Raw genomic sequence first — 61,951 nt, 5'->3', positions numbered from 1 at the left:
ATATAAAATGAAAAAGTATTATTATAACTATTTATATGGGAAATAAGTCACAATTAAATAAAAAAAAATTATTAATGTTTCGACGCCCAAATCGGGTGTCGTTGTCAAAATACAAAATACTTACTACTATTAAACAAAAAGGTTGTTGCTAAGTATAAAATTCTTCTAATAATTTATTAAATCTGACTCACTTATATTGGCAATTCAGACATATATTATATATTTTAAAGTAGAGGACTTTAAATGATATTGCCAATATTTATGAGTTCCGTTTCTGGGACGACTTTACTGAAAGATAGTTCATTCGATAACATGAAATCAACCTCAACTCAAGAATATCCGTCACAAAAAAAAATCATAGCATGTGATCTGTCTTTAAAAAGACAACCAAATGCTACGATGACAGTAAAATTCTCGCGTTATAGATTCCATAGTAAATCACGAGGGAAAACCAGGAAAAAACCTCGTGAGACTATGTTGACATCGTAAGTATTTGGTCTTACATTTAATTTATTATCAAAAACTAATACCAAATTCTGAGTTTAATATGTTTAAATTATAAATAATATTAATAATACATAGATATATAAGTAATACTAAAATATAAAATATGTACTAACTCGATATGTTATTGACTTACTAATCGTGGTATTTTTTCTATCGACTTCCTCTTTCAGTATGGGTAACCACATCCTTCTGCATTCTAACGAGGAATTTGCGACACAATTGTTTTCATTTAGCATAATTAGAGCCGCTTCTTTGAGTTTTCTCTTTTTACTATCTGATTCTTTCAGGACTATACTTGAATCTTATTATTATTTATTAATTAAATTATTTCTTATAGCTTATTTCCCATATAAATAGTTAATCATAAAAATTGGAAAAGACTGATTGCCGTTTTGACCAATCATAAAAATGCCACAAGGAAAAAGCTTCAGAACAACATGAAAATAGTATTAATTATAAAGACTGATATAGTTTTGAACATACATATGACTACTGAACGACAGGGACAGAAGAGTACTTTTGAAGTGTGTAAAAAATTGTTTTCTTCTTCTTCTTCTTCCTCTTTATAAGCAATTCTGCTTGTTCATTGGCGGATTGATACCTCTATGGAAGGTTGTCGCTCCATCTTTTGCGCGGTCGGCCGATACTTCTTCTGCCGATTGGTGATTTATCTCGTGCTATTTTGACCACACGTGTCTCCCCCATTCTGGTTGTATGGTTGTTCCATTCTTTTTTTCTATTTAGTGTCCATTCGTTTATACACTGTACGTTACATTGTCTTCTAATATCTTCGTTCCTCTTTCGATCTCTCAGTGTATTTCCTGTAATTCTTCTCAGTACTCTCATCTCTGCCGTTTCCAGTAGTCTTTGTGTTGTGGCTGTATCGGGTCTTGTTTCTGATGCATATGTCATTGTTGGTCTTACACTGGCTTTATAAATTCTTGACTTCATCTCAGTGTTAATATGTCGGTTTCGCCATATAGTGTTATTAAGGCATCCTGCCAATCTATTTGCTTTTTGTACTTGATTTCTCACTTCTTTGTCTAGGTCTCCGTAACTTGACAATGTAATTCCAAGGTATTTTACTTCCATTACTTGTTCAATACTGATACCATCAATTTCTATTTTGCATCTGATTGGTTCTTTACTGATTACTAAAGTTTTAGTTTTTTGAGATGAAATTGTCATATTGAATTCTTTTGCTCTTATGTTAAATCTGTGGACTAATCTTTGCAGACTATCTTCATCTTGGGCTATCAATATTGCGTCGTCTGCGTAGCAAAGTATTTTTACTTCTTTGTTTCCCATTCTATATCCTCTTCCTTTGTTGACGTTTTTGATGATTTCATCCATGATTAAATTGAAAAGCAGAGGACTCAATGAGTCTCCCTGTCTTATTCCGCTGCCTCAGGGCCGGCCCTAGGGTTTGCGGCGCCCTAGGCGAAAACAAATTTTGCGCCCTCATTACAGTTGAAAAAGTTCAACTAGCACTTTACCGGGACACGGTATTTCAACTCTGTGTTATGTTAATAATTTAATTTAATTTAATAAACCTTTGATTAATGACTGGGATATATAAATAAAATAACTGCTATTTTACATAACACAAACTTTAATTTCATAAAAAGCAAATGTAATTACATAAGACGTACTTTAACCAAAGGCATATGGGTTTAATGGGTCAAAGTTGAATTCTGTACATATAATTTTCATCATAAAAAACGGAGACTCAAAGTTAGTCTACAAATCTTTTATAACACTGTCTTAAACAATACACTGACTAACATATTGCAATATTGTTTGCTATTGGATTACTGTTCTATTAACTTCGGACTGAAAGTCACTTTTAAATACAGATTAGAAATTAACAGTATTTCTTGGCTAAAAACTAAAGTCCTAAGGGCACTTTTCTTGCTTTCTGCTTAGCAAATTCTTGAATGAGAACTTTTAAGTCTACTTGTCTTGCTCTCTCACTTTCAATAGATATTGTCGCCAGACCTACAAGTCTCTCCTGGCACATTGTACTGCGGAGATAGGTTTTAATTAATTTAAGTTTGGAAAAACTCCGTTCTGCACTAGCTACAGAAAGTGGCATCGTAAGCAAAATACGAAGTGCTACACATATGTTAGGAAATCCATTCTCAAGGTTGTGTTGGTAAATGTAGTTTAGGACTTCTTCAGGGCTTGATATAGAGTCGATGAGATGATGAGAAATTGCTTTCAATTCAGAACACAGTCCTACAGCATCAATATCAGATTCAATTAAACGTCCATCTTTTTGAATTCCTAATGATTTTTCTAAGTTGTTGCACATCGACTTAACCTCAGATGTAGTCTTGTTTTTAAGATCAGTAATGTTGTATAAAAATCCAAAGACACCAGATACTGTATTTAACTGGGAAAATCTTTCTTTTACCGCATTAGCAGCCGTGTCTAAAAGAGCAAAATAAAATTGAATCTTGAAACTTTCTGACGGGTCACTGGCAACATTTGCTGATTCATCTGTTGATTCATAATCAAACATTTTCTTCTTTTTTCTTATTCGGACCTTCTCCCTCTCAAAAATTGGTTCTATTCCAACTTCTTCTGCTACTTCCTTAGCATCAACCAGAACTCTCTGAAACTGTACATCACTTCTGGCTGTAACCAAAAACTCTTCGGTTTTTTTCAGGTGACTAACTGCTTTCTGGAGACTCAAATCCTTTTCTTGTAGTATCTTACTGGTTAGGTTTACCTGAAATAAAATATTGTGCCATGTAACAAGGGCAACAATAAACTTGAAGTCTGAGAGGTGTTTAAGTAATCCAAGTGCTTCTACCTTCGCAATACTGCCACTTGATCCTTTTAGAGAAGTGTCCTCAGAAATCTCCTCCAAAGCATCACACACATGAGACAAGTGGTACCGCAGAGGCGTTAGTGCATCAATTCGACTGGACCATCTTGTATCACTTAAGGGTTTTAATGTCAAAGCTGGAACATGACGGCGCAAAACATCCCATCGTCGAGTTGATGCCGAAAAAAACACATATGTTCGTTGAACCACATCGAAAAAAGTAGTAACCTCTACACAGCACGAAGCTGCATCGTTCACAACAAGGTTCAAAGTGTGTGAGCAGCATGGAACATAAAATGCACGTGGGTTGACATCTAAAATTCTCTTTTGAACTCCACTTTCTTTTCCTCTCATGTTGCTTCCGTTGTCATAACCTTGCCCACGAATATTCTCTACAGGCAAAGAAATCTCTTTTAACTTTTCTAAAACTACTTCCGTCATATACTCACCACTGGTACTTTCAGTGAGAGGCACAAATCCCAAAAAGTGTTCTTTTACAAGTACTTGATGATAACTAGATACTTCTGTTGAGGATGCCAGAGATGACTTTGGTAGTTCAACAAATCGAATAATAATTGTCATTTGCTCTACGTGACTAACATCTGGTGTGCAGTCTAAAATAATAGAAAAATATTTAGCCGTATGTACTGAGGACAATATATCTGCATTTATTGCATTAGCTAAAGTTTGAATCATCTCATTTTGTATATTTTTCCCTAAGTAATGAGTGTGCCTGTTGACATCACTTTTGATTTTTCTTAGATGCTCATTCATTATTGGGTCAAACATGGCCAAATATTCAATAAATTTTAAAAAATTTCCGTTGTCATTAACATCTAATTTTTCTGTCGTGCCGCGAAATGACAAGTTTTGGGACCCAAGAGTTTTGACGAGAGCAAACAGCCGTTCTAGAATTTTCTGCCAGTAAATTTCCTCTTGTTTTATTTTTTGTTCATAAACATTGTCAACAGTTAAATTTTTTTTAAGTGCTTTTTTCAGTGTTTTCCATTTTTCAAAGTTTTGAAGGTGATCATTTGATGTTTCGTGCGTTTCAAGGAGGGCCGACATATTGTGCCAGTCATTACAACCACTTTTGCCTAATGAAGAAGAGACATTTATGCCGCCAAACACCTTACAACAAAAACAGAAAACTTTGTCGGTAGATTTTGAGTATTGAAGATAGTCTCGGTACACATATTCACCATTTGGAAGCCTCCTTCTATAATGAAAGTCAGAAAATTTTCTGTTATTCACACCCTTCGGAAATTTTCCTTTTACTTGGTCAGGTCCATGCTCTACTAAAATGGTTCGTAAAGTTTGGCGATTAATATTTAGAGTGTCCCAAGACGCTGGATCAGCATAATCAAGCGTAACTTTGGGTGAGATTGAATTTTCCGGCAGTAATTCCACTGCATTATCTGTAACGTCAACGTCCATTTCAACGAAATTATTTTGAAATTCTTGCAGTTGACGTTCGTTGTTTTCTGCAGAAGTAGATGGCGGTTCAATAGCTGTTATCCTCCTAGGACATTCTTGAGGTTGGATCTGGATGATTCCCCCAGAAGTAGAAGGTGATTCAGTATCTGTTTTCTCTGTAGCATATTCTTGAGGTAGGAGCTGGTTGGTTTTTCCAGAGGTGGAAGGTGATTCATTATAACTTTCCTCCCTAAGAGTTGTGTCATTTGGTTTAATTAAATATTTTTCAAAAGACCCTTTAGCTTTTTTTGCTGACTCCTCTCTTTCCTGTCTTCTTTTCTTAAACCAAGAGCCCGAGTGTTTTCCTGACATCATATCTGGAAAGAAAACAATGATTGGATTAAGCTAACTTCATTTTGAAAAAATGAAAAAATTTTGAATGTCTTTACTCAAGATATGAAATTAGGATTACACCCCCAAGAAGCAAGGACTTCTCTTAAATAAAATTACATTAATAGCCTATTATTTTAATATTATTTATAAATACATTTAAAGTAGGCCTAATTTTGAAATCAATTTGATAGAAATTAGAAGTTAAAAAATTTTACAAAAAAATCCAATGGTCATTCTTGCTTAAAAAGTCAAGTTATACTGTTTTCAACAAAAAATAATTTGTTTTGATAAATATTTGGAAGCAAAATTAGAAATGTCCAGGTGGATTTCAAAACTAATAATTCATTCAACATTCATATTGTGTAATATTAAATAAATTAAACAACCACTCAGTTCGCCCAAATCCCAGAACAGCAGCCAGCATGACCAGCACTCAGCAGCCAGTTCCTAATCAATCACATCGGCATCGTAGGCGAAACAGAGGCAAGTGTTCACAAGGGGTTTTCTTTAAGTTATGATAATTAAACAATCTCAATTTTGATTTGATTTAGGCCTATATACAACAACAATATGACAATGGCCTATATGATATGATGACTGAAAAAAATTATAAATATGAAGAGTATAAGCTACTTACTTGTTAATTCAAACTTCCTTTTGCAGTTTTGTTATCGTAAATTAACCACTACTACTACTGTCAATCAATGCACAAACAAAGTCAACAACACTGCACTACTACACTAAACTGAAAAGTGAAAATGCATAACACGCAGCGCCCTAATGACAGACTAGTACTCTTATTCTGTTCACGCTATGACTGCTGGCTTGACTGAAGTGAAGAGTGTGGGGTTGCCGCGACCACTGCGCCACTAAGTAGGCTTACGCTCAGCGAGGTTGCCAAAACGAGTAATTAATGTTAACGTTAAGTTATAGTTTTGCGTTTTCTTATTTTATAAGACAACTAAAATAAAATATCCTTCACCTTTCATTACCCAGTGATTTTTCTGTCTCTGCGAGTTACACAACTACTACATGAGAAAGTACTACGTCCCTAATTTTGCGCCCTAGGCGGATTTTGCGCCCTAGGCGGCCGCCTAGTTCGCCTATATGGACGGGCCGGCCCTGCGCTGCCTATATCTACAGGTTTTGTAAGTTGTCCATCTATTCTGACTTCCATCTTGTTATTTTGGTTGATGTTCTCAATAGTTTTTATGATCTAGAGGGATTTCTCTATTATACAGAAGGTGGATTACATCCCTGAGTCTTACTCTGTCAAATGCTTTCTTTAAGTCAATCAGACATAGAAAAGCTGGTCTATTATACTCTAGTGATTTCTCAGTAATTTGCTTTATGACGAATATTGCATCTGTACACGATCTTCCAGTACAAAAACCCTTTTGTTCATCTGCTAAACTTATCCTCTGATTCATTACGTCTTGTAAGATTTTAGTTGTAAGTTTTAGGGTAGTATTTAACAAGTTGATACCTCTGTAGTTCTCTGGCTGCTTTTTATCTCCTTTTTTGAATAGTAGGATTAGTTCGCTCGTTCTCCATTCTTCCGGTATTTTACCGTGTTTTATGATTTTGTTAATTAATGTTGTTAATTGTTCTGTCATTGCTGCTCCACAATATTTCAGTAGTTCGTTTGGTATTCCATCCTTACCTGCAGCTTTTCTGTTCTTCAGCTTTTCGAGTGTTTTTCGTACTTCCTGTGCACTTATATTAACATCTTCATCTGTGGTAATTTCTGGTGTTTCCGGTTCTAGCATTATTTGTTCTTCCTCTGCATAAAGCTTTTTTAGATAATCAATCCATGTATCCTTTTCTATGTGTTTTGGTTCTATTAGTTCCTTTACCTCCATTCTTTGACCTCTTATAAAGCGTCATATTTCCTTTTGGAGACCATAAAAATCATGTTCCATTTCTTTCGAAAAACGTTCCCAGTGATCGTTTTTTATTCTTCTTACTACTGAATGTGTTTCGTTTCTTATGGTCTTATAATTATCGTATGCCTCTTGTGTTTTAGTTGACATGTATTTTAGGTAGGCTTTTTTCTTCTCTTTACATTTTTCCTTCACTTCTGTACAAAACCATGGAGTTCTTCGTCTTGTAAGCGATTTATTTTTATTAATGTTTCTTTCACCAAGAACTTCCTTGGCTGAGGCTAAGATATTAGACTTAATTTTTGCCCAGCTTTCTTCGACTCCGTCACTTTCTGTGATATACATGTTGCTGCTTTTTTCCGTTAGTCTTTTTTGGAATAGGTATCTGGTGGAGTCGTCCTGTAAGCTTTCGACTTTAATCTTGGTGGTGTATTCTGCTGTTTTGTTATCACATAGATGTATTTTCATTCTGATTTTGCACAATACCAATTTATGATCGCTTCCTATTTCTGCTGATGTTAGTGCTCTTACATCCAAGATTAGAGACGGGTGTAACTCTCTATTTGACAGAATATAGTCTATCATAGATTTTTGTCCTCTAGTGTTTTCAAAAGTGTATTTGTATTGTTCTTTGTGAGGGAAAAATGTATTGTTAATTCGTATTTCATTTATGCTGCAGAGGTCCGTCAGAAGGTCTCCGTTTTCATTTCTGATATTTTCATTATATCGTTGTTTTATTCCCGGAACTGTGTCATTGCCAACACGGGCATTAAAGTCACCCATAATGATTATTATATTCATCATTTGGGATCTCGTTCATTACAGTCTGAAGGTGTTCATAGAAGTTTTCTCTTATGGTGGCATCCCTGTTTTTCTCAGGTGCATAGATCGCTATCACGTTCAGAGGCTTGACATCCAGTTTGACTTTTACACTAACTATTCTTTCGGAGATATATCGGCACTCTTGTACTTGGTGTACAAATTTTCTGTGAACTAGCAGTGCGACTCCTTCCTTGGCTCTTGTATCCTTTACAACACCACTGTAAATCATCAGATAGTCATCCAGCATAATTTGACCCTTTCCTTTTTTCTTTGTCTCTTGTAGTGCACATATGTGTATATTTTTTTCTACAAGCTCTTTTGTGATTTCCTGCTCTCTTGTGTTTAGAGACTTTACATTCCAAGTACCGATGCGAAGTATATTTTTCTTTTTCCATAAATTCGTTGTCCTTTTTCTCGCGTTGGTTGTCGTAAAAAACCATAGCTCATAGAAACAGGATTATGCCTCGGAACAGGAATGAAAAAATTGTTTTAGGATTCAAAATGCATGCCGCCAATATTCGCTTCAGTAATTTTACTATGATCAAGGTTTTTAATCTTACCATGATCAAAATTTTGTAATGTGTTTTTTTTGTGACAGTTTTGTGACCAAAATTTTACAACCAACAACAATTTTTTTTTCAAACGTCGAAAAATTTTTTTTCAATCAATACAAAAATGCAAAGTTAAAGTGTTTCAATCTTATATGGGATCCCCCCCTCTTCATAGTTGTATTTTGAAATTATTATAAGAGCGTTCGCGGGTACCTGTCGGCGACTAGTCGTTGACAATTCCTAACTTCACCTAATATAAATAATACCATTAAAAGATAAATAAACAAGGTATATTTAAAATAAAAACAAATTAAGTTATCAATCGAAGTAGCATAGGAAACGACAATAAATATTGTTCCCATACCACCAGATTGACAACAGGTGGAATACTTTCTTTGGTTACAACCTCCCGAGATTTTCAAAAATTATAAATCATACAGGATGCCGAGGAAATTAAGATGAGGGAATTTTAAATAATTCACGTCCCATCTGCTCAGCGTGGTAAAAGTTCCAACAAGAAAAATTCCTTAGTACTCAACAAAAGAGTAAATGAATTAAAAATGTATAAACATTTTCAATTTCTTTGCAACACGAAAATGCAGCAGCTGCATAATACTCTGGTTAAATCGAGAGTGCAGGAAGAGTCCATACCGGTTTCGGAGGTTTTTTCCCCTCATCAGTAGTACCATATCCTCTTCTCTCCAATTTCCCCGAAAATATTTATACATTTTTAATTCATTTACTCTTTTGTCGAGTACTAAGGAATCTTTCATCTTTCTTGTTGGAACTTTTACCGCGCTGAGCAGATGGGTTGTAAATTATTTAAAATTCACTCATCTTAATTTCCTCAGCATCCTGTATGATTTATAATTTTGAAAATCTCAGGAGGTTGTAACCAAAGAAACTGTTCCTCCTGTTGTCAATCTGGTGGTATGGGAACGATATTTATTGTCGTTTTCTGTGCTAGTTCGATTGATAACTTATTTTGTCTTTCGATAAATGGCTCTAGTGCATCCGTGACATTTCTTTCTTTGCAATTCAGAAAGGCCCAAAGTATGATGCCTGGGGAAATCGGAGAGAAGAGGATATAGACTACTGATGAGGGGGAAAACCTCCGAAACCGGTATAGACTCTTCCTGTACTCTTCGATTTAACCAGAGTGTTATGCAGCTGCTGCATTTTCGTGTTGCAAAGAAATTGAAAATGTTTATACATTTTTAAGATAAGGTAAGTTAGGTACATGCAAAAGAGTGTATATTTAAAAAATCTGATGATTTGAGAAGTAAGGAAATGGGTGAGTCCCAAAGTTTCACAAGAAGAAAGCGAATATTTCGCGAAATAAATGACAGATCAAAAAACTAAAAAATATATGATCAATATGTTTAAAAAATCTATCGATTGATACCAAACACGGCTTCCCACGGAGATGGGTGGGACTAAATTTAATATTTTAAATACGAATCCCACGATATTTTGCGAAATGAACATCAGATCGAAAAACTGAAAAATACACTTATTCAATATTTTTGAAAAATCTATCGAATGACATCAATCACGACCCCCTGAAGGTGGAGTAGGGGGTTACTTTAAAATCTTAAATAGGAACTACCATTTTTTATTGCACGATTTGGATTCCATACGTAAAAATAAGTAACTTTTATTCGAAACATTTTTTCGAATTATAGAAAAATGGCGCTATAATCTAAAAAAGCGATTGTTGGAAATGGAAAATTAAATTAAAAATGGAAAGTCCCCACTAAAATGGAAAACTTTACTTAACTTTTTTTGGTTTTAGGACCTAACCATCACAACCCAATAGGTCCCTACAACGCTCGAATGACTGCACATTTAGCATACTTTGCTACCCTACCATAAGGCATTTGAAAAATACTTAAAAACACTAAATCATATGTTTATTTTCAATAGGAATACAAAAGTAGGTCAATATACTAGCGAAGTGATATAATTCCATATTTGTAAAACAAAAACAAGACATTTTTGTGTATTCTATTTATTAGATAAACAACTGACCTCTAACCCATGATATAAAAAGCAAACAATTGATCAACCATACAAGAGGAGAGATTGAACTCGAAAGTAATTACTGACCGATCGTTACACTAAGCGATCTACCTTAATTATAAATGTGTAGTCATCATCCAACCAATATACGTCCATTGCTGGACATAAGTCTCCCCCAATTGTTTCCACACTTCACGGTTTTGTGCCGATTGTTGCCAGTTTAGTACGTCATATTAAAGTGCCAGTGGTAATACCTGTGTTTTCTTGCGGATGATACGAATTTTATTCCAGTTCGGGAGGTATTGGAAATCCGAACTTTACATGTCTGACCAGCAACTCCACAAGTATTTGGTCAAAAGATATCGAAGTTTTTTAGTTGATACAAACTTTATTTAAAAAATTGATTTCGCCCGCGTAATTAACATTCAAAATCACCTATCGCTTCAAGCTTTGTTTCTCAGAGAACGGTTCAGTCTACAAGAATTGCAAATTTTCATTCAAAATTATCTCAGCTACATTTCTTGTTAGATACATTTTCTTTTAGGGCATACCGATCCTTGGAAAATCGATGTTTTTGACACCCTTTTCGATTTTTGTTTTTGATCTTATCCAGTCGTTCCTCTTTTTATCTGCTAGTCGTAGAGCCAGCATTGCTCTTTCCATTGGCCTTTCTGTTGTGGCTAGTTTATTGATATTTAGGAGGGTGTTCGGGTAGGAGTGGAAAGATTATTTCGAATCATTTTGGGGTTCCTAAATTGACACTCTAAGCAAAATTCTGCCCGGTCGTACGATTTTTAGAGGTTCAATGACATTTTTGTCAAACAACAATATAGTTAAAATGGGTATTAGTAAAGAACTTGGATATTTAGAAACAAATCGACCACGTCCGTTCTTGCATTGTTAATACCTAAATTATAGCAATTTTACTCTTGCTGCAAAACTCAATTTTCTATAGAAGATCCCAAGACCCTAGACTAGACATCGCACTTATTAATCATTTAACCCTTAAGTACTAACACCCCGTCTCTCAGCCGACATCGCTTGTCGAAAGTGGGATATTTCCCTTCCTAGAAAATTTTAAATGTCACCCGTTTATGACTTTTTAAGTGGGGTTGTTCTTTATTAGTATTGAATTCGGCAATTTGCGGCAGGTTGTTATTCGAAAGATATTTACATAGGCTCAAAGTGTGATTTCCGTCTAAATAGACGGTGTTTGTGCCCAGTTCGTCTTAACACATAACGTGCCCCAGTTCGTCAAAAAAACATCAAATAAGGGAGTAAAGACCCTGAGGAAACTCTTTTGAAATGGTTTGATGAGGAAGAAGACGACATAAATGAAGTGAACACAATTTGTGATGAAAATGTTGCCACTGACTAACATTGATACACTGTACTAACTATAGTACCTGTCAGTTTTTTTTTGTTTTAACATTTTTTAAAAATCTTTTTATTTTCATTTTTTCTACTCTTTGTTTAACTCGATTATAAATTTTTATTAAGATTCTTTAATTTGTTTAATTTTTATCACACTTTTTTCAGGAGTAAAAAGGTACACAAACAATCCTTCCATTCTTGTTAAAATGTTTTTTATTTTAATAAATACAGTAAAAGTCATCGAGATATATTTTGGCATTAAAATATTTAACAAAAACAAAAATAACCACTAAAATATTAAACCCGTCTGTCAGGCGGTTAGTTAGTGTTTACGTCATTGATTTAAGATGTTAGTACTTAAGGGTTAATGTAAGTACACAATTTAGACTTGTAAGATTCCTCAACTAATTCTTTATTATTCTTTCGCTTATCATTCAACACAATCTTCTGTATTTAGAATTTTTTTATTTACTCACGGATACGTCTTGTTATTGTTCTTTTGTTAATATATTTGAGCACTAATCCTTTGCCTTATTTTGCAAACTTGTTAGATTTTTCCAACTAGTGTTAGGCTGAACATTTTGTAGATATGGTTCTAATATGAACAGATATCTACTTAAGTAACTCATAAATATTTAGTGAAATCATTACCGTCAAAAATGAATTATTACAAAACACAGGATGAGCTTGAAGAAAAGTCTCAAGAGGCTTTGGGCTTGATGAATAATAAGGATGTAGTAGCTACAAATATTGGTAAGTACAACTCTTTTCAGAAATATAATTAGAAAGGAAAATTTTCATTTATCTTCGATTTCGTCTAATTCAATATGTTTTCTTCTTCTTAAAGTGCCTATCCATTCCGGACGTTGGCGATCATCATGGCTATCTTGACTTTGTTTACCGCAGCGCGGAACAGTTCAGTGATAGTCGTGTTATACCACTTTCGTAAATTTTGAAGCCAGGAAATGCGTCTTCTTCCCGGTCCTCTTTTACCATTTACCTTCCCTTGTAGAATCAGTTGGAGAAGGCCGTAACGTTCTTGATTTCTCATTACATGTCCTAGATATTCTAATTTTTTTGTTTTAATGGTTATAAGAATTTCACATTCTTTCCCCATTCTACGCAGGACTTCCACATTAGTAATTCGGTCAACCCAGGATACACGTAAGATGCGCCTATAACACCACATTTCGAAAGCTTCGAGCCGATTCATAGATGCAACAGTTAGTGTCCACGCTTCCATTCCTTAGAGTAGAACTGTGAATATGTAGCATTTCAACAGACGGTATTTTGTTTTTAATGATATGCCTCGACTGTTGAAAATGGGTCTCATTCTAACGTATGCTGCTTTCGCTTTTATTATTCGCTGTTTAATTTCTGTCGAGTGGTCTCATTAGCTATTTTAATTCCTGCCCAGATATGTATATTGCTCAAATTATAGTTGAGCATTTAGTACTGGTGGTTTTTTTACTAATTGTCATAAATATGGTCTCCTTTATGTTTAGAGCTAGTTCGTATCTGTTTGCTGGCTTCTGTTATACGATTTGTTAATATCTGTAAATCATTCAGATTATCGGCCAAAACTATGGTGTCATCTGCATATATAATGTTATTCAACCATTCACCATTTATTAATACTCCCTTCCCACAACCGTCTAAAGCTACCTTAAATACCCATTCAGAGTAAATATTGAATAGTAGTGGAGATAAAATACAGCCCTGCCGTACTCCTCGTTCTATTGCAATTTTATCAGTCAACCGGTCTTCTATTTTGATTTTGGCCGTTTGATGAAACGGGAAACATTTGAATTGTTGTCAATTCCAATTTCTTGCATTAGAGTTATTAATTTGTCATGTTTTACTCGGTCAAATGCTTTCTGGTAATCTATAAAGCATACATATATATCACAATTTACACCCCTGTATTTCTGAAATAGCACTTGTACAGCAAAAATGGCTTCCCGTATTACCAGAGCATCACGAAATCCGAATTGTGTTCTTGTTAGTTGTTCCTCGCACTTTGTATAATATATTCTTTTGTGAATGACCTTTAGAGTTTTTAAGTAAATGGCTCATAAGGCTTATAATTCTATAGTCTTCACATTTTCTCGCATGTGTTATTTTTTGGAAGACTTAAAAAAAGTTGATTCTAGCCATTTTTGGGGAATTATGCCTGTGTCATATATATTGTTAAATATATTTGTCAACCATTTTATGCCGTCGTAATCCATGTTATAAGAATTTGGACTGAAAATTATCAGGGCCTACTGCCCTAATTACAATATGTAAAACATTTTGCCCAGTCAACATTTGAATATGTAAAACGCTTGTAATTTTAGATTCCGAATAAGTCTTGACATATATCAAGCTGTTTCGGAAATTTCTATTTACTAAAATGTAATAAAATGCTTTTTGATTTCCTATGATTCTCTCGGGTCTGTTTTGAACGGATTTCTACGTATGAAATTTTCGAGGTAGTAATTGGAAAAATCTGGTGGTGACAAGTGTTGCTGATTCTTTTGAGAAGTTTTATTTCTTCTTTCTGACTCCAAGTCTATGTGTTCCGATGTACAGTATCTTATTTCCAGGCCCAAGTTTGACATTAAAATATGCCATAATATTGAGAAATCCCTATCGTGGAATATTCTGTCCGATTCTGTTGATTTTCTGATAAAACTCGATTGCTTCTTCGCCCTCTTCGTCTGCAGTGGGAGCATAAACTTAGATAATGTTTCTATTGAATCATGTCTTTTGAATCAATGGCCTTGAGAGACTCACTATAGAGATTTGCTAGAAGATAAAACAGCATGAGGCAGATCGTTAACAAAATACACCGACCACATCGTCTCAATCATTAGCGTTTCACTCATATATAGATTATATTATATTAACATTGACTAAGAATACCTTCCGCGTTTCCTGACCACATGATCTCTTGGACTGGTTTCGTGCTTTCTCTTTCTAGCTAGCACATTGTATCGAAAAACTAACATGCAACTAAGTGGGGGTATAGGCATTGATACAGTCGCAGCTTTACTATGTGTAAGAGTGAAGCAGCACTGATAAAAGAAAAAGATGGTATCGTCACTTCGCTCAACATGACACTCTGTCTATGTTAATATATTATGTATAAGTATATGGTTTTACTATCAGAAAGTGCAAGATTGACGGCAGATTGAGAAAATTAGAGACCAAAAAATTATAAGAACAACTTATGATATTTTATGATAACACGATACCTGTAACTGGTTAGCGAATAAGAAGAAATAATACTTCAACCAATAAAATTTTCTTGTACAGTCTCCTCTAAAACGATTTTTTCGATCACTCGATATACAGTATGTCCCTGTAAGTTGTATCCATATGGAAAACTTCTTTATTATTAATTTTACGAAAAAAAGTTATTCTTTATAAAAAGCTCTGCATGGTCCAAAACCTAAGATTTAACCATCAAATATCAAATTTTTTGAATATTATACGAGGTATGTCAAAAAGTTTGAATTTCACTCAAGAGTAAAGTAGCTTTATTTTTCGTAATATTGGAAATTGCTATTATGAAAAGTTGTTTGGAATTAAAAACTATATTCTAATATGCAATTACATCCTTCTAATTGAAATTTTTTTTTTGAAAAATTATGGATAACTATCATTATTTTTTCAGTTATTTCAATTCTGATAACTCTTTTATTATTAATTTTACGAAAAAAAGTGATTCTTAATAAAAAGTTCTGGATGGTTTTAAACTTAAAATACAACCATCTTATATTAAATTTTATGAATTTTATACGAGGTATGTCAAAAAAGATAAATTTAGATCAAAAGTAAAGTAACTTTACAGTTCAGAATATTTCAATTAGTAGGATGTAATTACATACTGAAACATAGTTTTTAATTCTAAATAATGTTTCTTAATAACAATTTTCGATATTATGAAGAATAAACGTATTTTACTCTTGAGCGAAATTCCTATTTTTTGACATACCTCGTATAAAATTGATAAAATTTGACATAAGATGGTTGTATTTTAGATTTTAGACCATGCAGAACTTTGTATTAAGAATCACTTTTTTTCGTAAAATTAATAATAAAAGAGTTATCTGAATTAAAATAACTAAAAATAATGATAGTTATCCATAATTTTTCAAAATAAAAACTTCAATTAGAAGGATGTAATTGCATACTAGAGTACAGTTTTTAATTCCAAACAACTTTTCATAATAGCAATTTTCAATATTGCGAAAAATAAAGCTACTTTACTCTTGAGTGAAATTCAAATTTTTTGACATACCTCGTATAATATTCAAAAAATTTGATATTTGATGGCTAAATCTTAGGTTTTAGACCATGCAGAGCTTTTTATGAAGAATAACTTTTTTTCGTAAAATTAATAATAAAAAAGTTTTCCATATGGACACAACTTACAGGGACATACTGTATATTCTTATGTGTATATAATATATACACCGTTGTTAGGCGTCAACGCCCTTTGGTAGGGATGTATGGAGGAGTATCACCAAGTCGCAAGCCCTTATCCCTTGCCGTACCACTCCTCCATAGGCCGATCAGACACCAGATTATTTCAGACTAAGTCGTAGATTCTATTGAATTTTATACTACGACGTTGGCCTTTTTATTAATTTCAAATGACCTGCTGAGGCTCGAACCTCCATCGCAAATCCACTAAACTTGTCGATCGACTGTGCTTCAGCCAACTGAGCCGTCTGACTATATATTATTACTTAATTACATGTCCATGATGGGTTGCTTTGGCAATATTTATTTATTTAGCGTGGCTATATCACAGTTTTTGTATATTATAAATAAAGATAATACAATACATTATAAATAATAATTAATTTTTATAAACAAAAATTTAGTTGGTAAATATATTCAATCGACTCATTGGTCGCCAAATACCATTCCTCTACCAAATGCTTAACCGTTTGTCTTTCAGCACCGCAATCGTAATTTGGAGAAGGTATTTTTCCCTATCTAAAAAGTGAGTCAGAGCACCTACCACAGTTAGTTCTAATTCTGTTTAGTGTCACCCAGATTCGTCTTGGTTGATTGAAACCCTCTGGCTTGCTTGTAATACATACTATATTCGGGATTTCAGGCAGAGCATTCTTCTCCCAATCTTCTTGCCAGAGGTCGGTTATTTCAAAATTCCTTTTAATTAGTATCCTTGCAGAATCCAGAAGGTTTTTTCTTGAACGAAGCCTACTTATGTCTCTGTCGTTAATACCAATGTGAGAGCGGAGTACAGGATCGGCGTTAATTTTTCTATACTCCCTGGCAAGGGCATGTTCTCGACGGATGTGTGAGGGGGCTATGTGGTCTAGTGCTGGTAGCCAATACGTTGGCGTGGTCTTAATTGTACCTGATATAATACGCAAAGCCTGGTTTAGTTGGTCATCAACACGTTTGGTGTGTGGGCTGTTGAGCCATACCGGTGCACAGTACTCTGCAACGGGATACACGAGCCCCAGCGCTGTCGACCTAAGTGTAGTCGCTGAGGAACCTAATGTGGTACCGCAAAACTTTTTTAGAATATCATTTCGTGTTCTAAGTTTTGCAGTCGTCTTTGTAAGATGTTCTTTAAAGCTTAGCGTTCTATCGAGTGTCACACCTAGATATTTTGAGCATTTAGTATGATTGAGGAGTCTGTCTTCAAAGTGGATTTTTAATTGGTAATTAGCCAATATGTTATTTAAATGAAAGCATGATACTTCCGTCTTGGAGGTATTGGGCTGTAATCTCCAGTGACGGAAAGATCTCCCGAAGATAACCAGATAATATTTGCTCAGTAGTCTCCAATTATTTATGGCTCGTAGCAAGTGCCCAGTCATCTGCATATCCGAACTTCTTTGATATGGTTTCAGGCATGTCTGCTATATAAAGGATAAAGAGTGGAGGGGCCAGCATCGATCCTTGCGGAGACCATTGTTCAGTTTCATTTGGTTACTGGTCTTATCTCCCATGACGACTTGAAAACTTCTATTGCATAGCATTTTAATGACATCAGTAATATTTCTACATAGAATCGCTCGCATTAATTTATATATTACTTACCCCTTGTCTTTACACGGTAAAGTAAGCTCCTGATAAATCTATGATAACAGTAGATACTTTTAGTTGTTTTTGAAAGCCTGTTTCTATAAGGCTGTAATTAGTCAGCGTTATGACTTGGTCTTGCTTTGGCAATATAATCCATGCTATTTAATAGCAATTTGTAATATTTAAACATTCTCACATTTCAGGACCAACTATTGGAAAGAGGCATCAACAAGCTCTTATTCTTTGTATTTTGCTAACTTGTTGTTTCGTAATCAGAACAGCATTAACTGTTGCCATAGTGGCTATGACTGATCCAACAGCCAGCAGCAACAAAGATATACCGGTGAGTAAAAGCTAAACTAGAAATAATTAGTCATACATATTTACTTTCTTATTTCTTTGGATACATTGATTTCGTAGTCTACCAGTGAGCCTGACTAGCGGAATCAGCCTTGAGTTATTTTCTTTAGTTGATTAACACCTAGTCTATGACATTAAAAAAACATATTTTGTCCATTTTTGACGTTGCCGACATATATTTATATATATTTATATCTTCTTCTTTAGGTGCCGTGTCTGTATTCAGACGATGGGCGTCATCATGTTTACAATTTCCTGAAACCTCTCTCTATCGGCTGCTGTGCGAAATAATTCTTCTACTGTGCAGCCACACCATTGTCTAATATTACGCAGCCATGAAAGTTTTTTTCGACCAATCCATCTCTTTCCCTTCACTTTTCCTTGTATTATAAGGCAAAGCAGGTGGTATTTAGGTCCTCGAATTATATGGCCGAAGTATTCTGTTTTTCTCTTCTTTATCATGCTTATGAGCAGACGTTCTGAATTCATCATTTGAAGAACATCTTCATTGGGAATGTGCAAAACCCACGATATCTTTAGGATTCGTCGATAGCACCACAATCCGAATGCTTCTAATTTGTTTAGCATCGTGGTTTTTAACGTCCATGTCTCACAACCATACAATAGAATAGACCACACATAACATTTCAGGACCTTCTTTCGAATATTCATTGACATGTTTCTGTTACTTAAAACTGGTTTTCAGGTCATAAAAGCCTTCCGTGATATTTCGATCCTAGTTTTTATCTCTTCTTCACCAGAGTCACAATTTACATTAAACCAGCTGTCAAGGTACTTGAAATACTTACTTACTTTCCGTGTCCGGAACACCAACACCGGTTCTTAGTCTGTTGAGCGCTTTCCAACTCGAATACGGTAAATTGTGTCCAGCAGCCATTTCCTCTGAGGGAGGAAAATGTGTCGCGGTAGCTGACGCTTGCCATAGGTGTATTCGGTTATATGACTTTTATATGACTTGTCGTTGGTGTATATGTTGTATAGAATCGGCACGAGGACACTTCCCTGTGGTAACTTGAAATGATTTATCCGTTCTATCTCCTCTCCATCAAGAGACAGCAGACCTTGATCTATATTAATCCTTCCAACTGCCATCCACTTTGTCTTTGAAATGTTGATTTTAAGGCCTCTCTGACAACTTGCTTCAGTGACTAGATTTATATAGTGTTCTTTATTTTCGTAGACCTACAACTGGGATGACAAAAGCTTAGTGATGGCCTCGTTTCTATGGGGCTACTTCATACCTCAAGTAGCCGCAGGATACTTCTCTGATAAATATGGCGGTAAATGGTTCTTGGTTGTAAGTGCCGCGATCACTGCAACAGCTGGTCTTCTGATACCTTCAGCAGCTCTATATCTTGGCTCCAAAGGAGTTATGGTTTGTCGATTTCTACAAGGTCTATCTCAAGGGTTCTTGTTTCCATCATTACACGCAACTTGTGGCAAGTGGATACCTGTTCCAGAAAGAAGTAGATTGGGCACTTTTGTTTATACAGGTAAGATCATCTAACCATCATCTAAGACCAAAAGTACGGACCAATGAATGAAATAAAACAATCTGAGTAAGATCCCTGGTGGATCCATAGACTCTAGATCCTCGATAGGTATGGAGAGCCACGCTAAAAAGCCACGTCTATATTTTTAGCAGAATCCACGGTTTTTATACCCACTTATAAAGTATAAAATATATATAAAACTTCTCACAAAATATATTGTTTTAGGTGCAACATTAGGTGTATGTTCTTCCTTGATATTAACTGGATACATATCTTCATCACGCTATGGATGGCCTATGGTCTTTTATAGCTTCAACACTATCGCGTTGATAGTGGTGGCTCTATATGCCTATATCGGAACCAACGACCCAAGTAGTCATCCGACAATTACCGAAGAGGAGAAGAATTACATTATAAATAGTTTAAACACTGCGACCGATAGGGTAAGTAATAAATTAAGGTTGGATTAAGCGACTCCTTCAGATACATTATGTTTTATATGTAATAGTGTCAATATATTTACCAATTCTCTATCCTCTATTTAAAAGAGTTGAATAACATGTTAATCTTCTAGTGATCTGGTAATATGTATTCTTCTGGTGGTTTATCTGGAACGATTCTCTTCACGTTTTTTTATTTTATAAAAATATGTATCACATTTTGACAAGCAGAACTGGCAAATTTTTCCGTTTTGTAGCTTTTTCTAGTCATTATGCTGCACCATATATTGTACAAATAGGATAAAATTAAATAAACAGTTTCACAAAAAATATTTTTCTAATAAGAAACTTTATTATTTTAGCGCAACCTGTCAGTTCCTTGGAAGGAAATGCTAACCTCTAAGGCACTGATTGCTGTGCTGATGACCAATATTTGTTGTAATTTTACTCACTGGCTTTTTATTTCGGAAACTTCTATTTATTTTGACAAAATTATGCATCTTGAGCTGAAGTCCGTAAGTACTATAATTAGAATATTAATAGCCAACTGAGTTATCTGAATGTGACAGCAATATATGCACTGCACCTGAGAACAACAAAGATAAAACCACGAGAGAAAACTTCTATTGAAAACCTTCATACTATAATAAACGAGACAACAAATTATGATTAACGATGACAAATATACAGGGTGTAACAAAAAATACAGGTCATAAATTAAACCACATATTCTGGGACCAAAAATAGTTCGAATGAACCTAACTTACCTTAGTACAGATATGCACACAAAAAAAGTTATAGCTCTTTGAAGTTACAAAATTAAAATCGATTTTTTCGAAGATATCGAAAACTATTAGAGATTTTTTGTTGAAAATGGACATGTGGCATTTCTATGGCAAGAATATCTTAAAGAAAAATTATAGTGAAATTTGTGCACCCCATAAAAATTTTATGGGGGTTTTGTTCCCTTAAACCCCCCAAACTTTTGTGTCCGTTTCAAATAAATTATTATTCTGGTGCCATTAGTTAAATTAAATATTTTTAAAACTTTTTTGCCTCTTAGTATTTTTTCGATAAAGCAGTTTTTATCGAGTTGCGGCTTCTTTTTTAATATGTTTACATAAAAATTTTTTTTATGAGGGTTTTGTTCCTTTAAACCCCCCAAATGTTTGTGTACGTTCCAATTAAACTATTACTGCGGTACCATTAGTTAAATACAGAGTTTTTAAAACTTTTTTGCCTCTGTATTTTTTTGATAGAGCATCTTTTATCGAGATGTGGCTTCTGTTTTAATATAGTTCAAAAAATACCTAAAAATGTAAATCATAAATAAATTTTCATATTATTACCAAGTCTCCATAATCGTACTTTACCATATACAAATATGTGGTGGATTTGACAAATATTCAAATATCTCGATAAAAACTGACTTTTGGAAAAAGTACTAAGAGACAAAAAAGTTTTTAAAAACGTGTGTTTAACTAATGGCGCTACAATAATAATTAAATTGAAACGTACACAAAAGTTTGGGGGGGGGGGTTTAAAGGAACCAAACCCCCGTAAAATTTTTATGGGGTGTCCAAATTTCATTATAATTTTTTCTTAAAATACTTCCGCCATAACAATATCACATGTCCATTTTTAATAAAAAATCTCTAGTAGTTTTCGATATATTGGAAAAAATCGATTTTCATTTTGTAACTTCAAAGGGCTGTAACTTTTTTTCCGTGCACATTTGTACTAAGGTAAGTTATGTTCAATCGAACTATTTTAGGTCCCAGAATATGCGATTAAATTTATGACCTGTATTTTTGTTACACCCTGTATAATCATAATGGGTGATTATAACGCCCGTACTGACAATGACGTAGTTGCAATAACAAAACCACGACATAATGAAAATATCAGAAAAGAAGACCTTCTGACGGACCTCTGCCCATCAAAAACGAAATATGTATTAATAACACATTTTTATTCCACAAAGAACAATACAAATACACTTCTAAAAACATTAGAGGAGAAAGATCTGTTATACACTATTATAGATATAGTCTGTCGTATAAATAATTACACACTTTTCAAAGCTTGGATATAAATGCACTAACATCAGCAGAAATAGGAAGCCATCATAAATAATTGGTGTTTTATAAATGGCGATAATAAATTTTTAATATGTATATTTAATATGTAATCTAAAGGTTAATACACCTTTTCATGAAGCTAGTTCCAATTGCTAACTAGGTTTTCACTGATGATGGTCTGATAAGACCGATAAGATTCTGGAATTACTTAATTTTTATAAACTACCTTTACCTTTCATATACAGTATTTCCATGTAAGTTGGAACCATATGGAAACTTTTTTTATTATTAATTTTACGAAAAAAAGTTATTTTTCATAAAAAGCTCTGCATGGTTTTAAACCGAATATTCAACCATCAGATATCAAATTTTATGAATATTATACGAGGTATGTCAAAAAATATGAACTTCGTTCAAGAGTAAAGTAGCTTTATTTTTCACAATATAGAAAATTGTTATTAAAAAAGTTGTTATTATTAAATTAAGAAATATATTCTAATATGCAATCGTCCTTCTAATAATACATCCTTCTAATAAAAAAAAATTGAAAATTTTTCTTAAATTACGGATAATTAACATTATTTTCAGTTATTTCAATTATAACTCTTTTATTATTAATTTTATGAAAAAAAAATCTTTATAAAATGTTCTGCATGGTCTAAAACCTAATATACAACCATCTTATATCAAATTTATTAAATTTTATACGAGGTATGTCAAAAAATATGAATTTCACTCAAGAGTAAATAAAATACATTTATTTTTCACACTATCGAAAATTGTGATTATGAAAATTTGTTTAGAATTAAAAACTATGTTCCAGTATATAATTACATCTTTCTAATTGAAATTTTCTGAACTATAAAGGTACTTTCCTCTTGAAATTCATATTTTTTGACATATCTCGTATAAAATTGATAAAAGTTGATATGTACTGTTGTAGATTTTTTTTAATTAAAAAAAACTATAGTTTATCATTTAAAAAGAAAATTAAATTTATATCAAGGACCATTAGATCATAGATTCTCATCCCAATCTAATTTAGCTATTAGTGAGTGTTTCAGGAAAGTGAAAACGATTAGTGATAATGATTCGACGAAATGAATTGGTAAACTAACAAACCATTTGGGATTAGAAAGTGGACATATCGTTTGGCGAGAACAATAATGTTTTTAAAATGTTTCCGGGAAGATTTAATGATGGTAAACATATTGTTTTAGTTTTTAGAAGTAAAAGTAGTATGTAGAAAAAATCTAATTATGATATTTCTTAAAATTTGACCAATTGGAAAGTTATATAGAAAAATATTTGGTTCTTCAGAAATGTGGTATGGAAGGTTTTGAGAGAGGCTTGTTTTTGATTGGGTGGAAAAGATCGGTAGAAGGGATAAGAAAGATGGAGTCTGAAATTGCGAGAGAAGAGAGGATCAGTGTATAATGGATATCTGAGGAGAGCAGTCGAGTTTCCAAAAGTGAGAGATTAGTGGATAGTGTTGTGATCGGCTTTTGCGAGCAGAATCAAGGTGAAACCGAATTGTCGACCGGTTGAAAAGTTAGTTTTCCTGGTCCGAGCGAGATTCCTTTGTTTTGTCTAGAACGAGTAGCTGATTGATATCTATCTGCACAAGATATCGAGCAAGAAGGAAATTGAGTAAGAGAAATCGAACAAGTTCCTGTATGTTGTTTTGGAAACAGTTTGGACGAGAGGGGCCTTTTCGCAACATCCAGAGAGTACGTTGGGAGAATCAAGGACCACGCAATCCGAAAAAAAAAGAAGTGAAGAAACAAAAAGGTTAGTCAAATCATTTGTCGCAAGGGAGAGAATTTGTTTATATCAGAACCATATTTGCTTATTTGTTTATTGAACATTACTATAGCGCAGTTAGTCATTTCAAATTTAAGAATTCAATTCAAATGAATAAAAATAAAATTTATTAAATTTAGTCTGAGAAAATAATAATTTATTTAAATAATTTTTATTTGTTTAAACAAAGAGATATCAGTATTAAAGGTTGATTTATTAAGAAAGAAATTGTTGTAACAAAGTTTAATTTAGTATTTTTTAAATCATATGCACACGGCTCATTTGGTAAATGGATAATATAATTACATTTAGATGATACTGAATGTTTTTAATTTCCCTGTTACTTCCTTTCCTAGTTACTTACTTCTTCCAGGATGGAAGAAGTAAGTAACTAGAAATACTAGAAGCCACAAATCATAGGTATTGTATCAAATACAAAATTGGCCCTGAGAATAAAATTCATTGGAATAGTTAATTTAAATTTAGTTTTGTTTTACATAGGCAGTGATTAAAGTAATTAATTAATTGAATTAAAAATTTGCCAACCAATCTAAATAAATAGTTAAAGTAGAGCATAACAGTACATATATTAGGTTTTAGACCATACTTTTTTCGTAAAATAAATAACAAAAAATTATCATCATTGAAATAACTGAAAATAATGTCAGTTATCAATAATTTAAGAAAAAAATAATTTTTTCTTTCTATTGGAAGGATGTAATTGCATATTAGAATATAGTTCCTAATTCCAAACAACTTTTCATAATAACAATTTTCAATATTATGAAAAATAAGCTACTTTACTCTTGAGCGAAATTCATATTTTTTGACACACCTCGTATAATATTCATAAAATTTGAAATCTGATGGTTGAATCTTAGGTTTTGGACCATGCAGAGCTTTTTATGAAGACTAACTTTTTTCGTAAAACAACAATAAAAAAGTTTTCCATATGGTTCCAACTTAAAGGGACATACTGTATAAAAATAATCTACAAATGCGTTAAAATATATTTTTTAGAATAGCATTCTGATCGCCCTTCCTTATATAGTGGAAGTGTTTATCGGATTTGGGATCTGTTTCATAGCAGATTATTTGCATTCAAAGAACATAATTTCCATAACTGCAATAAGGAAAATTATGAATAATATTGGTAAGTTTTTATATTTTATTACCACACTAAGTACCTAATGTTTTTAAACTGACTTGAAGTACCAATTTTTGAAAGGAGTTCGGGATTTAAAAGAGTTAGAGAAATGAAACCCTTTTCTTTAAAGTACGAAATTACCGAAAATTGGTATTTTGAAAGTACAGCGTCGAACTAAATAATTAATTATGTTGATTGTTCACGTCTATTTGCTACAAGCTACCTGTTCGTTTCTAATTCTTTTAACTTTTTTATTCTCTATACATCGTTTTTGTATTTTCTTTGTTCTTCATTCTTCATGTGTCCGGTAGTATTTTCAAAAACCGTTCTTTTCCCTCAAAGCCTAAAAATTTTATCCAAATTAAACATTCTCTATCCATTCCTGAGTTTTGATTTTCCCAGTAGTTTCCTATACAGTGCAAGATCTTGTTCTTATCCTTGTGTCAAGTGTTTTGTAACTTATTCTAAAAAAATGTCCTTAACAATATATGCACATTCCTTCAACAATAAGGGCTACATCCTGTATAAACCAATCCCACAATAAATATATGTCAAAGTAAGAAAGGAACAACAGAACCATAGAAAAGGCACCAACTAAAGTATAGTCCCTGGTATGCACACAAAAAAACTTTGCTGACAACACAAAACAATAAAGTAATGTCGGTTTAAACCCACATTTGTAACGAAAACTACCAACTTTGAAACAACGCTCATAGTCCATTGAAATGTTACATTTTTTAGGCCATACCTTGCATTTGTTAGAGGAGTCAATTTTATTTTTTAATGTGTAGGGGAGATCGGTAGAAGATTAAGTTCAAGTTTTTGGGTTCGCCACCCTTGTCCTCCGGCCGCCATCTTGGAAAAGGGGTGCAAAGGGGTTTCGCGCTATGTCTCGTAAATGGCCAAACCTACGGAATATCTAATAAACATAAAATGTAGCAAATTAAATTTTATACAATTTTACTTCTATTACGTTCTATCGTCAAGTGACCAACAAAAAAGTCATTAAAAAAACAAAAGATATTAACAAGATATAAACAACGATTAAGATATAAACAAAACTAAGTAAAAGTTGTTTAACAAGTTTCCTTTTGTAAGTTATAACTTTTTTTCAGTTGATTTTACAATAAAATAGCATTATACCAATTTTGTAGGGGGGTTTTCAGCGAACAATTTCTACTATAAAGGTATTTAATTCTATTCATTTATCTAGGTTTTACAGCGCCTCAAACTTGACCAGGGACTGTCAAACTAACGTCAGAACGTGTATGTATCGATCTGTAAATTGGTGCCGAAATTTGTAATTATTACTGTAAATACTAGTTATTAAAATTAGTTCTGGCTCAAATAGTGACTAATAACAATTTTGTTACGTGTAAATCATCAAGAACAAGCCGTAACTTCGTTCAGTAAGAGATTTTTTACTTAATAATCTTTCAACTTAAGCACATTCAGTGTCAAACTGTCAATAGTTTTTCACTGTTGCTATCCCGTCCCAACGGACACCAACGGTTAGACAACTAGTATTGTAGTGATGTATCCAAGGTTATCACTTATTTCCAGACATCCAAAGCGTTAATATAAACAAATTCAAGTTACTTTTGACTACATGAGTAACAATTTAAATCAATGTTCCCCCACTTTTAGCAACACCATGTCTGGACCCAATTCTTCCAGTAATCTTACTAGTTCATTATGCAACTGCTACTATGACTAAGCCGCGCCCGAAGTATCCCAAGGAGACCGAAGAAATTTTAAGTCATGCAGAACCAAATTTAGTACTACTCGACTATGTCAAGACCATAGGTAATATTGTTAATCCGAAAAATATCTGCTTCGCCTCAAGAATTTCCAATAACCGAATCTGTATCTACCGCACAAATTCTAAACTCGTCGATCAAATTATAACTGAACATCCTACAATTAAAATAAATACAGTTGAACTACCAGTACGGAGACTAGTAACCCCAGCTAAAAGGCTTATAATCTCCAGTGTTTGTCTATCAATCCCACACGACATCATAGAAAAACATCTTAAGGATCTAGGACTACAACTCGCGTCACCAGTCTCATATCTAAAAGCTGGAATCTCCAGTGATGTATTTACTCATATGAGTTTCAGAAGACAAGTATATGTCACTCCATCCACAGAAAACTTTGAGCTCCAAACTTCAATAATAATCCCTTTTGACAACAACCCTCACAGAATATTTCTCTCTACGAATATAATAGTTTGTTTTCTATGCAAACAACAAGGTCACACAGCAAATAATTGTCAAAATCCTCCTAGAAATCCTTTCCTAAATGAACAATCGTTCCCTACTGAACCCAATCCCACTTCCCCAATATCAAATAATGACACACTTTCAAACCCAACAAATAATCTAGATATTAGTCAACAAATAAATACAGTCGATGTTCCCATTACTTTCATAACCCCAAATAATGATTTTCTTCCCTCATACACCAGTCGGAAACGAAGTCGTTCTGACATCAGTGATACAAGCTCTTTAGAAACACAAACTTCTGAAAATACACACACTAAAATCAAGGCTTACTCTTATGTTATAATAGATAATAAAGTAGGTATAATTTGGTCATTCATTCAAAAGTATATATTTTCTCTAATCGGCTTAGCTCACGCTGAATTAAGCTGTTTCAATAACTAGACTAATAATATATATGAATGACAGTTATATGGAAATACAAAAACGAGATTTCGATAAAGCTTAATTTCAATTTACACCGTTAATAATAATAATTCAGAGTTGACGCGATGGTATGAAATTATTGTAATTTCTAGACGAATCTATTCATGCAAATTTTATTGTAATTGAGTGACATCATATTTTCCACAAGATGTGTGCGGTGTCCTTTTATAATGTATTTGGAATGTTATAAATTATGGTGTAATAATTATACAGGGGGTCCAGAAACTCTATCGACAAACGAATACAAAAGATTCCTCGGAAAATTTTAAGACAATTTAACCCAATTCACTTAGTCCGAAAACGCTTCCTAAGGGAGCTAGAACTATTTGAAGATGGCGTCTGGTAATTAGCTTTTTTTAAATACCTCCGGAACGTTTCTATTAAGAAAAACAAAAATTGGTATGCTTATATTTATCTTCCAGAGATAAATCGAGCCTAGGCGTCTGTTTTTGGTAGGGCAATGGTTACTTTATCGCATAACTTTTTTGTATTTAACTTTTATGCATTTCAGACTCTGGATTATTAAATTATGAGGTATTCTTGTACTAAAAGGTACTCTTGTTTTAAGTCAATAGGATACACCGTTTCCTAGAAAAATCGATTTGGAAATTTTTTCGTTTTTTAAATTTCAAAAAAAAAAAAATCAAAACAAGACTATTTTGAAAAACTAACTTTGTACGTTCAATTGTATTCCAGAGATGAATCGATTTCATTAATTGCGAATTTCTAGTATCGGTCATATGCGTAGCTGTTTGGTAGGTCAACGGTTATTTTATCGCATAACTTTTTTGTCTATAATTTTTAAGCATTTTTGACACTAGATTATTAAATTATGAGGTATTCTAGTAGTAAAAGTTACTTTTGCTTTAAGTTGGTAAAATACACCGTTTTTTTGAAAAAATTTTTAAATTTTTTTTAAACTCACGAGAAGGAAAGTTTTCAAATCGATTTTTCTAGAAAATGATGTGTCCTACCGACTTAAATCAAGAGCACCTTTTAGTACTAGCATACCTCACAATTTAATATTCCAAAGTGAAAAAGTTATGCGATAAAATAACAATTACTCTACCCAAAACGGACGCCTATGGCCGGTACTATAAATTAGCAATGGATTGAATCGATTTATCTCTGGAAGATAAATATGCGTACCAATTTTTGTTTTTCTAACTAGAAGCTAGGGTGGAACGAAAAAGGTCAAAAAAAATAAGAGAAAAGAAAAATTCTTGTGGCTATCGTTTAAAAGTTGTGTCAGGTGATGAAAACAATTGGTGCGAGAGCATTTTGAAATAAAAAAATATCTTGAGGTTCCATATTGGATTTGAAAAATGAAAAAACAAAAAAAAATTATTTTTGTGCAAAAAATAAATATAGCTCTGATCAAATTTCAATGATCTTGTTTTACCAACTAAGTGTGACATTCTAAAGTGCTTTCTCTTTATTCGTAATGAACTTAAGTTGACAAATAATAATAATGACGTCTTTAATGCCGTTGCAACGAAAGTAGAACAAATATGAATAAAAGCTTCTATTCCAACATTATCGCATAAGTGCATTCAAGATATGATTAAATATATTTATACAGAGTATTAAAATCTTAAGCGATAGGTACACAACAACCCAGAAAGCATCTGATTCATAAATAGAAAAGATTTGCCAGTTTCCAAAGGAGTGTAAAAAGTTATTGAATATCGCGGCTTGCAAGTGCAACATGACTGGAACTGTGTGTGTGTACTTGTGATAAAATCAAGAAAGTACCACAAAATGAGCGAATTTTTCTTCAAGATCGACGATCCTGTCGAAAAATGGCAATTACACCAGTGGATATTGCAGCATCTGCAGCAATAAGGAAGAAAGTGGAAAGAACCATGAAGGCACAGGCAAGTTCTCAAAAATATAATACTGACGAAATTGTTCTTAAAGCATGTACCGTAGATTCGTCTAACCCTTCCATAAGTAGAGCAGCTTGTCTGACTCAAATTCTTCTGATGCAGATGATCATGAAGAAGAATTCATTGCTCCTTTGTCAACAGTTACAGTCCAACCATCTACGTCACAAATACTGCGGCACTTCACTTCAATGGCTAGTATGCTTTTTTCATTGCAATGAGCTACCTCTACGTCATTTAATTCAACAGTTAGATAGACGCACCAGTCGACCACTCGGTTTTTCAGGGCCAATAGGGAAACTTCTGGAACGCTGTGAAGAGAAGGCTGTTGTCGATTTTGTCGCAATAGAAAACAACCTAGCAATATTATTAGAAACAACAGAACTTAGTACCGATCAGAAGTACTTGTACCAAATCAGTCAAGCAGTTGCTGCGGAAAAATGTCCTAATGATTTGAGCCTTACAAAAAACTGGGAAAATATCACACGTAAGGTGGCTGACAGTTGATAATCGGTAGCTTTGATTGTATGTTGGAACTGAATGTCCCAGCCCCCAATTAATTATGTTAGTAAATGTCATCCAAAAAGTGTATGCACCAGTTTGGTTTTATATAAAATTTTATCCACAATTTCTACCAGTTGGCCAAAGAAAATTGTCGATGCCGTTATCCAAAGGAATGCTTATTTTGCCCATCCCGAAAATGTATTACTCGGTATGATGAAAGATGAACGAAAACATATACAGGAGCTAGGACTACGCAGAGTGCCGAAAGCTAGAGAAAGTCAGAAAGAAAAAAATATCCGGAGATTGAAGATACCAACATTAAATTTTAGTGCTGCAGATTATAATGACTTAATTTCTGTTTCTGGATTCAAAGTTATGGCTCCTCCTTTGCTAAAACATATTTCCAATGAAGATGTAAGGGATATGATTGATTCTGGGAATTACAACAACATAGAGATCTTAAACTGCCCTCGTCATACAAAATCCGTGGAAAGAACTGTTAAGTTAGTAACTGAAGTATCAGCTGCTGTTTGTGGACCAGAATCAAGGGATGGCTTTATTCGTTCAAGGTTGCAGTCTAGAAATATGCCGTTTTTTAACACAAAATCAGACTACCAATCTTAAAATGTATATTGTATCATAAAACAATTATTTAGATTCAAAGAACTGACAAAAAAATAAATTTTTTAAATTTATTTTTTTTTGTTATTCCCAAAAATTTAAATTTAATATGGAACCTGAAGATAGGGTCCAATACAAAAAAGATTTCATACAGTTTTATTATACATCAAAACACAACTTTCTCGCACTAGCCCCATAAAAAATAATGACTTCGAATTTTTCGTTCCACTCTACTAGAAGCGTTCTTGAGCTATTTAAGAAAAACTAATTACAAGACGCCATTGTCATAGAGCTCTAGCTCCCTTAGGAAGCAATTTCGGACTAGGTGAATTTGGTTAAATTGTCTTAAAATTACCTGAGGAATCTCCTGTGTTTGTTTGTCGGTAGAGTTTCTGGACACTCTGTATATATGTTTATATACATAACCATATTTCAGCTATGCTTATACCAGCAGTTGCCACTTTTCTTCTAACAACCGCCGGTCCTAATGATAAAAACTATGCCATTTTTTGTATGATACTTGTCAACGGCTGCCAAGGAGCTGGGAAATCAGGTCATGTTGTAAACCATATGGATCTGGCACCTAATTTTTCAGGAATTATGATGGGATTTACTAATGGACTTTCTGTCGGACTTTCATCGTTTGCTCCTGTTTTAACACACTTTATTGTAAGAGATGAGGTACGTACCAAATTAAAGATGAAGCCATTGTTAAAAGTTGTTTAATTTATTATTTTTATTGATTTGCCACACACTACGATACCGGCTGAACTGTGTCACATTTTTTGCACTGCGATTTTAACCTTTAAATCCAACATTATGGAGTAAAACTCTGCACGGGTGTTCTTCAATGGTTATAGAACAAAGGATAAACCATCCACTGGATCCAACATAGCGACAAAAGACAATTTTAAGCCGGTAAGTGCGGTTTCTTGAGTTCCACCGCTGGTTGACGAGTTACCAGCTAAAAGAGTATCATGGAACTAACTTTTCCGCGCGGCAAAATCCCTCACCGCTGCGAACCTGCTGCGTACTTGTAAGCAAAATTTGTCCTTATCTCCGCAACATCAACAAGTTTGGGACCACTCCAATATGTCTTTTTCAAGGGGAAATAGGTACTTTCTCAATGTTGCGTAACATTTTGAAACATTTCTAACAGGGGCGGTTTTAAAATATTTAGGATATTTCAATGATAAATTTCTTCATAAAATAAATCAGAAATTCAGGTATCTTTTTGTGGAGAGAATATAAAATTAATGTTGGGTTTTTTCAAATGCCACAGCTTTATTGTTCGTTTTTGTCGCACATTAAAAAATATTTCTCAGGGGTGGATTGCAAAATTCGAACCGTCAAAATTCGATAGTGAATTAACTGCTGTGTGAGTTTGAAAATATGTATGAAAAGTGAATCAAGTCGGGCTTTTTATTTTGATCAGCGGGCAATAGGTGGATTTATTAGTTAAGTGACCTTTGCAATTTATATTTTTGATCCATATAATTCTTTACCCTTTGTAATGGTTAACCTTGAACCCCATACGGTTTTTTTAGCATTAAAGGCTGCACCAATGATACTTTTTTCTCCCAGCGTGTTGAACAACTGGACGTATTTTTCTTTTTTTATATTATGTTTTGGTAAAAAATATGCTGCTATTGCTACGCCCTATTATATTTTTTTGACGCTTATACTAGCTGCCTGGATGACTTCAGTTTCTATGCTTTCTCTTTCGAAGTAAATCAGATTATTTTTTACTATTAGGGCGCTCGCACACACAGCCACTTGTGGTTTGTAAGTATTTTAAATGGACTCGGCGCACACACTGCGTTCCCAGTAGTCTTTGACAATTGGCAAAGATAACCTATTGTGGTGGCCGGTTCTCACTACTTGAAGTCATTGGCGATCACAAATGGCTGTGTTTGCGAGCACCCTTAATGCTGCTCCCAAACTATAGCAGTGTTTAAAGCTGTGTTTCCAGGGTGAAAAGCTTGATATATTTCATATTCTCTTAGTTTGATGTATGCTTGTTTTGAGAAGTCTTATTTTTGATATTAAACATATTACATACATATATCGATTTTTTTAGTTTTTTAAGGTAAACAATATCTCTTGGTAATGTTGCAGAAGGCCATTTCCATTTTTTAAAACATCCTGCATTAAGTTGGGAGTTAATAAAACAAAAAAATAGATATTCTTCGTAAAGTACCCCTCACAAACCTTACAGAAATTAGGTCCCAGTGGATTTTGTTCATATTTTGGGAAAATACTCTTTAAAGCATCCTGATAAAAAGTTCTCATGGGCACAACTCGATCCTATGAAGGATTTGCAAGATATAAAATATAGAGGCACAAACTCGGAAAATTATAAGATTTTCTGGGTATTCCTATTCCCTGAGTTATTGGTTATCTGGCAACATGTACAAGATTGGATCAAGGAAAAGAACTAGTAGTCTAGGATTTTTTCCTGACTATCCAATGGCGACCTTTACTTTGACCTTGACCTTCAACGGACGTCATCTTCTAGAGTTTCGAGGGTTTTCGGCATTAAATTGATATAATAAACACATTACTCATGGGTTTTTGGGATCGCTAAACACGAATATGCCATCAGAATTGACCTTCGGAGGACGTGGTGGCCAGGGCCACTGCAAAGGACGTCATCTTCTAGAGTTTCGATGGTTTTCGGCATTTAATTTATGCAAATGAATTACTGGAGGGTTTTTTGAGGTCGCTAAACACGAATATGCCACCAGAACTGATTCCCGGAGCACCTGGTTTCGAAGGTCAATGAAAGGCGCTTCGGGAGTTTCGAGGATCTTTGGTACTACATTAACGCAAACGGATTATATAGGTTGTGGGGTTGCTGAACACGAATGAGTAATCAGCACAGACACAGGAGCACGTGGTGCCTAAGACAGGTTACCTTCTGGAGTTAAAACCTAAGAGTAATCCATTTGATTCCTACATTTGATTTCTCCGTAACTCCAGAAGATAACCTGTCTTAGGCACCAGGTGCTCCTGTGTCTGTGCTGATCACGCATTCGTGTTTAGCAACCCCAAAAACCTATAACTAATCCGTTACCCTCGAAACTCCAGGAGCCCCTTTCATTGACCTTGGAAATCAGGTGCTCCGGGAGTCGGTTCTGGTGGCATATTCGTGTTTAGCGACCTCAAAAAACCCTCCAGTAATTCATTTACATAAATTAAATGCTGAAAACCATCAAAACTCTAGAAGATGACGTCCTTTACAGTGGCCCTGGTCACCACGTCCTCTGAAGGTCAATTCTGATGGCATATTTGTGTTTAGCGATCCCAAAAACCCATGAGTAATCTGTTTATATAAATTTAATGCCGAACATCCTCGAAACTCTAGAAGATGACTTCTGTTGAAGGTCAAGGTCAAAGTAAAGGTTGCCATTGGATAGCCAGGAAAAAATTCTAGACTACTGGTACTTTTTCTTGATCCAAACTTGTACATGTTGCCACATAACCAGTAACTCAGGAAATTGGGATACCCAGTAAATCTTATAATTTTCCGAGTTTGTGCCTCTATATTTTATATCTTGCAAATCCTTCATAGGATCGAGTTGTGCCCATGAGAACTTTTTATCAGGATGCCTTAAAGAGTATTTTCCCAAACTATGAACGAAATCCACTGGGGCCTAATTTCCTTAAGGTTTGTGCGGGGTACTTTACTGCTAAACAGTTTTTTGTCCATGAAGTAAAATTGAAGATTTTCAATTCCGACTTCGTCCATTTTATCTTCTATTAGTTTCCATAGTATTTAATCTTTCTAGGATATTTTATTGAATTTTTCTTCATTCGCATTAGCATGTTCGATATTGAATTGGGGTCATTCTCTATTATTTGTTCTTGTTCTGTAGGGACTATTTGGGCTTATGTTTGGATTTGGTTAACTTCTCTTGGTTGTTTTTGTATAGGATTCTCCGTGTGTGCTACCTTGTCTTGTGGTGTGGTTTCTATCTCTTCCGTAACGTTTGAAGAGTTATAGCAGTGGTGGAACCTCAATAATTAGCTGGGTGGGTAGCACCAGGTTATACAGTTCTTTATTTTGTGGCTTTCACATATTTCACAATGTTTTGTTAAATTTAAAATCTTTGCTGTACAGAAAAATAATTATAACTTCTTTTAATTTTTAGAACAATATTAGTCAGTGGCGAATTATTTTCTACGTCACAGTGGGGATAAATATATTTGGTGGAATATACAACACATTATTTACGTCGGCTAAAAGACAACCATGGAATGAAGGAAAGAATCGAAAAGAAGGTAATTATTTTTTAAATTTATAGGAATGTTTTTTCCCTTATTTAAGGGAACAACTGGTAAACAACGGTATAAGGGTCCAGATTTACAGTTACAGCATAATCTGCATTATGCGGTTACTAAACATACGCTCATACAATATTCAGAGATCTTGAGAAAGCATACGAGAGTGTTCATCTAAAGGTTATGTTGTAAGATGCAATTTAATATATCGTCCCTTAGCTTACAACATCGCTCAAGTCGAAAATTAACGGTTTTCGGATTTTAATACCATTGGATAGATCTGCTCATTGCGCATCTAACCATTTGTCACATGTTTTAGATTTCAGCCAATCAGATGCCGTAATTTAAAAAGTAGTGACACTGCGCAAGTCGTCAACACCTGTATCATGTTCAACACCGCACAAGTCGCTCTGTGATTATTATGTTTGTACGTGAGTTTTACTGCTGAAAAGTCTAGTATCCAATAAGTTTTTATAGAATTAAGAGGTAAGCTATACATATAATAAAATAATGTTTATTCATTTACGCGTATTAATATAGACAGAAATGATAATAAAATAACTTAAGCGGTGTTTACTAACGGTATTTTTGTTTAACTTAGGCGGTGTTTCAAAAAGTAGTTCTTCTCGTCGCCTGTAAAGTTGGTAAAAATGACTTATGCGGTGTTGTAAGCTAAGGGACGATATGGTAATCTTGTGGTATTAAAAGGAAATATGTATAGAGAATTACAGAAAAGACTGATAGAGTGGAAACACGATTTTTAAATTTGAGGAACAAAAACAGAAAGAATAAAAGAAGGATTTGAGAAACTATTCAGAAGCTGGAAGAATTATTAGAGCTGGATTTATTCTTTCTCTATCTTCTAAAAAAAGCAACGAAATACATTCTAAAATGCAGAGTCTAAAAAAAGACTTTTTAAAAGTAGATTAAAATATCAAACAACTATACTGGTTTATATACATATTAGTATATTTTGTAAATAATTTTTAATATTGTGTATCTTTATTTTCAGAAACAATGGATAATATTAAAATAAAACCATTGGTATGAAAATTGATGTATTTAGTTTTATATTAAAACTATAAAATTAAAAATTGTTGTTTTTTACAAAATTAGTTTTATTTACATTTGATTTGTATTGATTTTATGTTCTAAAATTTAGCATAACATTGTTGATGCCAATTGAATTTGTTTCTAGTCAACATAAATTAATTTAGTATTTGGTTATTTATTTTTTTGGCATTTTTTAACTCCTTCCATTACAATATTACAATATTGTATAATATTCCGAAATGGATCTCCTCTACTTTTGTCAAAATCCCGAAGATGAATAACGCCAGAGAGTGTTTAGACCACCGAACTATAGCATTGATGAGCCACACATTGAAAGTATGTATTTTTAAAAATAATTCACAAAATAATATTTAATAAATTAGAAGAGGACATAAGTGCTACACAGTTTGGATTCAGAAGTGGACTGGGAACACGGAAAGCTTTGTTAGGTCTGAGTGTGTTAAGGCAGATATGTTTGGATGTAAACCAAGACCTCTATGTAGGTTTCATAGATTTTGAGACCTTCGAAAAACTCAGGCACAAAAAACTGTATGAAATCCTAAGAAGCAAAAACATTAACAGTCGCGGCATTAACATCACACATCCAGGTTGTATTGGGGGTAAACAGCAAAAATTAAAGTTTATAATGAGTTAACCGAAGAAATTGAGATTCGTCGAGGTGTGTGTCAGGGTTGTGTGCTTTCTCCACTACTATTCAATATATATAGCGAAAAAAAATGTCAGAAAACGCTCGTAGAGCAAAATATTTGTATGAACATTAACGGAGAATTAATTAACTATATACGATATAGTAGGGGAGCAAAGTATGCTAAACGTGCAGTCACTCGAGTGTTATGGGGACCTATTTGGTTGTGAAGCCAACTAAAACCAAAAAAGTTAAGTTAAGTTTTCCATTTTAGTGGGCGCTTGCCATTATTTAATTTAATTTTCCATTTCCAACAACCGTTTTTCCGATTATAACGCCATCTATCCATAATTCGAAAAAATGTTTCGAATAAAAGTTACTTATTTTTACATAAGGAATCCAAATCTGCAATAAAAAATGGGGGCTCCTATTTAAGATTTTAAAGTAACCCCCACCCCACGCCCGTGGAGGTCGTGTTTGGTGCCATTCGATTGATTTTTGAAAAATATTGAATAAGTGTATTTTACAGTTTTTAGATCTGATGTTCATTTCGCGAAATATCGCGGGATTTGTATTTAAAATATTAAATTTACCTCCCACCCCTCTCCGTGGGAAGTCGTGTTTGGTTTTATTCGATAGATTTTTGACAAATATTAAGCACATATTTTTTAGTTTCTCGATCAGTCATTCATTTCGCAAAGTATTTGCTTTTTTCTTGTGAAACTTTGCGACTCACCCATTTCCTTACGCCCGGCTCAAATCGTCAGATTTTTGAAATATACACTCTTTTGCATGTACTTAACTTACCTTATCTTAATGTAACAAATTCAAGTTTTTTTAAGGATAGATTTTTTTTTGGGCCCCCCTTAAGGAACTTCCCTGTGTTAAGAGCCAATATATGGTAGAGGTACATCTACAGGGCACCAGGTTTCTCTCCATATGATAATCTGACGCGCTCGAGTAACTGCAAAAATCCCCGCTTGGGTTCCCCTACCAATACGCTCATAACACGCTAATAGTAACAGATAACCTAGCACATTTACAGTATTTGTTGGAAAACATAAACACTCATACCAACAAGTATGATCTAAAACTGAACATCAAAAAAAATAAATTTATGATTACAACAAAGAAGCTATACACCAACGTGAATTTAACCATAAATAATAAGCAAGTTGAGAGAGTTACGTCCTACAAATATTTAGGGACATAAAAGAGAAATTAAGAGGCGAATAGAAATAGCGAGACAATCATTTATCAAAATGAAAAAGTTCCTATGCTGCCGAGATACAAATCTGAAATTGAGAACGAAAATGTTAAGGTGATATAAGTTTTCTCTATTCTGTTGTACGGCATGGAAGCTACACTAAAAAAGATAAACATAAAACAGATTGAGGTATTTGAGATGTGGTGCTACAGGACAATGTGGAAAATACCATGGACAGAGAGAATAACAAATCAATGCGGAGTCATAAAAACCATACAAACGAGAAATCTGGAATATCTAGGCTACTTAATGAGAGGGGAAAAGTACTCCCTGCCAAGGCTCATAATTCAAGGAAAAATCTCGGGAAAGGGAAATGTGGGACGTAGGAGGATTTTCTGGTTGCGAAATTTAAGGAAGTGGTATGGGTGCAGTTCAATACAATTATTCAAAGTTGCAGCCAACAAAGTTAAGATTGCTGTGATGGTAGCCAACCTCCGATAGGAGGCGGTACTGCAAGAAGAAGCTACAGTATATACGCCCATCGGATCTCTGTCGCCAATATACCTAACTCAAAGAGTTCCTAAAAGTACTTAACAAACATTGTTGTAGAAATTAGTAGGCTAAAGTTTGAATCAATAAAACTCCAAAAATGTGCACAATTTATTAATAATTTAGATCCTTAGTTAGTAAGTATTGATAATAATTGATAATTACTTTGAATAATGAGTATAGATAAATAGATGATTCCAATCATAATAGAACAAATAATTGTTACTATTGAAATCAAAATAAAAGAGTTTCTTGGTATAAAAACAGGCTCCATCTCTTCATATCATTAGCTCATCCCTTTTTACATACACAGGTGAGCGTGCCGATATGTTCCACCAATCTTTTTACAAACTCTTGCAGCACACTTTCCATCCTTTTAGAAGCCTCGAGCACTTCTAAATGATTGGGGACTTTGTCAGAATCCCATTCCAGGATAGCTTCGTTGGTGATGAGGCTGAAGGCAAAGACTGTTAGATCACAGTGTTTGGCCACTATCACTTCGTGTATTGTGGACATTCCCACTGCGTCAATTCCACATGTTTGCATCAGTCGAAGTTCCGCTACCTACGAGAAAAAATGATTAAAATACAATACGTACATCAACAGTATCACATAATGTGTTATAGAACGTATTACCAAGCCCAAATGGAACTGGACAGTACACGTCGCCTGGCTGCAGGATCCAAGATGGACACGAAAGCTAATGAAATGAAGACCAAAAGAAGATAAACACAGCAGAGGAAGGCCGCTTACACGATAGACACATGATATCAGGCAGATTAGTAAAAACTGACAACGATTAGCACAAAAACCTTGAAGTGTGGAAACAATTGGGGGAGACCTAAATTGGCTGGAAGATAATGATCATATCAATGCAAACTTTTTTAGGTAAAGATATTCCTCCAGGTAAAATACTGAGTACAGGTAAAACAATTAAAATTGTACTTTTATAGTAAAATGTAAAATGAAAATTTAAAATGTTTTATCATCTTTTGGCCCTATTTTAGAAGTGGCTGCTATATAAAATATTTTTCTACTAATATTGAGTAAACTAATTTTAAAAATTTACGGTGCAGTTAATAAGAAGGAGTTTGTTTTCAAGATACAGTAAAATATTAGTTTTAAGAAAACAGCACCGCTCAAAACTTAAACACCAAACAATCGACCCGCAGCAAGAATACGAAGAGTCTGCAATATCTGAGTATGATTGGTGATGACAACGGAGAAGGAAGGGTGGGAGTAGGCTCTGAGGATGACAGGTGTGTCCAAACCTTTACTCGTAATATGACTTAATCAGCGGAAAAATAAACCCTATTATAATTTAAAAGGCCTTAAAGGTAATAAAATTTTTGTTGATTTATATATTGAAAGGTATAATCTTTCTCTATTTGATCATAGGTCCTCTTGTATTCAGCTTTTCTGCTTCTGGAGATAATGAGTGGATATAATATAGTATTAAACTTACTCTCAACATATTTCACTAAACCTCTAATAGTCCATTCTTTCACGGTTTTTGCTCTAAATTTTAAAGAACCGCTTGGATTGACATGAAATTTGGCATACGTATAGCTTAAATGTCAAAGAAAAAAGTGATATTGTGCCGATGCGATGTGTGCTTTTGCCCTGGGGGTGAGTATCACCCCCTATTGGGGGTGAAAAAATATATGTCCAAAATAAGTCCGGAAATGGGTAAACCAACTAATTATAAGTAACTTTTGTTCTATGGAGCTTTTTCGCCAAGTAAACATTTTTCGAGTTATTTGCGAGTGAATATGTTCATTTTTCAACAAAATAACCACTTTTTAGACGGTTTTTCGCAAATAACTCAAAAAGTAAGTATTTTGTCGAAAAAAATGTTCTCAGCAAAAATATAGCCTATAAAAGGTAAAAAAATGGTGTACGCATTAGGTCTCTGGATCTCGGAAAACCAGAGTTATAGCCAATGAAAAATAGATTCATATTCACCAAATTTCAAATAAAATATTTCGACGTGAAATATCAAAAAAATTAAGCACCTTTTGGGGAAAACCCATGTTAACTTTTTTAAAGGGTTTAAAAAAGCTTTATTTCTGTTTTTACAAAAAGTTTCTAGCAATAAATTTAAGCAAGTTACGCTCAAAATAAAGTTGGTCCCTAATGTTATTGCAAAAAAAAAATCGGGAAGACCACCCCCTAATTAGCAACTTAAATGAAATTAATCGTTACCGCTCCACAAATTATTTTACTTATGTTGTGTTTATATGATCTGTAAGTTTCATCGATTCAAAGTGCTTATTTTTGAAAAAATTTGGTTTCAAAGTAAAATTTTTAAAAATTTAAATTTTGAAAAATATGCTTTTTTTCAAAATAACTAAAAATTGTTAGATACCAAAAATCTAGAAAAACAAAAAAGTCAGATTTGCTTTTCTGAATATCATGTATTTTTTTGTTTTTCTGTTAGACAAAAATTGATTAAGATTTTCACCCCCAAGAGGGGGTGAAAACCACCCCCAGGGCAAAAGCACATTTCGGCACAATATAACTTTTTTTGTTTGACTTGTTAGCCATGTGTATGCCAAATTTCATGTCAATCCTAGCGGTTCTTTAAAATTTAGATGTTTTGCAATATTTTACCGTTAAAGAACGGACTATAATTTCTAGCCGGTGATTTGAATTAAACGCTTTCAAGTCCTTAGCTTCTAAATAAAGCTTTTCGTTTTTAACATAGTCTTAAAGAGTTCGAATAGTGTTTGCAGTTTGAATAGATCCACCGTAATCCTGAAAAGCTAACCTAGCTATTTGCCGTTTGACCACTATTGCTGTCATGTCATAGTTTAGTAGTATATTTAAAGGCAGATTTGGAGCATTGGCTCCCTTATCAGCTGGCTGAGATGCTGAGAATTCTATGGATACAAAAAAGTTACTAAAAATCGGTAGGTACTTAGGCGCATGAGCAAACAAAAAGAAATATTGAAAGAAAAATACAATACTTGGATCATGTGTTGGCGGTGGTTAAAAGACTTTAGAAGATGGTTTGACCGCTCATTCGCAGAAATTTTTCATGCAGCAATTTCTGAAAGGAAATGGCGCAATAAAAAAAGGAGATTAAATGATTGGATTTTTTAAAAGCACCATATTTATAAGGGTTTTAACTACACCAACCCACTGATTAGAAAGTACCCAACTTTGTAATCAATGGGCACTTTATAATCAATAACCAACCCTGTGTAACTAGAATATTATGACCCTGTGAAAAAAGTACAAAGAAATTTATACTAACTGTCTCGTAATTTGGTCCACCAACACAGGCGTATACTCCTTGATGTACAATTTCTTCAATTCCAAGATCTTTTGCTATTTTCATTGCTTCATCACGGAGATCTTTATCATAAGATTTGTTTACTGGCGGAAATCTAGTCCCAAATCTTTCTTCATTTGGTCCTCGCAATGGATTATTGCCTCCAAGACCCAAGAAGTTGACGTGGTCTTTTAGCAACATTATATGGCCAATCCTATAATTTGGATTTATACCTAAAAATATTTAAATTTTTTTATGTTATTATTGAGAGCATGAAACATATACCTCTTTTACATGCATGACTCAAAAGAGGTACATTACATTGACGCATTGGATCAGAGCGCAAAATAGAATAAAGGAACATAAGAAGGAAACAAACTCAATGAAAACAAACTCAAAGAAATAGAAGAAAATTAAAAAAAAAAAGAAAATAAGATCCTTTTACCCGGAAATAAGAAAAATAGAAAGAAGGAATCAGAAAAATAACCATTAAATGAAAAATGATGAAGGGATATTAATAGTGATATATTATGTAAAAGCTTATTTTACACAACTATTAAACAAAAACGAAGAAGAAACCATCCGTGAAATTGAAGACAATTACATAGTACTAGAAATACCCACAAAGAAAGAAACATATAAAGAAAAAGAAACCAATATGATATTGGAGATAAAAGAAAGTTTGGAGATAAAAGAAAAAAGAGTTTCAGTATTTACTTACCAGGGTGTGAAAATACATAGATGAAAAACAACATGAGGAAGGATAGATAAAGGCAATAATAGTAAAAGGAAACAAAAAGTGTGAAGCATTGCGCATATTACAGAAATCCAAATATGTCTCAAGAAAAACAAAAATTAGAATCTTCAAAACAATTAACATGCCTACAACAACATGCAACCGAAGCATCATCATCAATGGGGTTACAATTCTTAGTGAGGCTTTGCCGTGTTTACTATTGCTTTCCATGTTTGTCGGTCCTGTGATACTAATTCCCGTCGTTTCTTTCCCATTTTCTCCAGATCCTCTTTGAATGCATCTTTCCACCTTTTTCAAGGCTGTCCTACAGACATTTCTCCATTTGGCCTTTCCCAGTCCCATCTGAGTCTATTGGCCTATATATCTGACTAGATTTTCCTTTCCCACACCAGCAATGTATTTACTTCTCTTTTTGTTAGCGTCCATGTTTCGCTTCCATATGCGACTGCTGGTCGTATTATGGTCTTATATATCTGGATTTTCGCACCTCGTGAAAGAAGTTTTGACTTCATTAGATGTTGCACTGCAAAGAAAGACCTGTTTCCTGTCATTAATCGCGTTTCAACTCATACTGGTAGGTTTATGATATACCCATACTGACACAACTATACACAATTCATCATCCAATCCTACACAACACCATTTATCAGCCTACCATAGCATGATACATAGACTGACAGAAATTCCCATGACAAAAAACAACTTCGAGATAGAACTAAACATCATTAAACAAATAGCAGTAAACAACGGCTATAACGAACAAACAGTTAACAAAATTTTAAATCAAAACTCCATAAGAAAGCCCTGAAATTAGTGTATCCACCACCACAGAAAGAACCCAGTACCTTCTGCTCTCTCACATATAGTGGCAAGATAACAACAAAAATAGCCAGATACATAAAAAAGAAAGGAATAATACCAGCTTTCAGAACTAACAACAACTTAAGCAAATATATTAAGAACAATAAAAGCCGAAAGAGAAAGCAACTACAGAGTGGTGTGTACAAACTAACTTGTGGTGACTGTCCGAAAACGTACATCGGTCAAACTGGCAGAACTTTTGACAAACGGATAACAGAACACAAAAGGGCTTTCAACAATAGAAAAACAGACACTTCTACATACGCACTTCACCTTCTAGATCATAATCATTCTTTCAATGACGAGTTTCAAATTCTGCACATCCAAAATAAAGGCCTTAAACTATCTTTTTTAGAATCTATGGAAATTAATAAACTGAAAAATACAGATATAATTCTGAATGACCAACTCGAGAAAAACAGCTCCCCACTCCTCAACCTCTTCAGTTAGAGACTTAAAAAGGCAAACACATTGTAAATTATATCACTTGAGAAAGGCACTCTGCCGAAACAGCTGTAGTCACATAGTTGTAAATAATAAATTTTGTGGAAGTGTAGAAAACAAAAGTTTTCAGTGTTTTATTGTGAGATAAAATGAACTTCCATCAAGTAACGGTCGAATCCATCAATTAAATATTTTCCCATTGAAAAAATGGGAAAGGAAATCATGACGAAATGGTACTATCACGAAAGCCAATATACATACAAAAAAGAATACCAAGAAAAGGTTGACCAAGAAATAGATGGAAGGACAGCATAATATGAAGACTTACAAAAAAGTAATATTGATAATTGGAAAGAAAAAGCATTGTATAGTTAATAAATCAAGTTACAATTCAAGTTACAAAGGAAATCATGACGAAATGGTACTATCACGAAAGCCAATATACATACAAAAAAGAATACCAAGAAAAGGTTGACCAAGAAATAGATGGAAGGACAGCATAATATGAAGACTTACAAAAAAGTAATATTGATAATTGGAAAGAAAAAGCATTGTACAGTTGATAAATCAAGTTACAATTACCTCCCGCAGCATTTGTTACGATCAAATGTGAGCATCCCAGCAATTTCATTATTCTAATGGGCATGGCACACTTCCATAAGGGGTAGCCTTCGTAAGCATGGAATCGTCCCTTTAAACACACCACAGGAACATTTGCCAATTTTCCAACCACCAAACAGCCACCATGTCCTTGTACTGTACTGACTGGGAATTTGGGAATTTCCTCGTAAGCAATTGTAATAGGATTGCTTAGAGTATCTGCCAGAGGACCTAAAAATAAAAGTTGCAAAAGTTACAATTTCAAAATAAAAATGCTAAACCAGTACCCAAAAAACTGGAAGAATATTCTACAAAACAATTCAATAAAATTTACCGATAGCTTTTTTATGAGATAACAGACAAATTACTTCAGACATTTTGATTTTACAGATGAATTAGAAATGCCCCAGTTCGAAGCAATGGAAACTGAGATTATTACCCATACATCTATCCACAAAAAACCAGACTAAGGATGAAGAAGACTTGTGTCAGGTTCGAGAAATGAGCATAGAAGATGGGGGTCCTAATCAATAAAAATAAATCTAAATATAGGTATATGAGCCATAATAACCAAAACAGAGATAGAATCACAGAACATCACCATTGATGACTTTCATTTTGAACGTGTCAGAGTATTTAAGTATCTTTGAGCAACAATAACTAAAAACAATAACGGATCATAAGAAGTAAACAATGGGATTCAAGCTGGCAACAGATGTATTTATGCCCTAACCGTATAAAATTGAAACAACTAACAAGACATATATTAGTACGAGATCCGAATAAGAGGTCAAAATGTACACATCTGCTTGCCGGATGAAACATTTTTTTATTAAATTTCATACATAGACAAATATTTCTAGCAAACACATTTTTTTTTGTAAGTGTGGTACAATTATTTTATTTTTAAATTAAATAGGCATATTCAGTACAATTCATAGATTACTAAAGAAAAATTTCAAGTAAAAATACTGAAAAATATGACAACGGTGGCAAATTTTTAAGATACCTCAAAATATAATGAATTTTGCGGTGGACATCAGAACTCATCATTGAATCATGGTAAACAAAAAATTCAAAAAGATATTGATAGAGTTTCTCGAGGTAACGCTGTCAAGTTTTTTTAGTTTTATCTAATTTTGACTTTTTAATATCACTCAGAAATCTACACAAAAAATTTTCTTTTGATAAAAAGGGTGAAAATCAATATATTTATTATTGTTAAACATAAAATAAGCATAAAATAAAAATATACTGACAGCATTACCTTATAGTGTAGGAAACAGAGGTTGAACTTTGCAAAATGGACACAAGTCCGATTTTATTTTTTTTCGGTCATTATATCAAGGGGTGCCTATTATAAGACTAACTTTTTCTGAAAAATTTTTGCTCCGGAACCCCCTTTTCACCCCTTTAAACGGGGTAATTTGTGGTTTTTGCGGAACATAGCCCTTCCTGTACCTTTTACAAAAAAAATTTTTTATAGAAATATGAAGAGGACTATATTTTCTACGATTTATTTCCTGACGGCATATGTCTATCATCCACCGTTTAGCGGGGGTGGCGCCCCAAAGTTGACAAGTTTTAAAAAAAGATGTTTTAAAAAATATATATTTTTCCCTAACTGTAACGGAAATTAAGAAGAAATCCTGCGACAATTATTCACAAATAATTGATTGATTTTTTGGTATAGGCTTCATTTAAGAGTAATAACCCTATTTTTAATTACAGGGTGTTACATTTTAAAAAAACCCCTTTTTATACCATCTGAACCGTTTATGCTAGAGTAAAAAAACTTTCAGCGATTACCCATGTACTGGTGCTTTTTACAAATTTGTATATTGCACCCTCATTTTTTCCCTGGAACCACCCAAAAAAAAAAGAGGAATTAATAAATAAAGTGATTTTCTTGGAATCCTTCACACACAATGCCATTTATTAATATGCTTCATATATCATTTTATGCACGTTATTATTACCCATGCAAGGACACCAAAAGCGATTTCCTAGTGCAACCCCTGTAGCCAAAAAAAATAAATAAATGGGGGGGTTGAAATTTTTTTTTGTTTTTTGCTTTTTGATCCATACGGGCATATGCTTCATCCATAATGCTTTTCAAAAATATATATGGTTATTGCAACATCCCTGCGGAAACCACCCCTGTCCTTGAAAATATACGGCACAAACTACCCCTAGCCCTTGGCGAGCATGTTTTTATGATTTTCTCATTACCTATGCATTCTTTTTAAACAAATATTATACAAGATTAAAGACCACTATTTAGTCAAAAAATTAGGTCCTATTAATTTTTTTCGTATAAGTAACCGTTACGGCACAGTGGCGCCGTAAACCTCATATCTGCTTTGACGGGCTCCAGTTTTTGTTTTTTGTTTCGTCATCTGTTCGTTTTATTGATAAAGTACTTATGTAAAATAAAACAACACAGTGTCACCTACAAATTATGACCTATGCACATTTTACATTCTTTACGCCCCAAAGTCACAGTGGTGGCCCAAAATAAATTTTTGCATATTTTCGCCACCTACACGTATTTTATTGCATTATTGCTAGTTTAATAGCACAATATTCACCCTTAAGTGGTCACTAAGCAGTGGCGGATCCAGGGAGGGGTGATGGAGGCGATCACCCCCCCTCTTAAACCAAGTGATATTATATTTAAAGATTATAAAATATTCATTTATTTTTATAAAAATTTAGCCAATTGGAACCCCCCTCTTAACGATTTTGAATCCGCCACTGTCGCTAAAGCATAAAAAGTACGCCATTCTAATAAAAATAATAATATAATATAAGTATTTCTATAAAAATAAATGAATATTTTTATAATCTTTAAATAGAATATCACTTGGTTTGAGAGGGGGGGGGTGATCGCCGCGATCACCCCTCCCTGGATCCACCACTGCTTAGTGACCACTTAAGGGTGAATATTGTGCTATTAAATTGGCAATAATGCAATAAAATTCGTGTAGGTGGCGAAAATATGCAAAAATTTATTTTGGGCCACCACTGTGGCTTTGGGGCGCAAAGAATGTAAAATGTGCATTGGTCATAATTTGTAGGTTACACTGTGTTGTTTTATTTTACATAAGTACTTTATCAATAAAACGAACAGATGACGAAATAAAAAACAAAAACTGGAGCCCGTCAAAGCATATATGAGGTTTGCGGCGCCACTGTGCCGTAACAGTTACTTATACGAAAAAAATGAATAGGACCTAATTTTTAGAGTAAATAGGGGTCTTTAACCTTGTATAAGTTTTGTTTAAAAATAATGCATAGGTAATGAGAAAATCGTGAAAACATGCTCGCCAAGGGCTAGGGGTAGTTCCTGCAGTATATTTTCAAGGATAGGGGCGGTTTCCGCAGGGATGTTGCAATAACGATATATATTTTTGAAAAGCACTATTGATTAAGCATATGCCCATATGGATCAAAAAGCAAAAAACAAAAAAAAATTTCAACCCCCCATTTTATTTATTTGTTTTTGGCTACAGGGGTTGCACTAGCAAATCGCTTTTGGTGTCCATGCATGGGTAATAATAACGTGCACAAAATTATATATGAAGCATATTAATAAAGGGCATTGTGTGTGAAGGATTCCAAGAAAATCACTTTATTTATTATTTCTTCTTTTTTTTGGGGTGGTCCCGGGAAAAAAATGGGAGTGCATTATACAAATTTGTAAATAACACCAGCACATGGGTAATCGCTGAAAGTTTTTTTACTCTAGCATAAACGGTTCAGATGGTATAAAAAGGGGTTTTTTAAAATGTAACACCCTGTAATTAAAAAAAGGGCTATTACTCTTAAGTGAAACCTATACCAAAAAATCAATCAATTATTTGTGAATAATTGCCGCATGATTTCTTCTTAATTTCCGTTACAGTTAGGGAAAAATATATATTTTTTAAAAACATCTTTTTTAAAAACTTGTCAATTTTGGGGCGCCATCCCCGCTAAACGGTGGATGATAGACAGATGCTGTCGGGAAATAAATCGTAGAAAATATAGTCCTCTTCACATTTCTATAAAAGAAATTTTTTGTAAAAGGTACAGGAAGGGCTACGTTCCGCAAAAACCACAAATTACCCCCTTTAAAGGGGTGAAAATGGGGGTTCCGGGGCGAAATTTTTTCAGAAAAAGTTAGTCTTATAATAAACACCCTTTGATATACCAGAAAAAAAATAAAACCGGACTTGTGTCCATTTTGCAAGGTTCAACCTTTGTTTCCTACACTATTAAAGAATGTCTAAAGAAAATATACAGCGTGTCTACTTGAGTTGGAAACATATGGGAAACTTTTTTATTATTAATTTTACGAAAAAAAGTTATTCTTCATAAAAAGTTCTGCATGCCCCAAAACCTAAGATTCAATTATCAGATATCAAATTTTCTCAATATTATACGAGGTATGTCAGAAAATATGAATTTCGGCTAAGGGTAAAGTACCTTTATTTCTCTCAATATCGAAAATTCTTATTATGAAAAGTTGTTTGGAAATAAAAACCAAGCTCAAATATGTAATTACATGCTTCTAATTGGAAAAAAATATTTTCCAAATTTTTCTAAGTTTATTGATACTAACTTCGTTTTTATTCATTACACATACGATAACTCTTTTATTATTACTTTTACGAAAAAAAGGTATTCTTTATAAAAATCTCTGTATGTCCTAAGACCGAAGATTCAACCAACAGATATGACATTTTATTAATTTTATACGAGTTATGTCAAAAAATATGAATTTCACTCAAGAGTAAAGTACCTTTATTTTTCACAATATTGAAAACGGTTATTAAAAAAGTTGTTTAGAATTAAAAACTATGTGTCAATATGCAATTACATCCTTCTAATTGAAATACTGTGAAATATAAAGGTGCTATAATATTGAGCGAATTTCATATTTTTTGACACACCTCGTATAAAATTAATAAAAGTTGATATATCATGGTTGTGTCTTAGATTTTAGACCATTCAAAGTTTTTTATGAAGAATAACTTTTTTTCGTAAAATGAATAATAAACGAGTTATGATATTTGTAATAATTAAAAACGATGTTGGGTATCCATAAATTTGAGAAAAATATTTTTTTTTCAATAAGAAGCATGTAATTGCATATTTCATCTTAGTTTTTAATTCCAAACAACTTTTTATCATAAGAATTTTCAATATTGAGAGAAATAAAGGTACTTTACCCTTAGCCGAAATTCATATTTTTTGACATACCTCGTATAATATTGAGAAAATTTGATATCTGATAATTGAATCTTAGGTTTTGGGGCATGCAGAACTTTTTATAAAGAATAACTTTTTTTCGTAAAATTAATAATAAAAAAGTTTCCCATATGTTTCCAACTCAAGTAGACACGCTGTATACATAATTTCAGGTGAGTTGGTAAAGTAGTTTTTGAGTTACAATGTCTACAGCCTGGAAAAAACAGTTTTTAGAAAAACGCGTTTAGAGTATTGTCAACTTTTATTTTTAATTTCTTTTTTGTCTGTCAAATAGTAAAGTGATGCACACCGAAATATGTTTTTCAATCTCGGAGTAATTTACAAAAGAAAATAAGGACAGCTGTTTACCGTTTCTCACTACGCTCAAGCATGTTGGCACGAACTTGCTATAAAACGAGTCGAAGGTAGGGATGTAGGGAGATAGTGTTAAATAGCCCTAGCTCCGACTAGATTTGCAGCAGGTTCGCGCCTGCACCCTTGAACGTAGTGAACAACGGTCAACATCTGTTCTTATTTTCTTTTGTAAATTACCCCTGTGATTTAAAAACATATATCGGTATGCATCACTTTACCATTTGACAGACAAAAAAGAAATTGAAAATAAAAGTTGACAATACTTTTGTATTGTCCTTAAAAAACAGATATGTTGTTAAAAAACAGGTATTATTATTTTGTATTATAAAAAACGCGTTTTCCTCAAAACTCCTTTTTTCAAAGGCTGTAGACATTGTAACTCAAAAACTACTTGACCGACCCACCTGGAATTTTGTATATATTTTCTTTAGACATTTCTTGAGGTAAAGCTGTCGAGATATTTTTTGTTGTATGTTTATTTTTTGTTTAACAATAGTAAATATGTTAATTTTCACCCTTTTTTACAAAAACAAAAACCGTTGTTTTGACTTCTGAGTGGTATCAAAAAGTCAAAATTAAATAAAACTAAAAAAACTTAACAGCGTTACCTCAAGAAACTCGTAAGCTAATAAAATCTTTTTGAAGTTTTTGTTTACCACGATTCAATGATGAGTTCCGATGTCCACCGCAAAATTGATTATATTTTGAGTTGTCTTTTAAAAATTTGCCACCGTTGGTTTGATTTTCAGTATTTTGCCTTGATTTTTTTCTTGAGTAATCTATGAATTGTACTGAATATGTCTATTAATTTAAAAATAAAATAATTATGCCATACTTAAAAAAAATGTGTTTGGAATATTGATTTCAACCCCTTCGACCCACCCCTTTAAGGATAGCTCTGACACCATTTTGATAGGCAACCGATGCTAGAAATATTTGCCTATGTAGGAAATTTAATAAAAAAAATGTTTCACCTCTCAAGCAGATGGGTACATTTTGACCTCCTATTCGGATCTTTTTTGTTTTTATGGCATAGACTTGGGTGTCAATTAGCCAGTCACCACTTTTTGTTTTCTATTCATACATAAGGAAGGCAATGAGGTCCTTAGAGTTCCATAGCAAACTCTTCTACAGCTCTCTACTCAGTTCAAAAGCTGGCCGCTATGGACTGTCCAAGTTGCTCACCACATTTTCCATTATGTATCTTCTTCTTCTTCTTTTTTCATATGTACATAATATACCAAATTATCAGGATTAATAAGTTTAGAGGTTAATTTTAGTTTCACAGATAAATTTCATTAAACAATCATATATGTTCTTGCTGTTCAGAGACAATAGATAGGATACATTGAAAGGTGGAAAAACATTACATTTTATTAAATCTTGGATTAAATTATATGTGCATGGAATATATTTTGCGCACTCAAAGAAAGTATGATTTAAGTCACCAACCTTCTGACATTCTGTACAAAGATTTGAATCAAAAACTTTAATTCTTGCTAGATGTAGAGGGAAAGATGCATGTCCAAACTTCATTCTAATTAATGTTGTTATATATCTTCGAGGAACTACATAATTTTTAAACCAATATATATTTGGAACAGAAGGTTGAATAAGTGAATACTGAGATTTGGATTGTTTACAAAGATCTCGCCATGATTGACTCCACTGATTTTTAACTCGATGCTTAATAGTGTTAACTAAGTCAGATATGCAAAACTTACGATTATGTGAAGTACCATATTCAATAGCTTTTTTAGCCAAACTATCAACATATTCATTATGCGTTAGTCCTATATGAGCCTTAACCCATAAAAAGTTCACTCTTCTTTTATTTTTATGAATTTCAAAAAGGATTTCCTTAATTAGTAGGATATAAATATTTGAATTGTTATTGGGAAAATCTATAGTTTGAATAGCAAGAAGAACAGAGAGTGAATCGGAAATAATTGTTGCAGATATATCTTCTGATTCTTTAAAATATTGCAGGGCCTCATAAATTGCTATGGCTTCAGCATTGAAGATAGAAAAATCATGGCCTATCTTAAATATTTTTTCTGTTTTAGTACCAGGTATGAAAAAGGCACATCCAGTGCCAACTAACGTCTTAGATGCATCTGTATATATATATTTATAGAATCTGGCCAATTATCTAAGAATCAATTATTCGGATCTTAGACTAACACAAAGATAAAACAACATTGATACAACTATATAACACAATCATACGACCCGTAGTGATATATAGTACCAAAACGTGGACCATAGCAAAGGAAAACGAAGACAAACTACGTGTTTGGGAAAGAAAAATCCTAAGGAAGATCTTTGGGCCTGTGCTGGATGAAGCAGCAGGACAACAAAGGATAAGAACTAACAAAGAGCTCAAAGGATTGTATGCAGACACTAACATAATAAAAGAAATAAAACCCAGAAGACTCCAATGGGCAGGACACCTCAGAAGACATTCTCTCGAATAATAGTAAGACTGGTAAGGGAAGAAGTCCCAACTGGAAGTAGACCACGTAAACGTCCTCGACTCCGATGGAGAAATGATATAGCAGGAGACCTTAAGCAGTTAGTTAGTGATATAGCAGGAGTTGTCTTAGTTGAACTTAAATAGAGATGGCTCAAGATAGGGAGGAATGAAGGCATGTTAGTTAGTCTCATAATTTATTTTTTCGCTGTCGATCCTCTTTTAAAAACCTTGTGAAACATGTCATGAAAAATAGTTTTAAATTAATTTTAAATACCATGGAACCATTCATTTTATATATAGCATGATAGAATTGATTCAAAAAATGACATAACCCAGACATCCAAAGTGAAAGTTATCATCCAAGACCAAATTGTTCTATATAGTCCATATAATGTTCAGAAAAAAGTCACACCTTTTTGAGCGTCGGGTTTGGGGGGGGGGGAGAAGGGGGAGAAGTCGGTAAATTCGTGGTTTTTTTACGTTTTTCGTCAATATTTCTAAACCTATGAGGTTTAGCATGAACAACCTTCTACACAAAAATATTCTACATTAAATTTGAAATAAAAAAGGTCCAATACATAATCCTTCTAAAATGAACGGATCCAAAGTTAAGGAGGTAGTATAGTATAATTGGTCCAAAAAAGGCCTAACCCAGACATCCAAAGTAAAAGTTTTCCTCCAACACCAAATTGTTCTATATGGTCCACATATTGTTCAGTAAAAAGTTACACCATTTTGAGCGTCCGGTTTGGGGGTGGAGATGGGGAAGAAGTCGGTAAATTAGTAGTTTCTATTATTAAAAGTTTTTCGTCAATGTTTCTAAAAATATCTTTAAGCGTAAACAATGTTCTATACAAAAACGTTCTACATAAAATTTAAAACAAAAATGGTCCTATCCATAATTGTTATAAAACAACGGTTTCAGAGTTACGGAGGGTGAAATGTGGAGGTTTTCGACACTTTTTATATTTTTTGGGCAATTAATGATAATTTTGGGTGGTGACGTCGACGTTTCTTTAAGGGCTTATCACTAACATACGATCGGCCACTGAAATAGCAAATCTTGTTAAAGAAAAAATTTCCTTCAATCAGTAAAAATATTTAGTCCTGTCGCCAGGGGGGGTACAACGGCCTCCTTAATTCAGATGGACTTACCCAAGTTTTTTTCATGTATTTTGACCCGTAGAATACGAATTTTTTGGGTAACAGTTGATCCGGATGTCGATAAGATTGTTATAGACAAAGAACTTGAGGAATTACATAACAGCGATTTCTCGCAAAACAAAATATTTTTTGTATTTTTTGGGTCATTCTAAGCAAAAAATGTTCTGGCAATTTTTTTCTTAGGATGCATAGTTTTCGAGATAAGCGCGGTTAAACTTCCAAAAAATCGAAAAATTGTGATTTTTGAACCAGAATAACTTTTGATTAACAAATAAAATAGCAATTCTGCTTACTGCATTTGAAAGTTCAAGTCAAATTCTATCGGCTTTGATTATTTGCATTGCTAAAAATTAATTTTTTTATTCTTAAACAAAGCTATAAACAGTAATAAACACCTAGTGCGTGAGTGATGTTTTCAATGATTTCTCATTTAAAATCGAACAAGTAGGTAGAGTAGGTACTAGTGCAAGCGAGGCAATATCTACGTAGGATGTATTAAAACGCATGTATTAGGTACGGGAAACACTATGTGTTTATAGCTTTGTTTGACAATAAAAAAATAAATTTTTAGCAATGAAAATAATCAAAACCGATATAATTTAACTTGAACTTTCAAATACGGTAAGCAGAATTGCTATTTTATATTTAAATCAAAAGTTATTCGGGTTCAAAAATTGCAATTTTTCGATTTTTTGAAATTTTAACAGCGGTTATCTCGAAAGCTATGAATCCTACGAAAAAACTTTTAGAAACATTTTTTGCTTAGAATGACCCAAAAAATACAAAAAAATGTTTTGTTTTGCGAGAAATCGCTGTTATGTAATTCCTCAAGTTCTTTGTTTATAACAATCTTATCGACATCCGGATCAACTGTTACCCAAAAAATTTGTGTTCTACGGGTCAAAATACATAAAAAAAACTTGGGTAAGTCCATCTGAATAAAGGAGGCCGTTGTACCCCCCCTGGCGACAGGACTAATTATAAATTGCCCAAAAAATATAAAAAGTATCGAAAACCTCCACTTTTTACCCTCCGTAATGGAATCGTATTTTATAACAATTATGTATAGGTCCTTTTTTGTTTTAAATTTGATGTAGAACATTTTTATATAGAACATGGTTTACGCTAAAGCATAAGTTTAGAAATATTGACGAAAAACATAAAAAACTACCAATTTACCGATTTCTTCCCATCTCCCCCCAAACCGGACGCTCAAAAGTGTGTAACTTTTTACTGAACAATATCTGGAACATATAGAACAATTTGGTGTTGGAGTAAAACTTTTACTTTTAATGTCTGGGTTAGGTTTTTTTGGACCAATTATACTATACTACCTCCGTAACTTTGGAACCGTTTATTTTAGAAGGATTATGCATAGGGCCTTTTTTGTTTCAAATTTTATGTAGAACATTTTTGTATAGAAGGTTGTTCATGCTAAACCGCATAGTTTTAGAAATATTGACGAAAAACTTAAAAAAAACTACGAATTTACGGATTTCTACCCCCCCCCCCCAATCCCGACGCTCAAAATGGTGTGACTTTTTTCTGAACATTATGTGGACCATATTCGCGATGTGCAAGTACTTCGAAGGGATACGCGAAACGATCGTGCGCGAATAGCGGAGAAAAATTGCAACTTTCTTAAATAATTCATATTGTCAATTGAAATTGTCAAATTGACGTACATTTCATACCTATTGTCATTTAAGAAGAAAATTATACATTGCTCCACAATATTGATATGATATGCAAATATTATATAAAGGTAAAGTTAATTAATTGTATTTTGCTTGCAGTACTGCATTTTAATAACTAATTTTATTTACTACATACAATTATTTACGTTTTAATAACATAACATCTTATTTTTTCTTCTTATTATTTTTTTGGACTATGGCCTTGGCAATTATCCAGTAACCAGGACCATATGATTAAAAGTGCGAATAAAAGTTCAGAGCGTAGACACCAGGTGTCGCTTTTCCGAACTTGCACGGTCCCAATAAAACAATTTGGTGTTGGAGGGTAACTTTTACTTTGGATGTCTGGGTTTTGGATCTAGTTACACCATACTGATATCAATGCATCCAACTTCGCCAGCTAGTTCCCAACAACAATTCTTGGGAGTCACATGTAAAAGAAAAAAGAGCTCAACTTACCTAAACCAGATCCGCAGACTATACCAACCTTTGGACATATGGGAGATATTTTGGATTTGATAAAATTAGCAATATCTGTTAGATCTTCATAGCTAAATCTGAAACAAAAAAATACTAGATGACCGAAAAGTACAAGTTAGCAACGATAGAGGCGGTTGCTACATGTATTAGATTATTGAGAACACCGTCCATCAGTCACTTTTTCCCTTTTCGCCCAGAGCTAAATTAAGTTATTTGATTATTTCTAAGGAGTAACTTTGGATTTCAAGTATTCAGATGATCTTTTCTTTCTTTTCTTCTTTTTATTTTTAATAAGTTGTGTCTATGATCTGTTATAGTCTACTGCATATGATCATATAGAGCAAAATAAAAAGTAAAAGGGGTATAGGAAGAAAACAAACTTCCTGGTTACGAAATCTAAAGGAACGGTTTAGTCTGAGCTCTAACCAACTATTTAAAGTTGCTGTAAGTAAAATATGAAGTTGCCATGTTGTTATCTAACCTTCGATAGAAGATGTAACCTTAAAAAAGAATAACCTGTTTTTACTGGGTAAGATTTAGCATTGTTTGCGATTCCGAAGACCAGATATCTTTGTAGTCTCTTTGGTAGTCTTCCTGAGAACCTTTTTGAAGTTATACTTCTTTACCGGCGATAGAGGGTGATTTTTTTATATGTTAAAACCTATCAGCCCGGAGCATGCGCATTATAACTTTGTTCTGATTGGATGTTCAAATGACATGTCAAAAATTATCCGATATTGCAGCTGTGGTTTGGAGGTAAAGGTAAAGGTAAACAAATGTATAATATATTAGTTTTATTGTTGTGAGGACAGAAACAAAAAAGTTTATAATATTGTAGTGACTTTTAAATAGTTTTTAAAAGCAACAGGTACGTAATAATTGTTAATGTATCATGGGTATAAACCTACCTATTTGATCTGCCAAAATACATAGTATGTAATACTTTTATTTATATAATTTGATTACCATCAAAATTTCTATCAATATTCACCTAATATATTGTTTTTTACTCTATGTTTTGTTGTATTTTTTCAATTCTAAATCATTTCAATTCAAAATTAAAATAATTTGATCAATTTTCAAAATATCAAAATATCACAAGTTTAATCCGTTTAGTTAGTCGATCTTCGTAAATAATGACACATAGTGTCCGTAGCTAAGCGGAGAAGGCGAATGAATTCCAATACCAACAGCTCTTATCAGCGCTTGTTCGAGTCCCAATAGAAACTTTCTTTTTTGTTTTTTTTTTAATACATTTTATGATTGTAAGTATATTTATTATATAATTGTATTTTCAGAAAATACGTATTTAGTTAAAAAATTTTTCGACAATTAATGTTCAGACATTATTTGTGGCTTTATTAATGTGTTTGTGTGTGTTTTATTCTTTTATTATTTTAATTTTTGGCACTGTTCTAATAAAAATGTTTGAGAAGTAGTAAGTATAAATTAGTTTAATATTTAAACAAAATATAAATAAAAAGTATATTAATTTCGTTTAAATCATATAATAGAAGTATAACTTCTTACGTGCGTACAAAGTACACACACATTCTTTTTTTATTTGGTTTTCTCTCTCTTTTTGCAGAGTTATTCAGTTTTTTTCCAAAGGAGAGTCTGTTTTTTTCTCTCTTTTTAAACATTTACACAGGTAATGATAGTAATGAATTATAATTGATGAATTGTCTTTGACAAGAGTAACATTATGTATTGGCTAAGCCACATTATGTCTGCTTCCTAGATTATAACAAGGCATTCGATACGGTGAAACATAATCCGTTAATAAAACTACTGAGAGCAAAGAACATCGACACAAGGAATATAAGAATAATAAATAATCTGTATTATGAAGAAGAAGCTATCATAAGAATAAATAATTTAAACACCAATAAAATAAAAATCAAGAGGCGTTATACAGGGCTGTGTCTTGACGCCATCACTGTTTAATGCATACTCAGAAGAAATATTCAAAAAAGCATTAGAAGATGAAGTAGCAGGCACAAAAATAAATGGCCTACCCATATGTGAAATTAGATACACCGATGACACAATACTAATAGCAAAAACTATTACAGATCTACAAAGAATTTTAGATAAGGTTGTTGCAACGAGTGAAGAATTTGGTCTGTCACTAAACATAAAAGAAACGAAATTCATGGTTATATCCAAGAAAAATATTAGAAACATCAATCTACACGTAAATATTAGACGATAGAACGAGTTCAGAATTACAACTATTTAGGGACACACATTAGTGAAACAAACGGTTATACCAAAGAAATCCGAATTAGAATAGAATTAGGCTAGAAGTGCATTCAATAATATGAAACAAATATGATGTAGTAGAGACCTCAGCCTCAAACTTAAAAAAGCGAGTACTAAAATGTTATGTATTTTCTGTTATTTTGTATGGTATGGAGACATGGACTCTCAATAAACAATGCCTCAATAGATTGAAAGCATTTGAGATGTGGACGTATCGAAGAATATTGAGAATCTCCTGGACAGACAGAATAACCAATGAGGAAGTACTAAGGAGAATACAGAACAGCAGGAGAGATACTGGATTCCATCAAAATAAGAAAACTTCAATACTTGGGTCATATAACACGTGGTGACAGATATGAACTCCGAAAATTAATTATGCAGGGAAAGATTCGAGGAAGGCGCAGCATAGGTAGGAGAAAAATGTCATGGCTGAGAAACCTAAGAGGATGGTTTGAATGCAGCTCAACTGAACCCTTTCGGGCTGTAGTGTCAAAAGTGAGAATAGAAATGATGATTGCCAACCTTCTTCGCGAAAATGGCACGTAAAGGAGAGAGTATTAGCTAAATAATTTATTAAAAAATTAAATTTATTACTTTAAATACGAACAAGAAAAGTGTACTTACTGATTTATATTAGGATCAGTTATTTGTTCTACCATGATTTTTTTGATGAATTGGTGATATTACTAGAAATTTAGGGTGATAAATGTTTATGAAGTTTTGTCAGTTTGACGTTGAGAAATATCGATGGCAATGACGTTAGTTTTAAAATGAAAACACGTTATTGTGCTGAAGCTATTTCTTTGTGGCATTTACGTAATTTACTATTCTAATTGGGAAATAAGCCACAATTTAAGGAAACAATAAAAAACCGTTTTCTAGTTTAAGTTAAGTCTACATTAATCGATTTTACTTGACCATTAAGAATTCATTATGATTTAAATATATCATTCAGATTAGACCACATTAACGTAGAATTTATAAAACAAGGAGATGCCATACATAAATATTAAATGCCATACATAAACAATTATTACTATATAGTGGAATTATTAACAACTACTACCACACGAACGCAATACTGGAGTGATCATTATACTACAAAAAAGTAACTACCTACCATATAGCCTATAAGATACAATCAAATATTGCAAATATATCATTATACAAAGAGAGACGAGAAGGTCAAGAAAGTGAGAACTCAAAAGAGATTGGTAAATGGCATGGGAGTAGTGGCTGGAAAACTGATTTCACTAGTAGTTCTGGATCCCGAGTATGAAAAAAAAGTTGATTAATAGCAAGCTGAAAATTTGTTAATAGCTTAAGGGTGTGTAGTCGGACAAACTTTGATGTACGGCAACACTGGAACAGGGGAAGTTTTAATTGTGGAACTGGTTAAAAATTTGGATCGGTCAGACCACGAAAACGTCACATGTATTTTGTCCGACAGAACTTAAATTGATTTGGTACCGTTTCATTAAACTTTCATGCAAAAATTAGGCTGCTATTTATCACCAAATGGGAATTATAATGAGTGGAACACGTAGAATATGTCAAATGACAGGAATTATGACAGGTGATAGAGAGCAGTCTGATTTTTGCATGAGAGTTTAATGAAAGGGTAACAAATCAATTGGAAGTTCTGTAGGACAAAATACATGCGACGTTTTCGTGGTCTGCCCGTTCCACAATTAAAACTTTCCCTGTTCGAGTGCTGCCGTACATCAAAGTTTGTCCGACTACACTCCCTTAAGCTATTAACAAATTTTCAGCTTGCTATTAATCAACTTTTTTCACACTCGGGATCTAGACCTATAGATATTTGTCGATTTAATGTGATTGAATATGTGAAGTAGAATGCCGAATTACAAACAAGTTGGAAAACAGAGCCCTGCAGTGGTACGGGCATATACAAAGAATGCCAGAGCACAGGTGGCCGAAAAGATTGCTGGACTGGGACCCACGGGGAGGAAGGCGGAGAGGAAGACCTGCTGTGAAATGGAAAACTTACATAGAAAATGCTATGATAGATAGAGACCCTTCGTGAGGACAAAAACTGCGAACTTACAATGGGAAAAGCCGAAGAAGAAGAAGAATGATCACTTTTTAAGAGATAATTCCCGATTTGAATATTACTCTGGGCTAATTAGGAAAATACAAGGAAAAGTTATTTACCAGCAATTTTATTGCTGGAATCGAATCTTATTATTGTATGTATTAATAATACAGGTATGCAAAGTCCGCAGATAGTGTGCTACTTTTTTTATAAACAAAATGGCGCCCGAAAATCGTGTTTTTTTCAATTTTTGCTCTATAACTCCAAAGATTTTAAAGTTACACCAAAAACACCCAAATAAAAATTCTCCGCAATTAAATTCTATATAGAGACGTGTTTTTCCCGATTCACTTCGACGAAAACTTTCCCCGGAAAAAGCGGGGTTTTCCAACAAAATCTTTAATTTTCAAGTAAAATTTTAGATAAGTAATTGTTAAACCATAATTAAATAACTTAGTAATGTAAAAGCCCCTTTCATATAGATTATAATTCCAGAAGCCGATGAAAATTGAATGAACAGTTTAGCAACAATTGAATTGTTAATTAAAAATTTACGGTCGCTATAATAACGACAATAATTACGATGCATAAGAACAACTATGATTTTTTCATAAAAAGACACTATACCTATCTAATGTACTTTACAGAATTGAAATTTGACTATTTAGGCGGCCTCAGGAATATTTTAAAATTATAAACAATTTTTTGGCTTATAAACAAATAGAATATCTCGGGAAATATTAAACTAAATTAAATTGTTAAAACGGTATTCAAAAAGCAGTGGCAGGACGCTTCTTTTAAAAGAAAAACGTTTAATTACGATGAGTGGTTCCTGAGATACAACCGGTGAAAGTTGACCGGAATTTACGGCGAAGATATAAACAGTAGGATCATAATTTTCAAACCATCACCTTTTTATTTTTGTCCTCTTTCTTCAAAAAAATTTTCAAGTCTTTAAAGTACTCATAAAATATATTATTATAATTAAAACTATCGATAATACGTGTGAAAATTGCCAAAAATAGCAAAATTCCAATCAAAAATTAGGTTGGAGAAAATGTAACCCTCAAAGTTCAAAATCGGTATATGCAAAAAAAATGCATTTCTCGGCTTCCCATGGAGCAATTTCTTTCATTCTTTTTTTGTTCCCTAATAACTCGAGTAGAGCCATCGAACTAACTCATTATTAAATGTCAAACTTGCTTTTGTTTTGTTATAATAGATTAATTTATTTATAAGAACAGAAAACTACATATTTTTTTAAGTTGTAGGCTTTTTTTTAGATAAACTTACTACAAGTGTACCTTTGAAAGTTAAAAACATAAATATTCTCATTTCAAAGCTGTATAATTATTTAAACAATTTTTATTTAAAGAAATTAAAATTTTGTGTAATAATAAATAAATAAATTTATTATAACAAAACAAAAGCAAGTCTGACATTTAGTAATGCATTAGTTTGATGGCTCTTCTCGAGTTACTTGGGAACAAAAAAAGAATGAAGGAAATTGCTCCATGGGAAGCCGAGAAAATGCATTTTTTTAACGTATACCGATTTTGAACTTTGAGGGTTACATTTTCTCCAACCTAATTTTTGA

At 33.3% G+C, this 61,951-nt stretch overlaps 2 protein-coding genes across 3 annotated transcripts; one reads left to right on the top strand and one right to left on the bottom strand.

The window, feature by feature from the left end:
• Nucleotides 1-11,840: 11,840 nt before the first annotated feature.
• LOC114337155 (putative inorganic phosphate cotransporter) lies at nucleotides 11,841-36,321 on the top strand. 2 transcript variants are annotated; one of them, XM_050653025.1, is made up of 9 exons: nucleotides 11,841-12,554; nucleotides 18,062-18,201; nucleotides 19,420-19,732; nucleotides 19,958-20,175; nucleotides 20,535-20,687; nucleotides 25,077-25,209; nucleotides 31,362-31,606; nucleotides 35,080-35,209; nucleotides 36,222-36,321. In XM_050653025.1, exons 1-9 carry the CDS (start codon nucleotides 12,461-12,463, stop codon nucleotides 36,257-36,259), a joined length of 1,464 nt encoding a protein of 487 aa, XP_050508982.1. In that variant the 5' UTR covers nucleotides 11,841-12,460; the 3' UTR covers nucleotides 36,260-36,321. The 2 variants fall into 2 exon arrangements, with proteins under 2 accessions (XP_050508982.1, XP_050508987.1); XM_050653030.1 differs by having other exon boundaries at nucleotides 35,529-36,321.
• A 2,440-nt stretch (nucleotides 36,322-38,761) lies between these two features.
• Nucleotides 38,762-59,041, bottom strand: LOC114337156 (purine nucleoside phosphorylase-like). Its single transcript, XM_050652988.1, has 5 exons — nucleotides 58,923-59,041; nucleotides 56,010-56,107; nucleotides 44,586-44,834; nucleotides 41,924-42,174; nucleotides 38,762-39,228 (listed from the first exon to the last, which is right to left on the bottom strand). Exons 1-5 carry the CDS (start codon nucleotides 58,955-58,957, stop codon nucleotides 38,956-38,958), a joined length of 906 nt encoding a protein of 301 aa, XP_050508945.1. The 5' UTR covers nucleotides 58,958-59,041; the 3' UTR covers nucleotides 38,762-38,955.
• Nucleotides 59,042-61,951: the final 2,910 nt, after the last annotated feature.

This window comes from Diabrotica virgifera, chromosome 1 (genome assembly GCF_917563875.1).
Source record: "Diabrotica virgifera virgifera chromosome 1, PGI_DIABVI_V3a".
In the NCBI taxonomy this organism is placed as follows: Eukaryota; Metazoa; Arthropoda; class Insecta; order Coleoptera; family Chrysomelidae; genus Diabrotica; species Diabrotica virgifera.
The sequence above is the reverse complement of the archived record's forward strand: the minus strand, read 5'-3'. Positions and strand labels throughout refer to the sequence as shown.

What these genes read in the sequence shown, in the direction of transcription:
- LOC114337155 (XM_050653025.1), top strand. Translation starts at nt 12,461, where the DNA reads ATGAATTATTACAAAACACAGGATGAGCTTGAAGAAAAGTCTCAAGAG. An exon ending in GCAGCAACAAAGATATACCG is followed by an intron (nt 18,202 to 19,419) that starts GTGAGTAAAAGC and finishes TTATTTTCGTAG; the next exon opens with ACCTACAACTGGGATGACAA. An exon ending in GAAAATTATGAATAATATTG is followed by an intron (nt 25,210 to 31,361) that starts GTAAGTTTTTAT and finishes ACCATATTTCAG; the next exon opens with CTATGCTTATACCAGCAGTT.
- LOC114337156 (XM_050652988.1), bottom strand. Translation starts at nt 58,957, where the DNA reads ATGGTAGAACAAATAACTGATCCTAATATAAATCA. An exon ending in ACTGATCCTAATATAAATCA is followed by an intron (nt 56,108 to 58,922) that starts GTAAGTACACTT and finishes TTTTTGTTTCAG; the next exon opens with ATTTAGCTATGAAGATCTAA. An exon ending in GTGGACCAAATTACGAGACA is followed by an intron (nt 39,229 to 41,923) that starts GTTAGTATAAAT and finishes TTTTTCTCGTAG; the next exon opens with GTAGCGGAACTTCGACTGAT.